At 34.6% G+C, this 72,089-nt stretch overlaps 4 protein-coding genes across 5 annotated transcripts; 3 read left to right on the plus strand and 1 right to left on the minus strand.

Annotated features, from left to right (window-relative positions):
• Positions 1-11,711: 11,711 nt before the first annotated feature.
• On the minus strand, positions 11,712-28,542 carry LOC145639092 (anaphase-promoting complex subunit 5-like). Its single transcript, XM_081690236.1, has 20 exons — positions 28,153-28,542; positions 26,565-26,712; positions 26,313-26,434; positions 24,036-24,285; positions 22,786-22,951; positions 22,629-22,707; positions 22,404-22,489; positions 21,200-21,329; positions 21,084-21,116; positions 19,944-20,192; positions 18,043-18,120; positions 17,689-17,951; positions 17,450-17,509; positions 17,273-17,340; positions 16,955-17,060; positions 15,696-15,837; positions 14,727-14,825; positions 13,479-13,743; positions 12,600-12,667; positions 11,712-12,485 (listed from the first exon to the last, which is right to left on the minus strand). Exons 1-20 carry the CDS (start codon positions 28,324-28,326, stop codon positions 12,324-12,326), a joined length of 2,748 nt encoding a protein of 915 aa, XP_081546362.1. The 5' UTR covers positions 28,327-28,542; the 3' UTR covers positions 11,712-12,323.
• A 1,497-nt stretch (positions 28,543-30,039) lies between these two features.
• Positions 30,040-37,482, plus strand: LOC145640359 (protein FAR1-RELATED SEQUENCE 7-like). Its single transcript, XM_081691651.1, has 5 exons — positions 30,040-30,273; positions 31,738-32,041; positions 35,586-36,081; positions 36,516-36,817; positions 36,947-37,482. Exons 1-5 carry the CDS (start codon positions 30,040-30,042, stop codon positions 37,480-37,482), a joined length of 1,872 nt encoding a protein of 623 aa, XP_081547777.1.
• Positions 37,483-68,466: 30,984 nt separating this feature from the next.
• On the plus strand, positions 68,467-70,223 carry LOC145640360 (uncharacterized). The gene is made up of 7 exons (XM_081691652.1): positions 68,467-68,571; positions 68,697-69,240; positions 69,303-69,368; positions 69,481-69,566; positions 69,661-69,864; positions 69,975-70,067; positions 70,188-70,223. Exons 1-7 carry the CDS (start codon positions 68,467-68,469, stop codon positions 70,221-70,223), a joined length of 1,134 nt encoding a protein of 377 aa, XP_081547778.1.
• LOC145637971 (uncharacterized) lies at positions 69,806-71,926 on the plus strand. 2 transcript variants are annotated; one of them, XM_081688960.1, is made up of 5 exons: positions 69,806-70,067; positions 70,188-70,304; positions 70,387-70,749; positions 70,916-71,015; positions 71,679-71,926. In XM_081688960.1, the coding sequence occupies exons 3-4, from the start codon at positions 70,393-70,395 to the stop codon at positions 70,970-70,972; spliced, it is 414 nt and encodes a 137-aa protein (XP_081545086.1). In that variant the 5' UTR covers positions 69,806-70,067; positions 70,188-70,304; positions 70,387-70,392; the 3' UTR covers positions 70,973-71,015; positions 71,679-71,926. The 2 variants fall into 2 exon arrangements, with proteins under 2 accessions (XP_081545086.1, XP_081545085.1); XM_081688959.1 differs by having other exon boundaries at positions 70,916-71,922.
• Positions 71,927-72,089: the final 163 nt, after the last annotated feature.

Below are 72,089 nucleotides of genomic sequence, written 5' to 3' on the forward strand. Positions count from 1 at the left end.
ATCCATTGGGATTACTTTCTTGTGGATATGAGCGTCCTTACGTGCTTTTGACTTTTCCTGGGCTCGCTTGAGATCTTCCCGAGTCGGTTCGAAACCAAGTCCGAAAGTGTATAATTTAGGGAGGCCAGGTGATTCCAGCGGTTTTGCTATTCCTTTTTTCTTTCCTAGGGTCATCCTAGGAAAATGTCCTTGCTTCTTCAGAATAGTGTTCACTACCATATTGGAGTGGGGGTCGTGGCAAAGAGGGGTCCTTTCATCCTCCTCGATTAAGGAGACCTCTTCGTTAAAGCCCCACAAATCTTCATCGTCTTCATCGTGCTCCACATTAATTATTGGATTTTCTATAGCTTTAATCCTCATGAGTGAAGCATCGATTGTAATGGGAATTCCTCCAACTATAGCCTTTACCTGTTGGTGGAGAGATGAAGGGACGACCTTTAGGTCATGGAGCCAAGGGCGTCCCAACAATAGATTGAATGAAGCCTTAATGTCTACTACTTGGAATGTAGTAGCATGTTCTATTACTCCCGTCGTTACATTCATAGTGATCTTACCAAGAGCTTGACGACGAGAATTGTCATAAGCTCTTATTCCTTGCGTTGACGGGGTTAGGTCTTCATCCCTTATGCCTAGCATCCTCGCAGTTCTGAGTGGACAGAGACTAATGGCTGATCCATTGTCTACAAGAGTCATAGGGACGTTCATTCTCTTGAAAACCACTGTGAGGTTTAACGCCTTATAATGCTTGTCACCTTCTAGAGTTAAATCCTTGTCGGAAAAGGTGATCAAGTTGATAGGATTAGGGAGATCACTCGTAAGGAAGTTAGCCAACCCCTCAGGAGTGGTGTCAGAATCTATCCCTATCTTATCCAAGGCATTCATTACTGCCAATCTATGCTCTCAAGAAGTTGCCAGAAGCTTCCATACGTTCATTTCAACCTTGGCTTTCTTGAACTGTTTGACAATGTCATTGTCTTCTATAATAGGTATGGGAACTTGCTGCGTTGTTGGCATAGGTTGTGTTGAAACAAGAGGTTTCATTCTCCTGGATCTTGTGAGGACGTCTATGGATGAATCTTCTTCAACCCAGAAGTCATCCATGGCATATGACACCGAAGGTGGAGGTCCTACCATGTCTTTCAAGTAAACGTCTTCTTCATCGCTGTCCCAAACTCCATTAATATTTACGTCTTCTTCTTGTGGAACTTGGATATTCTTTTGTCATCAATCATTTTCTGAATTAAATCCTTAAATTTAAAACAGTTTTCAATAGTGTGACCCCCTGATTGATGATATTGACAATAAAATCTATCTGTCTTTTTTAACGATTCAAATGGTCTCAGTTCGAGAGGTTTGACCTCGCCACTCTCGGAGAGCATTTTGAACATTTGAGCGTATGGAATCCCAATTGGAGTGTAGAGTATATTACTCCTCTTGGGTTTATCGATTACTTGTAAAGAAAAGTGTTTCTTCGTTTCCTCGCTAGCGGGATCTTATTCGCTTCCATGAGATCTTGGATGAGGTTTTGAAATCTATAACATTCATTCGTGGTATGACCGTTCTCTCGATGGTACTTGCAGTAGGATTTGGGATCCCATCTTGAAGATCGCTTTTCTGGTGTTGGATCCTCAGTGGGGCCAATAAGTCTGATTAATCCTTGATCATAGAGACGATCAAAGATAGCGTCATAGGTCATTCCCATGGGTGTGAACTCTCTCCTAGGTTTATTTTTCGTGGGTGGGTCCTCGTCACACTTTTTCTGAAGTTTCTTCGCAACTTCGAGAGCTTCACGTAGCAAGTTTGATCCCTCTAACATGGACAGTGTAAGCAATTGTGTGTCCTCTTTACTTGCTAATTCTGGAAGGTTTTCCATGGCATCGAAAAAGATCTCCTCCTCTTCTTTGATAGCATGGATTTCTTCGACAGGTTTGATGAGAGATGAGGGATAAACCTCGTTTTCCTCATCAGAGATGGCCAAGGAGTGAGCGAGAGGCGCATTATCAATACTTGGCTTCTTACTGGCAAGAGGCAATGGTAACTTGTTATTGTCGATTAAGTCTTGGATAGCTTCCTTAAGCTTCCAACATTTCTCGGTAAGATGGCCCCTACCTTGGTGGTACTTGCAATGTGCATTGGGGTTCCAATTAGCCGTCCTCTTCTCGACTAGTGGGTCCCCAAATGGTCCAATAGGAGTTATAAGACCTTTTGCATTTAATCGGTCAAATGCGGTGTCATAACTCATACCGATAGGAGTAAAGTTCCTCCTAAATGGTTTCTTTTGTCCTTGATTATTCATGGCAAGGACTTCACTTAAGTTAAAGGTGCCAACATTGTTCGAGTGGGTGGTTTTGGAAGAAGAAGGATTGTCGTTCTTCTTTCCTTTCCAGCCACTGTTGGAGTTATTGTTAGCAGCTTTCAGCTTAGCCAGGTCGTCTTCAATATTGATTCCAATATCGTAGACGGTCTTGAAGGTATGGAGATTATTCTGGTATTTGAGATGCTTGGAGTACTTCTCTTGAAGGTTTTTGATGAATAACCTCACAGATTCTTTTTCACTTGGTACCTCAATCATCTAAGCTGAGGTTTCTCTCCATTTGTTGAAGAAAGAGGTGAAACCTTCATTCTCTTTCTGCTTAAGGATTTCAAGTTTCCTATAGTCTGTCTCAACTTGAATATTGCACTTGTATCTATCGATGAAAGCGTTTACTATAAACTCCCTAGTAGAGGTTCTTTCTTTCTCAAGAGAAAAGAACCATTGTTGGCAAACGGTTTCGAGAGATAGTGAAAACAAGGAGGGAAACACTTTTTTGTCAATACCCTTAATACTCATTATTGTTTTGACGGCTCTTAAATGAAAGTAAGGGTTGTCAGTTGCTTTGAATTTCGGGATGTCGTTGGCATTGAACTTCTGCGGAAGAAGATCCTTGTCCACCGAGACCCCTTGTGAGCTAATCCCTTGAAACTTATAGTCGCTAGAAAGTTTGCTTTGAATCTCTTGCATGAGGTCCATCTGTTGTTGTTTCACAGGATCATCAATCTTGAGGGTTAGAACCTTTAACGCCTCAGTCACAGTAATCAGTTGGTTCCTGAGCTCATTGACTTCCTCTTGAGTTGCCATTATTGTCTTAACTTTCCTCTTACGAGCGATGGGTTTGTCAAAAAGTTGGACTTAGATAAAAAGGTTGTCTTTGATCAAACGCCCTTCCTTTCTTGACTACGCGCTGTAAATTAAACCATTTTTGTTTTAATTACTTGACTCAAATTGACCTTGACTTTACGGTTTGAAAGAGAAAAAGCAAAAATAGCTGCATATTTTTTGGCAAAAATAAGGTATTTATTTTTGGGAGTTAAGTATAGGGTTCAAACAAATTGATTTATTTGGAGAATTAATATCCGACTTACCCCCCTAAAAAAAACTGACGGAAGATACGCGCATACAAGACTCCCTTAGACATGGTCAAAGTGTACATTAGTGTGTGCTTTATATGGTGAGTGTAAGTGACATGCTTTAACTCTTGTGTAAGACCATGGGACTTAGTGCTTAGACTCGATTAATGACTTAACAAGGTATTATTAACTGAATCGACTTGAAAACTGCTCAATTAGACATAAGGTGATGACTCGAGCAACAAACCGAACTGTCGCCAAAACGACAGGACTGGCGCCTCTCTTTGCAGTGTAGCGCCAGACGACAGGACTGTCGCCAGGCGCTACACTCCACAGAGTGGCACTGCAGTTTAAATCTTGGCGCCATTGCTGGAACGTTGATCTGGAACTGCTTTCGGTATTATTACTCTACAAGGTATGCCTAAAGTCGTACTAAGTCAATTCTTATTGAATTATTAAACTTTGTTTACTCAAATTAATTAATTAATTAATTAATTAGGCAAAGTTCTTTTAGTCATAAATCAATTTATTTAATCTTAGCACAAGTCAAACAAACGGTTAGGAAAAACACATAGAGTATGTGCAACCAATAATGCACAATTAGTCAAGTAGGCACAACATGATGCAATGAGTTTGCAACCTAACCATGGCTCTAGTTCTCTAAAGTTTGGGATATGGGTTAGTCAATAGAGGGTTCATGGTTAATTGTCCGGATGCACCGCGCGGAAGCCTAACCATGAAGGGTTGGCGCGAGTGGATGGGACACCGTGAATTTAGAAAAACTCGCTTCCATGGTTTGGTGAATTCAACATTCTCGGATGTACCCTTTGTTGCTCAGAGCGTTCAATCAGGTAGATGGAGCATGAATTCCCAGAGGGTTATGTCCATATGTAGAACACATATGGGTTTCAGAAAAGTGAGAAAAACTCAATCAGGAAGTAGGATCGAGCAAACAGTGCTAAAAACTGGTCAAAATAAGAACGCATATTTCTGGCTCGCTATTGGAAGAACTTGGCGCTAGCAAAAAGAGTCTAGCGCCACCTTTTGGCTTTAGCGCCTGGCGACAGAAGTTGTCGCCTGGCGCTAACGTCAAAATGTTGGCGGTAGTCTTTGTTCGCTGATGCTAGTTCCTACATGCCTCAGTAGCTTTCTGTGCTCGATAAAATTTTCCAGTTTCGTGCAGCATTATTTCGATCCTAGTTGTGAAAGATATTCCTCAAATTTCCTACGTGTAAAAATCCTATGTTTTAACTCATTACGGATGGCCTTTCCAATGAGATCTTTTTTATGCATTTGACAATAATGTTAATCAAAATTACGCACATGAAGTACTTAGAACTTTTCGAGTCTCATCCACTCATTCTAAATCATTGCCGAAATAAATTTCAGGAATTAAAATAGAAATCCTCCCCAGTGGAGTCGCCAAAAACTGTAGAGAATATTTCAAGCATTATCCCTAGCTTGAACCCCACTGTGATCATACACTAAAGTACGGTGGCGTCCAAAGGGAAGGAATCTAGAGCAAAAGAGTCGCCAACGAGTTTTAGGAACTTGTAAACCATTCACGAGGTGAAGGTTACACCCCTTAACGATCCAGGAGATCGTCAGCTCCAATAGGTCTGGAACCATGACTGGTAGTTCGGGGATGAAGGTACAAATCCAACCTAAAAGAGATTGAACCTGTCCTAATAATAGGCCTCTACTTTATTCTGATCGTATTCATGTGCGCTTTCTGACTAACATGCAATCATTAGGTTAACCCTAAACCTGTTTATCTATGTTGGTTGAATATTAATGCACAAATAAAACTATTATTGGCGATCACTTGAGCTATAATCAAATTAACCCTAAACAAGATTATTAATTATCTTATTAAACGTGATTACAAGTATCAATTCCCTTTAAACGTGCATGAAAGGCGTGATCAAGCAATAACAATAAATATAATCAAGCAACATGATAAAAAAATAATAATTAAAATTATAATAAAATAATAATTAAAATAATCATGTTAAAGCATAATATTAATAGCAAGATCCTAGGCATGATACTAACAAGATTAATAGCAAACCCTAGCATGATACTAACATGAATAAATATTAGAAAGGACATAAAAGGCATCATACTTTTAATCATACTTGATTTTAGCATTTTTTACTTGTTACCCTAAACATGATACTAGGAAGATCATAATAACAACCTAAGCATGATTTCTACATCATAATATCAATAAAAACCATTAAAGCACTTACTTGGATGCCTCGTACCTCTTTCTAATAACAAAATACACACGTTAGTAACTTCAAGGAAAATAATAAATCAAAACAATTAAATTAAATAATTGAAAGAAAGATTTCGGACCAAACCCTCATAAATTAAAACCTTTCACGTCTAGGGCGAAGGAAACTTCGAACAATGCTAGGTGTTTCTTGATCTTGTGAATGCGGAATTTTGTATAAAGGTTGGTTTAGAAAAGAGAGAAAAAGAAAGCTTTAGCTTCGAGAGAGAAGAGAATTAGAGAATTGGTGATTGTAGATTATTGTAGATGATTGAAAACGGAGTTTTTAGAAGGCTATTTGTAGAGAAAATCAGCCAAAAAGATAGAAAAACAAATCAGAGTTTCGACGTGAAAAAACGAAGTTAGCACCAAACGCTGACATTAGCGCCAGGCGCTAATGACTGGCGTAAGGCGCTAATCAAACTTTTTACGCGTATTCTAAATTCAGATAAAATTTAACCGTACAAGAGGATAAAATCGTATTTTCCTCAAAAACACTCTTTTATTCTGATTAAAACTCCAAAAAGTCAACAAAAGTCAATTTATCAATGCTAATTGAATTAGGAATGAAAAGAACCTTCTAGAAGAATCTAGAAGACTAAAACCACTCCTAATTGCATTAGGAATGATAAATCCATATTAGGCCCTCTTCTAGATCATTGGGCCGCATATAAGGCTCAAACCGGGCCCAGTTTAATAATTTGGCCATAACTTCCTCATTATTCATCGGAATTGGGCTTATAATATATCGTTGAAAAGCTCCTTTCAAGCCCCATCCAACTACACCATTATTGGACCCTTGCTATGAACCAATCAAACTGGATTGGCTGTTTTCTTAAAATAGGTTTTCAAAAACAGAGAGAAAAGAAAAGAAATTAAAACTATCCGCAACACAAGACTTTCCACACTTTCATTTCATTCGAATATGATTCGACGTGAAAGGTACTCATCACCGGGTTTGGTTTTGGGGAGACACAAATGGGTGTCTACAGGTAGGGATTATAAAAGGGTAAGAAGGTAAATTTATATATTGAAGGGCAAAAAGGTCCGTGCACTATTCATAAGAACAACTTCCCACTTTTTATAAGGTAGGGATTATATGAATTTATTATAACTTTTTGTAGCAAAATCTAACAGTACTTCACTTAAAAGATAGTTAAAAAGGAGTTGAATTGAAATAATTACTTAGGTAAATTTATATAGAATAATTATGAACACCAAATAAAAGGAACATATATTTGTCATAAAAATAATAGTATAAAAGATTTGGAATGACATTATTATATTATAGAAACAAATATTAACCAAAAAAAAAGGTTCAAAAGGAAATGGGAGTTTTGGAGGGAAAAAACTGCACCAAGATGTGACACGTGTCACTTTTGGTGTCTATTTTAGTATTAAGGTATTTATTGATTGATGATTAATTGATTATGTAACACCCCCGATTTACTAGCTATTAATAGACAATAAATAAAGGGAATATAAAGAACCTTTAAATAAAATTGCAGAAGCATACACTTGAATCGGAGATATTGCTGCCACACTTAACAACCTGTCAAGTGTTAAGGCTTACAAAAATCCCAATAATTACAACCCAATAAATCTAAGTGAGCTATTTGTACAACTTTATAAATTAAATTTGTTAAACAAACTAATCGAAACACATGAGCTCCTTTAGCTACGATCATCACTAGATCAACCTGTTATAATCTTGACTGCTCACCATTAAGGACAAATTCCAAAATAGGTCGTCGCAGAGCCACCATAAGAAAAAGACATGGCCACAAACACAAATAGCACAACAACACACACGTCAGCAAAAGCTGAGTAATCACCACATATCAAAATATAGAGTATAATATAATAATTAACATTACTAGATCAATTAAACAATGTAGTTCAAAACTACATTACACATTGTACTCTGAACATAACCTTTAACAACTCAACCTCGAATAATAGTACAGACCTTTAATCAACTCATAACCAATAGTGTGTCATGCTCTTTGTTCTATACCTAGCCTTGGACATGGGTAATTCGAATAAAACCAACAAGTATAAAAACTTGAATACTCCCAATAACCAGAAAACACCTTGAACCAGACCACATACGGGCCAATTCCCACTATAGGGGACCATAGAAAAAAATAAATAATAAAGATTGTACCTCATTCTTAACTCATGATCATTATCTCATTACCAACATACCAAGGACTAAGGTCTATAACACCGAGCCTCAAACCAATAACAAAATAATAATCTTAACCTTTTGATCTCATACATCGATCAAGTAATCTTTCACATGATAATAAATTCTCAATAATGGCACATGTTCCTAAATAGTATAATAATTCGAACTCAATTCAATCGTAGTATATCTCAACTCTTATAGGACAATCATACTAGTTACCCAAATGTAATCAATTCTCACTCCAAAATAATACTCTGCATTAGTAACCCTAAAACCTCAATATAACAATACTCCCAAAAATAACAACATTAAAAACCCTAACACGAATAACACAATAATCAATTCGAAAATTAAATCATATGATACAGTACAACAAATGTAATACAATATTCAATGCCAATCAAATCATATGATACCATATAATAATTAATTATATACATGTACAAGATTACAAATAATAAATCATACAATTCATATATAATAATAAGAAATATAATACAAACGACTCCAAAATAATTTCCGTGTGATTACCTTCCGATGAAGTAGATTACTCGATCCAAATTTGACACTGCATACACAAGAGACCCATTGCAAAACTACTTGTGTATACTTGACCAGACTTGAGCAGTAAGCAAAATTCACATGGAAGGTGAAAATTATTTGATTTACATGATCAAAATAATTATATGGATGATGATACATCATAATAAAAGATTCATCAGCATGTTTGGTTTAGAAATCACACGAAAAAGTGAAGGAAAGCAATTTGGTACCTTCACGGCTAATGAGTTACGGCTGCTGATGTTTTGTTTTTTTTTAAATAAAATAACAATGTAGGGTTAAAGGATATAAATACTATCAAATAAGATAAGAAAATAAAATTTAAAGTATACAACTCTAATTTTATAATTTGTAAAATCATAAAATATACAGGTATTACAATCTACCCTCCTTAAAACAAGTTTCGTCCCGAAACTTAAAATATTAAAATTTAGGGTATTACAGATTATCAGGGGTGTCAATCGGGTTTGCGGTTCGATTTTGGGTTCGGTTTATCAGTTTTCAGCTTGTAAAGGGTCGGTTTTTAACGGGTTTGAATTATTATCGGGTCAATTCGGGTCGGTTTTAAATAATTTCAGGTCGGTTCGGTTTGATTTATTTTTATTACAGTTTCTTTTCGGGTCGGGTCATAATCAATTCGAGTTAAATTCGGTCGGTTTAAAAACGGGTTTGTCAATTTAAAGCGGGTTTTGGGTCAAAACATATCGGGTCATGTTGTAATCGGTTTAGGTCATAATCGGTTCGAGTTAAACTCTGTCGGTTTGACAATTGATTTTGCTAGTTTTAAACGGGTTTCGTTAATGTATATCTTCTAGTATATCCTCAACATTCTTTAATTAGTTATTCCAGTGGATCATACGGAGTACGTATTAGTTAGTTGTTTAGCTTTATGTCCCCTTTTTTGTATAATGATTTTTGGGATCAAATAATAATAACAAATCTAGAGTTAGCTTTTGATTCAGATTTTTTTTAGCACAATATATTGTTTCATAAGCCATTACAAGTAAAAGGACAATAATATATTAGCACAAGAGTTTCAATGACATCAAAATTCCAAACCTATTCAGTATAAATACTTCGTAATTCAAATTAAAACCTTTTGTTTTACTATCGAAAAAATATACTAAAAAAATCCTCTACGGTCATAACAAGTAACGGACTTACGGGTTATAAACGGTTTGGTTATAATCAAATACGGGTTGTAAACGATTTAGGTTTATCAGATTTTTGTCGATTTAAACAGTTTTGGTTTATAATGGGTCAGGTTGCTATCAGGTTCAAAAGTATTCGATTTGGGTTATTATCGGTTTCGGGTTATATCAGAATGAAAATGAGACCCATACTGATTAAAAGGCAAGTGAGCCGGAGAATTAATTTGGGAGAAAATAATACTAGCATCTAAAGCCCAATTATTTGAGTGACGACCCAAAAATTTCTAATCCATCGAGCGAGAGGAAGCGCTTGAGTTTTACAGAAGTTGGGGGTTACCAATTAATCTGGAGGAAATTAAGGTGAAGTGAACATGTAGGCCCTAATTGAGGTAATTTAGTAAAATAAAAAAAATAAAAAAAATAAAAAAAAAAAGTTACCATTTTAGTATTACAGAAGTTGGGGGTTACCATTGTGAATTTCCTATAAATAAATGATAACTAAAAGTTCTCATATGTAATAACTAATAAGCACATGAAACAAGTCGAAGAGAACAAGTCTTGAGTACATTTTTATACCAAAATCAAATATTTTAGTACCAAAAAAATAAATAAATAAGTGCCTAATTTCTAATTAATATTTTAATTTTTAATTTTAATTTGGCACAAAATGTGCTTATTTGGTACTCTTCAATCTATAAAAGTTGACTTCCCTGTGAAGGTGTATCAAGTTTTAGGGCCATGTCTTGTTAATTGCCACGCTACATACTTACTGATAGACACATACGCCCTTTGTTAATTGCTACTCCGTGTAATAATTAACTAACTAGTGTGTACCCCGCATAATGCACCGAGTTTTACTTTAAATAATATCAACAAATATATTTGACCTATAAAACATATTGCATAATTAAAATAAAAGTCAACAATAATAACTATGAAACTAAATAAGTGCTCTTAAATTGATGTTTAATACAAAGTATTTACGTAGTTTATTTTAATTGAACATGAATCATAATTAAACGAGAACCAAAGATGGTTAGAACATTAGTTTAATCCTTATTGGTCTTGTATTCAAACCTTGTACTAAGCATTTTTATTAATGTAACATATATCTAGTGTTTAACAATAATAATAATAATAGATAACAGAAGTAGTATATATCTTTTTTTTTTTTTTTTTTTTGAAGAAGTAGTATATATCTACTATGCATCAATAACAACCTTTTTTTTTAATAAGGAAACATGGACCTTTCATAATATTTTTGCTCTGAGATGGTTTGAACTCTGAACCATCAATAATTATAGAGAGGATGATACTTCTGCTTTGGCTCATGCTCATGTCGCTGCTCATGTTGTGATGTTGACTGTGCTGATCTAACTGATTTGTTTTTCATTTCTCTTTTTGTATCGGGAGAAAATATACAATGGGTTTATTGTGTACGACACTTTTTTACTTTTTAGTAACCTCAAATCAGATTAATTCAATTTATATAGTAAGGTAAAATTTTATGTGCTTTGAGATGACTAAATTAAACTTGCTTTGTAATTGCTCGTATTAACTTCTTACTATAAATAAACCGCGCCCAAAAAAAAATGATTTTCTAATCTCACATCCTGTCATACAATTTTGTTTTATGGTGCCTTTTTTTTTTTTTTTTTTTTTTTTTTTTTGACAAGACTGTTTTATGGTGCCTTATTCTCTTTAAAAGTAGAAAAACATAAAAATTAGTGAGGTTTAAGAAAATGAAAGCAAAAGAAGAAACCCTAGCAATAGGGTGTGCTATAGGGTTGTGTTCAATATATTCATCAGCTTGCTACTTAGCAAGATCTCTTTTATCTAAAATAGTAGCGTTTTGTAGTAACAATATCAATAATGTTTACAGGGGTGCGGAAAGTTCTAGTGAAGGTTCAAATTCAGCACAACAAACTTATTTGAGATAAAATCAAGGAGTGGGAGGATGCTTTTGATGGGAGACATCATATCGAGCGTAGTCATGGTAGGTTCATGAGACACTTTCGGCTGCCTGAAATTATGAACATGGACAACATCAACGTGCTCACGAGTCACGACCATGGTGTCTTTATGGTGGTAGCGGCCTAGATAAACCTCGTAGCATACCAAAAACACTAGTTACATTAACGTTGTGTGAAGATGGGCTGATGTATGCTTGTATGTATAGAGGCACCTGTAGTAACGGGGTTTTATATAAATGTTTGTTTCATGGTGCTATTTATGTGATATGTATAACTGACATATTAGTATGTTTATAACTTTATGAGTAGATCTTTTTATTTTATTTTTTTATTTGACATGAAATTGCAATTACATGAAATTTCTGCAACGACATATCGGGATTCGGGATATTACATCTTTACTGAACATTGAACATACTGTATACATCACAATAGAAGGATCTTCACAAAGCTAACTACAAAAATCTCTAAGCTTCCCATTTCTAGCAGAACCGCCCAGAAGCCTACTGTAAATTGTGAAGATGGTTAGAAGACTTACAACTGCTTCTGCAATATACTCAAATAAAGATACAACTAGTTTTGTACATTATCACGCAGGCATTTGTCGACTGTCATGTGTTGTCTTCCTCATTGGAGATAGGGTGGTTGGTATGCCTTGGCTTGTCCTTCCCATAAGAGAAAAGGCGTGGCCAGCATTTGGCCCTGAGCTAAATCCTTGAACCCAACATCTACAAGATAGAAGAGGTCAACTCTTACTTACAAAAATAGCATTTGTACTTTGTCTACATATTGTTTAAAGTGTCATCATCGGAATCTTGAGGATTTTTTGAAGCAGTAGTGTGATCCTTGAAGGAGGCTGCGGCTATCTCCCTCTCTTGTAAGGAGCCTAATTTGTCATATACCATAGCCATAAGATAGTAAGCCTCCGCAGCCAACTCATGGTACTGCAGTAATAACAAAAAGAAACATTACTAGGTTATTCAAATCAATATGAGATGTATATACTTAAAATGGCATGCTTCAGAGTGAAAATTGAATGAAGTGTAAGATTTACTTACCTCCAAAAGTTCAAGCTCTTCACAGGCTTCCTTCAAAGGGTTGAGCACTGCCTCTGGTGTTTGACTCACTAACAAGAGATTCAAACCCAAAGTTAGTAACATCTAGACACAGGTCAAGCAACATAGTTGGCGAGTGCAACATAAAGACAAAATTTTACTGCATAGAGGTAATTCGTTTCCTGGAGTACAACATAATCGTCTATTTTGTCTCTATGACTAACTAAGATTCATCCAACCTGGGAAACAAAAGGTTCCTCTGGTTTCTCGTTGTCATAAACAGGCAACAGAGCTTAGTGCTGCAGCCAGCAACTAATTTTCTACCTACGTTATTCATTATAACTTTCGTAAGAGGTGTAAAGCCAGCGTATCAAAACCTACTGCAACAAAACATAAACCAGCCAGCTAGCCCAAACTGCCACAGATTTCAAGAGCCATCAACTAAAGTGTTCTTTTCAAACACGGAAAGAAAAAAATAAAATAAAAAATAAAAATAAAAAAATAAAAAATAAAAAAAAAAACAAAAAACAAAACAAAAACAAAAAACTAGTGCTCTCTTTTAAGGCCCCCTCTCATTTTAATGGAATGTGATGTCTGCAGTCTGACTCATGCTCATATAAACTGGATAGTGATGACCAATAAAGGTCCATAAAAGTCTTTAATTTGTTTTCATAAAAGGAAATAAAATATAATTCATTCTGTGGAAAACACCTTTGAAGTTTGAACTATCTGCATGCATTTTGGCATCAGCTAATGCATGTGTATACGAATATTTATCTATAATATTGAAGCACTTGTTTCAATTTACTGTGCACAATTTTCACAGGAGAACAAGGATCTTAGCAAGTCAAAAAGACAAACAGGCAGAGAAAGAGGTAATACCTGAATAATTTGCATCAGAGAGATGACATTTAGCTTCAATAATATGTGCCCGTGCACGGAGCTCCAAACCTCCATGGCCAAGAATCATCGGGAAAATTCCATGAAGGAGTGACAGTGCTCTATGTGCTTCAGTTGGTCCAAAGGAGAGCCATAACTCAGCCAGTGTGAGGGTCGCAGATGCTTTCAGAAGGTCCAAGTTAAAAGACTGACAAAACAGTATACAAGCCAATGCATACGGAAGGCCTAGGGTAGCATTTCCTGATTTCTGTGACAGCATAAGTTAATAAACTTCAATCAATTTTCCTTCTTACAGTACTTATTATTAGAGCAGACAAAGGACATGCAAGGAGGGGTGATACTAAAATAAATTAATCCTAAGAGCAATTCAAAAAACATAATATTGGCAATACCAAACTTAGTGACAAACCCCAACAAAGAAGAAACTCATCCAAGAGAGTTACTTATTATTGGTGATAACAAACTTAGAAAAATTAAACCTAAGGGTCTAAATTAACCCAATAAACTTAATTAAGCGTGCGGAAACTCCACAAGAAAGTAACAATATCATCTGTAAACTACAAAGGAGACACCATCACCTCAGCCTTAATTCAATGAAAACCATTCATGAAACCAATACTTCTCCGAGTTCTCCCATGGACAAACAACCAACTCAGATGATCGACTGCCAAAACTGATAAGATGGGAGAGAGTAATAACCTAGCACCAAAGCAGAAGATACCATCCACCAACACAAAATATACATGTAGATGAGACTTACAATCTACCTTCCCTGCCAAAGATCAAAAGCCTTCTTATTCATCACTATATACCAAAACCTCTTATATAACTTAACATAAAGCAAAATAGACTCAAGCTACCCAGCCTTTTGTAAAACATTTACACCAGAACATTAGCAGAAAGCTTCAATTAGCATCACCTATTCTTCTTTCCTTATTTTTTCAATCAGGCTAAAGAAGGGTATTTCTACCTTTAAGAGGGCGGGAAGGAGATCCAAACAGCATAAATAAATTTGACAAGTGCAGACATCAAAGAGGAAAAGAGGTGTAGGTCACACTTCTAGGCCCTATCATATGATTGCCACACATAGAGGTTTTAAGGGTTCCTATACTTCCTAAATTTCAACAACATAAACTATGCTGGCCAGTCACAACAACAAATAGGCATACAATACAATTCTATGTAATAGATATATGAATAACACGAATAGCTTCAGTATGTATTTGGTACCTTGTGGATTTCAGCAAGCAACAGCAGAACTGTTGCATTTTCAACTTGCAAATTGAACTTGTAGCAAGTGCAAAAAAGAGATTGTGCAACCTGTGCTGCCTGCAAGCATGACATCTAAAGTTAGTTTGGGTAACAATTAAAAAGGAAGAGAAAGATGAGGGAGAATTAAAAAGCTAGCATTATCATTTTAACAGTTTAAAAATTGTATTTACTTAAGAAAATTTGGATACCCCCTTTCCATTCCTTTCCCCTCCAAAACATGCAAACAGAAACCAATCTCTTACTCTCCCTCCCCTCCTATTTTCTCCAAATCTCCTCTTTCTAAGCTCCAAGTGCCACTAATAAATGTTGAAACACAAACGTAGATACGAATGTCTGATTCACAGCTCCAACCAATTAAACATAGAGCATAATTTGGTAATTGCAAGAGTTATACCATGAAACTGCACAATGCAGCCAGTATCCACACCCCTCTTCCTCGGAGGTTAAAACACATACCTTAAAACCCATAGATAACTTTTGGATCCTTGCCTTCCAGTTAGATTAATAACAGCAACAAATTTCTTAGTTAAACACGGCAATGACAGCGTTACTACTTTGTAGGCACCAAAATGCCCATGTATATAATAAGTGATAATTGAATACATTTATGATAAATTAAGAGTAATGAACACTTTAAACTTTGTTATATGAGGTCTAGAGATCCAATTCAATACTACTATCTGATGCTACAATGTCAAACAGTGTAAAACCCATCACCTTTGACCTTACGATGTACCTAAACCGTCTACTCCAAGACAGTAATATTACACAAAGATAATAATGATAAGTTTTGTAGTATTAGAGGATTTATTACAAGTGGGGATACTCAACAGAATGTTTGACAAAGATCAAGACATAAATTACAAAACACCACACTACAACAAGCCTAGTAAATAGAACTATGGAAAGAAGAAAGTGAGTTTTAACCTGGCTAAACTGGTTTGCTGCTAACAATGTTCGAGCTCGGCGAAGGCTTGCTTCAGTCTTAATATCTACATCAACACCAATCACAGGGGAAGCCAATGCACCAAGTTCATCACATACTTGCTGAGCAAGCTTCAAATGTCCTCTGTTTAAGGGACCCAATAAAAGTGAGGCTAGCTAAAAAGCTCTTTTTCAGATTAATTTAACTGTTACTGTTTTTTTTTTTTTTTTTTTTTTTGGACAGGCACAACTGTTACTGTTTATAAATTGTATGTTTACCAAAATAGTTCGAAATACTTCTCTGGGCATAGAGTTTTAGGTGATAAGGTATTGAAATGGTATCAACGACTTCCTCTGTACTTATTTAATTGCAACGCTTACATTTTTTGCATTATTCAAAAATTTTACTTTAGCTAGCCTTGGTGATTATGTGGGATCTTGTTAGATTCATCTTAATGCATATTTTTTAAAAATTAATGGTTGAAGTTGTGCATTGGCAAGGGGGTGGAAAATAGATTTGTTGCAACTAAATAAAAACAGAGGAAGTATTGTTTAATAGGAAAGTGGATTTTAGAAGTAGATGTGATAGAAGATAAAGAAGTACTCCCTCAGTTCTCTTTTGTGTTCTACTGACATTTCATTTTAAGCCGTTCTTTTATGTTCTATCCACTTTGTTTTATTCTATTTATGGCATGCACCTTTAACCATCTTACCACTTCAACCTCACAATAATTACATTTTTCATACTCTTTTACTTTATTCACCTTGTTTTAACACAAACCCACCTTTTTACATTCTCTCTTACTTTATCTAACACCCACTCACATTCTACATTCATTATATTGTGTATCTATAGTAAGTGACTAGAACATAAAAGAGCAGAGATAGTATATTTTGTTTATTGGATGTGAAAAAAAGCAGGGCCCTAATTTTTTTATAGTGGAAAAGGATATGTATCAAAATATTAAGAGGGCCTATGTAAATTCGAAAGTGTTCAAACAAATTTGGGACGAATGGAAAAAGAAAAGTGTTTGAATTATTTTGGGGCAGAGGGGGTACTTTGATCATAAAAATTTCTACAGAAATATTGTTGTATTATTTATAAATATATTCTTATATGATCAACCATCAGTAATTATTAGTTTGTCACAAATTGAGAATTAAAGATATTAATGATCAAAATTGCACATTAGCAAGTGTAAAAGTGTTGCAACAAAGAAAAACAAAGTATCACAAGGACGCATGCCACAAAGAAGAAATACCTATGCAAGGCATGTTCATGGAGAAGCTGAAGCTTCAATAGCAAGACTCTTGATTTTGAAATGACATGGAACTTCTTCTCAACTATTCCGAATGCAACATATGCTTCTGCACAAAATATACAGCAAAAGTTATTATGATGACTGCTATATCTTTTGAAAAGTAACGGTATTTTGATCAACAACAAAGATTACTATAAGAACAGCCATCAGGAAAATAAAATGATGCTCCAAATCGGAAGACAGCACACGTATACTATAGTCAAGACTAAAGAGCACTTCTAAATATTCAACTGAAGAGCTACTTATATGAAATCTTACCCCTGTAGCCTTTATAAGCAGCAAGTTGTTGGACAAGCTTCACACAGGCTAAGGCAAGATTATCCAAGCTGATGCAGCCCAAGGGACATTGTTAATAAACAACAAAACAGCTTTATACTACATATTTGCATACATGAAATTAGTATAATCAGCTTCAGGGATAGATGAACACAATACCTTGAAGCATCAGCAAAGCAAGTGGCATAAATGAGGGCATTTATCCTGGCAAGTGAGTTGCTACAGCACAAATTGAGAAAGCAGATAACAGACAGGTCAAACAATGATAATAACAGCAATAAAAATAAAAAACAAACAAAGATGCACAAGATAGAATTCTAGGCTTGGGGAAAAACCAAACTGAGTACAGGAGAAATAAAACACAATAGCCCACATAGAGTGACATCATTAACCCTCACCTGCCATACATCTCCCATGCTGTGGTGCGAAGTAAGAATGATGAACCAAGTTGTTGTAGCACAGATTTAGGAATTGAGCTCTGTTGAGCACAAAACTCAAATGTACTACAATCACTTCCTGAACCAATTTCTGAGTTTATCATTAGAGGACCCATTGGCTTAAGTGGGTTCTTCAACCATGCCGTAGCAAAATCACCATCACGAGACATTGCAGAGGCTTCATTACTAAATTCACTGACCACATGGGAGCTTAGCCTCAGTTCCTGTATATAATAGCATGAGAAAAAAGTGTTAAACCTTGAAATACCAAATGGAAAATTGAAAAGAAAAAGTTACTGGAATATAGCATGATACCTGAAAAACATCAGCTGGACGTGTTCTAAGGCTAACAGATGCTTTGGGACCAAAAGATAGCATAGATCTTTGGACATGCTGCACATATATCACAAATACAGCACCTAAGTAAATTTGCAAAATAAATAGTTTATTCACAACATTCAAATCTACAATTGAATTGGAAAGAAAATCATTAACTCATTTATAGAGCTGAAAAGTGAGAGGCCTCACTCATGGTTCAGTAAAGCTAGGACTGTACTTTAGAATGAACTACCCCAACACTAATTTAGATACTACAAGTAGCAAGAGTATGGAAGGACACCAAACTAGTTACACTTCATTTAGTTTGTTCACAATGGGACATGAAATTCTTATTTATGAGCAACAGTTTCTCATTTACCATCTGTACGTTCTTTTTCATCTGCAATATCTATTATCCATCTAGATATGGCACATTTATTTAGCATCCTTCTCCAAGTAATGCGGATAATAACTTGGGAAACACAGGACGACAATACCTCTTCACACCTGAGGCGAGTCAAGGAAGAGGATGATACATGAGCTCTTCCTTCAAGATACTGAGAGTTTTGAGACCTCTACCCCAGCTCTTAACTACACTGAAACCCCTTTTGTCTAAATAACTAATTCATACTATTACTTAACCAGTATTCTTCAATTGAAAAAAGAAAGTGTGATGTGTAAATCGAGGGGGAAAATAGATAAGCTTTTACTTCAAAAACTTGAGAGCAAAAGCATAGCTATTTTCAATATAGGAGGATCAGCCAGATTAAAAAAAAAAATTAAAAACATTTTTCTATTTCCTTATAAAATTTTATACACATAAGAAAATCAAATTGTTGAGAAGCTTACAAAGTGTGTAAAAAGACTACAGACAGCAAAGGAGGGCTCTAAGAAAATGGCATGTGTATAGCTCACCTGTTCAACCACCAACTAATATAGATCCCTGCAACAGTAGAGTCTTTTCTAGTCCAAGGAGGACAATCTAAAACTGAGTGCTCTTCTCATGCACCTTCAGAAATATGCAGCCCGGCTCAGACACAATGACAAAAGAACAAGAAAGACCCAAGCCTAGGTACCCTTGTAAATAAGAAGAGTTCTCAAGTTCAAACTGAAACCACAGTTACAACTTATTCTATACAGGCATAGACTGTTAGCTTTTCAGCTCAACAGAATGCAAAAGGTTTCAAGCTCAGCAGAATGCAAAAGCTCAACCTAATTTAATATGATACCATATTAACTTTCTAAATTACATCCTTTTTCCTCCGCTAGATACATTATGTTCAGCACATTCTAGCTAATAAGTCAATCAGAACATCGAAGATTTGAAAGTCAGTTCATTTCTTACCCTTTCATAGCAGTTAGTTTAAGTTTCTCTACACTGGCTACCTTTGTATATGGCATTGATAATCAAGAATCTAGGTCAATCTAAGAAATATTTCAACTAATTTAGTTTGTACATTAATTTAGACAAGTACAATGGCGAATAACATACAGATCAAAGAAACACATGAAAAAGATAGTGTCAAACTTAAACTCTAAATACTCTCTCTAATGCATAAAAAATTGTAATATTTGCAACTATCACACATATTAAGAATCCATCAATTCGGTTGAATTTGCAAAAGGTAATCATACTGTTAAGCAGCATATATTGCATTAGTATTAAAAAATAACTAGATTTTAAATAAATATGTAATGTAGTGTTGTTATTAAGGAATGACTAACATTTTGAATGAAAGGAAATTGGCTAACATGTTACACACTTTGAATGGGAAGGAGTATATGTTTAACTAAAACAAAAAAGCCAAAAAAAAAAAAAAAAAAAAAAAAAAAAAAAAACCAAGGAGTCCAGAAATTACATAGAAAAGCACTTAATACAAATTATTCTAAATTCTTACCATCAGGTCAAATTTTGCCATTGCTAGATGGTTCGCAGACACTAATGGTGTCAGCTTTAGACCTTCAGATCTAGCAAGAGCTCTTCTTAATAGAACATATAACTGTTGATGGATGGTTAGAGAAGAACCAATACTAGTCATAGGTGAGTAAGATGATCCAAGTATCCTTGAAGCACTTGTTATACCAAATTCAGACAGCAAGCTGCATATAACTGTCAATGTATAAGCAAGGCATGCATCATTGCTGTGCTGCAAGGAAACAGAAGGGTTGTTAGCCCAATTAATTTTCAAGACAGAAAATTTAAAAAGAGAGTTGTTGCTATTGTAAATGAGTTACATGATATGCTCAAGAAATCCAAGAGTAGATTTGCATGAGCATTGCATGAGCAACAAGCTGACTCCCATTAGTGAACTATTTGACAAATAAGAGGCAAAAGGTGTAGTCAATCAGCTTTCTTCACTACCATGACGTTGAAATTGTTGAAGAGAAATGTGCTTAGCATCTACTAGTCCACATGCTCCCAAGAAACCTCTGGAATATTACTTGTTGACACACAGATAACTATGAGCACTGTTTTAGTGTCTGCTTAATTTCTGGATACCAGTGCTCCCCCATTTTGATTTTTTGTTTTCTTAGTATATAATTTCTTTATCTATAAGAGAGAATGTGAGCATCCCTATTCAGCTTTTGGTGTTTTAGGATGATAGGGAAAAGATTTAACTTAGGCACTAAGTGTCTAAGTTTAACAAGCATTTTGTACAGTGTTTAGTTAGAGAGCAATCCATCATTTCCAAAGAAAAAACGCAACTAATAAGTTGGTTAAGTATAAAGAAGAATTTATTGTTTTAGACAATAGATTCTTAAAAACTTGCAGCCATTTCAGAATTACAATTATCCTTGTACAAATGTGTAGAAAAGTAGAACGGAAGTTTTGTCATCTAACGGGTACTTTATATCATCTAATGAAAGCTAATTTTATCTTTATCAAAGAAGTACCTCAAGAAACCCCAAAAATCATTGTAGATAAGTGAGAACAGACGACAAAGAAAAGCCAATGGGCTAGCATATGCAGGCCTAGAAGCACAGTGAAATTAGTACATATTATTTTACAAAAGTAACTTAGATAAAAGCCCCTTTACCTGCTGAGAAGCACGGACTGCTTCTGTTAAAGCCTGAACATTAACAAGAACAAGTAAGCAAAAAAATCTTACTTAAAACAATGTTAGGTAAAAAACATGTGTTCAGGTGTACATACTTCTAGAGCTAATTTAGGATGGCCAAAGTGAACATGCATCATTCCACAACATAACAATGCAATCTCATATTTCCCAAAGCAGTTGCTTTCAGTGGAAGATGAAGAAAGATCAAAACCTTCCATCCCTGCACTTCAATTCCATACATATAATGTCAGCTCACTTGTACAAGACCCAAAGAAACTTTTCCTATAAAAAAAACTAGAAAATTTTTATTCACTGTTACAGGGACAAAGAGACAAGAGAAGCACAAACTCTAAGAGATATCAACCTTGATAACAGGTCCTAGCAGGATTCTTACACATTTAAAAAGATTGTACTGATGAACAGATATTAGCCATTGTGTTAGAATCCAACCTCCTTTCCATGTTTTAGATGCTTTTCTAGGCTTTAGTATAAGTTTTCTAGGCCTTAGATGCAATTATTGCATTACTGTCAACCCATCCAACGTTAAATGGGAGAATCTAGTAAACGCAAACTAAAGCTCTTTAGAGAGCAAGTGATTAAATAATCCAAAGGCCTTCTACCCGGTTTTGCTTTGCTTTCTTATGCTTGCGTTGTTGTTATACCTTTATAGATATTGTGTTTTGCACGCATATTAGCACCTCATACTCACTAGCCGCTATAAGAAACTCGTGATTTGGTCCCGCTGGTTTTCAAATAGATATAAAGAATGGATATAGATGAACAGAAAGGGAGACAGCGGATCTCCTTAACGGAGACCTCTACTCGGACGGAATTCCCTAGAAGGCTAATCTCATCAATATCCATTATTTATCTAATTTTAATCAACCAAAATCTTCTTTTTTTTAATTCACTTTTAATCAACCAAACCCTACTTTTTTATTCACTTTTAATCAACCAAACCCCATGATCTTGTGATTTATATTCACCTTTAATCAACTAAACTTCACTTTTTTATTTTTTTATTCACCATCCTGAAAACATGTGAAAGAGGCAAATGAGAATTTTATTTAGGGACAAAGGAATAGTTATACTTCCATAATCCATCAATCATAATTACAATGTTAATCAATCATAATTACAATGCTGATCGCTTAATGAAAATACCCAAATAACAATTGAGTCATTATAGTAGGTTCAAGCAAGAAAACTTAGCTATCCCAACAAAGAAAGCTAACAAAAAGAATCAAGGTGAATATTTAACAGGATAGAGTGATGCCCAACATGCCTTTGAATGCTCACCTATGATCAAAATAACGATGGAGATTCTCCAAAGCACCAGAATAATCATCATGATGCAGCATGTTTAAATAGCGCAAAAAATGGACCTGTTTAAAGGATTAAGGAAATGGATACAATTAGCTTAAAACCAATCTTTGTGATACAACTTACACCTGATAAGGCAACATTGCCAAAAAAAAATAGCTGTCCCCTCCACCAGGACAAGATTAGCATACTAGTACTTACACGATGTAATTCAGGAGCCAATTTATGGAGTTGCTTCAGATCAGATTCTAGAGTATTTAGAGGAAAAGAACTTCCGTGCCTGGAACATGCATACCTCTCAGATTTTAAGAAACAACATAAACGAAGAAAAATGACATTAAACAACAAAAATGCATACTTTTCAATTTCATCAGCTTTTTGTAGCAAGTATCCGTAAACTTGCCAATTTGAACGCAAAAATTTACCAGCATTGTCATCATCTTTATCCAGTGCATCAGTTTCTATAAATGGGCTTAATTCTTTGGCTTTAGCACTATGTTTCACGGCCGCAGAAACCTCAACACCTACACTTAAAACACCAACTTTCTAAGTCACCATTTAACAAATTTACATGTCTTCTTTTCAAATTAGCTATCGACAAGAATAAAATTTAAAAGAAGCCTCTATGCAACCAGTTACAAATCCTAGAATGTCCATGACAAATCAACAACTCAAACTTACAAGTGCGACTTGCCACATAGTCAATTATTTTACAAAAATGCTGTAAAGGATTTCGGGCTCAGATTCATAACTGCGAAGAAATTAGGATGGATAGGCCGAGACTAATAGAGAATTAGACATCCACTTTTCTGGATTGCTATGGCAGGTAAACTAAGCCTAAAACAAAGCATTTACTAAGCAAGATAAACAAAGTTTCTATTGTCGTCAAGAAACTTTAAAACAAAGCTTGTGAAACATATTCCTCAGTAGTTGGTTATAGGTAGAAAACAGTCATCAAGGAAACTTATAAGGCACAAACAAGTTAATTAAGGTATTGAAAAAAAAAAAAAAGCAGCATATAGAGTAAATAGGTTTTGGAAAAGCAAGAGAATCCCCAGCAAAGGTCGTGTTTCATCTCTTTAAGCGGCTTTACATATATATTAGAATTGATATAAGGAGTTAAGTTTGTTTGATTTCATTACAATATGTTTCAGAATCATACTTCCATACTTTTAGCTCTAAATATCTAATTTTGAGAATGTTTTGGTCAAATACATGTAAAGAATGATACGGAATGGTAGGCAATAGCAAAGTCAAAGAGGGATTTTTTCCCTTTTGGAAGGAGTCTCAGCTTTGTCAAGTACTATGACATCTGCCATTAATGATCATCAATTTCTTCATGAAGGATACCTAAGAAAATCCAACATGGAACAACTACTTGCAGCTCTAGTGCTTTCTATGTATAAAACTACAGCTATCCTGTCAGACAAATCTCATAGAAGCTGATATTTTGATTGACTGATTAATTAAGCTACCTATAAGACTTGAAACTTTAGAAGCAGAGATGCATTTAAATAAAAAATAAAAAATAAAAAAATAAAAAAAAATAAAAAGTAAAAACACCATAGCCCATCTATTTGTGTTGCTACAAGCAGACAATAAACTTACCTTCAACCAGCTCATCAAGGACTTTTGGCACATGTAGATGGAATGAAATTCCTTTACCAGCTCTATTACTTGTTTCAGCTTTTTCAGTAGCTTCCTGAAAAGCAAAACTATCCAGGTCCATCTTCTCATATTCCACTAATCTCTCGGATGCATCAGTACAGCCATCTAATCGGGTCAAATCGAAAGAAGGAGAACCAGATAGTACTTCTTTACAGTATGATTCTAAATCTGACAGCAGATGACATATTCCCTGCATTAGAAGGACAAAAATGTACAGCAAAAGAAATTATCAATACATTATTCAGAAGCATTTTCTTTAAGCCCTTCTATCACTTCAGTAGTTCACACAAGATACCTTGTAAAGAATGCAAACAGAAAGACAGCATCAAGCCATCAACAGAGGGAGAAAACAAAAGTAGTATGATTTCTTAAGACCAAAAGGCACAAAGAACAAGCATGAGACAATGGAGAAGCAGGAAGAAAACAGGAAAATAAACAGATGAAGAATTTGGTTTTCTAATGTCTAGTCTAACTACCTATATAAAGAGGAACTTTATATTAATTGCAATAAAAATTAGAATAACTAAAACACATATTGAGGATTTAAGATAGAATAGTAGATTATTTTATATTAAACCATCTGAGATTACTCCCTCCAGTTTTTTTTAAATGCAACTCTTGGATTTGTACACTAATCATATATTAACCTTGACTTAATTTTTTTATTGATATATAATAAATATATGTCCTCATGTAATATATTGTTGGATTAGTCACAATGTCTTCATTAATAATTTTTTTTTTATATATAATTTTTACTAACAGCTAATTAAAGATATTGATGGTCAAAGTTGTGTCCCGGCATATGCACCCATCAAATTAATGCATTTAAGAAAAACAGAGGGAGTATCAAGAAAAGTTATCCGATTATAAGGACAATTCGAAATTTTATACGAAGTAATTTTTAAACAATAAAAACAGCTTGAAAATTACTTTACAATGTGTTAAAAAAAATTAAAAAAAAAAATTGAACAAATTTATAAAAAAAAAAAAATAAATAATAATAATAATAATAATAATAATAATAATAATAATAATAATAATAATAATAATAATAATAATAATAATAATAATAAAATAAAAAATAAATAAAAGAAAGGAAAAGAAGGGAAGGGAGGGAAGAATGATAGTTTACTTTCAATTTTTTATAATTTAACCCTCCCTTTTTCAATACTCCATTTCCCTTTCAATACTCCATTTCCAATCCCCTCTTTTCCTCCATTTCCTTCTATCGGAACGAAGGGTTAGAATAAGATCAATAAGTAAAATGCTTAAACTTATGTTTAACAAATAGTAGAATCATCCCCCCTTCCCTCTTAGAATTTTAGGGCTAATAAACTAATTACTCCACACCTTTTTTTAATCAACTATATAAAAAGAGGTGATATGTGTGGGACTTTCGTTGTTCATAATTGAACAAGAATAATGACTCTTCAATGTATTTTATTTTGTGAGAGGTTAATGATTGATGACTCTTTATAATACAATACAATTTAGGTTCTATAATACAAAATATACAATTATAATTAGGAGTGCCGCAACTCCCTTCACTTTACATTAATTCGAATACTTATCCACGTTTCAGTGCACATAGCTTTAGGATACATTGTGGTTGGGTTTCTATTGGTATTTTAAACAAAAAATTAGATGTGATAAGAGTTAATAGGGTATTTATTGTTATTTAAGTGGAAATTAGGTATGATGGGAAACAGTGTGACAAAAGATAGAATTTCTGAAAGGAGAAATATAAAATATTATTTAAAAAAAAAAAGTGTGACACCATGGTGGTGGTGTCGCATTGAGGGGCGGGAAGATGTTGATCAAAAGAGGTAGAGGATGTCACTACTCACTAGTGGATTTTGGCTTCATGGTGGAAGAAGAAGGAGCAACGTACAGAGAATGGGAGGTGAATTTGGTGGCCAAAGATTTATTAAAACTTCATTTAACTGAAAAAAGCTTAGTTGCCTTAAGAAAAATATATTGTTAATAATTTCAAACAAGTCAGCTTTCCAACAAAAACTTTATCTGCCGATGGACATCTTGTCAACACTTGCATTTAACTTAATCATTGGTGTTTTTTATAGTATGCAGCAAATGCCACGCTGACATCTGCACCTGCATGATAATTAGGCCATTCTGCAATTTTTCCTGAAGAGTTTTATAAAATCTCTAATGTTGGCTGCTCAAATTTGATAACCAATAAAGACCAATTATTACCTCAAAGGATAGTTCATTGAAGGTAAGTATACACCGACGCAGAAACATTCCAAGGTTGCTGCTAGGGTCCAGACTAATCTGATCATCTTCTATAACACTCGAGTCTTGACCCCCCAGGATGCCTAAAAGAAGTGCATCCATTTATAAATTTTCAGGTTCATGATTCAAACAGAACCAATTTTAACGTAACTTTTGACAAAAAAAAAAGTTAATTTGCTAAGAAAGACTAATAATAAAATGAAAAGGACTCACCTTGTAATTCAGTGAAAAAATTAAACAGCTCATCAGGTGATGACAGTGATGATAGCCTGTGAGTTAATCTCTGGTCTAGCATACCACCAATTTCCCGCAGTTGAGATAGAAGTTTATCTAGCTTTGGCTCCATTATATCATCATAAGACTGAAAGAAAGTTGTAATGCCATCAATCAGTAATGTGTTCAGTGCTAATATGTATGCTGAAGAAAATTTGGACCAAAAACAAGGCAAAAAACACGAGTATCAAAAAAAATAGAGATAACTCCGGAAATTGCTAATGTAAATGAAAAGGCAATGATAAATAAACACATAAATTTATAAGATAATATAGAAAAATTATGTGAGATTTCACTGAAGGATAATACGTCTTTTGTAATATATTGAACAACATCCTAGGAAACATAAATTCAGAACACAAAAAGGAACTAATGACATAGTGAAATGCAAATCCAAGATAGAGAAAATTAAACGGTATATCCTGCTGCCATCAAATTGAAAGAATTACAAAAACACACCTTTGGAAATGGACAAGAGAACCAAGGTAGCACAACCATGACACCAACTAATAATGGAGCTATGTGTTACAGTTTACAAATGCAAGATTAAGGACAAGATTCAAATTAAAATAAGAACCTAAATACAATTCAAACCTGAAGCCTACAAATGATACCCGTTTCAAGCGCATCCCCATCAGCCCATCTTAGTTCCTTACATTCAATTCTCCAGCCTTCTATTCTTGCGCATTTTACTGAAGAAGACTTAATGAAAACTTTTGGCACTTTCACCATTGGAGGATTAGCTTCAACCTCATCTTAGTCTAAAGAGTTTGATCGCTTTTAAATTTCATTTATAAACCCCATAAATTGAGCTGGCAATCCTATCAGATAGATCAATTGTCCATCATAAATTTCATTCCCTCACAATAGAACAGGAAATCAACTCTTGTGGGAAGCAAATTGTACAGAATCACATTCATTCCCTTACATGCAGTGACAAAAAGTCACATTTGACAGCAATTAAAACAGTTGTCGAGATTTTCAACTTTCAATAACAACCCCCATCCAAAAGATTAAGGTTAACACAAATCCTGAGTAACATTTAAACAAACTTGTAACAATAAGTTTAATCAAACATTCCGATTAGATGTACTGATAATCTGCCTTTTACACTAACAACACCGAATTCAGCCCCTTGGCATCAGCAATCAATAGATTACAAGACTTAGACCTCAATTACAATTACAGTCAGAATTTCAACAAAATAGCCTCACTAACATCATCTCAAGTCCAATCAAATTAACTGGTACCCAACTAACATGAACTAAACATCCCAAATCAAATAAACAAATAAATTAGCACAAAAGGTTATAAATAAAATAATATAAAGGGTGGAAGGTTATAGTTCCCAATTATGATTACAATCCAATTTCGACATTTTAGCCTCATTATCATTATTCTAAGACCAATCAAATTAAAGGGTAGTCAACAAAAATTTGAAACAACAACATCCCAAATCAAAAAATCACAAAAAGTCAAAAAAATCGAAAATTCAAAAAATTGAAATTTTGACGAGAAGTGACTGTACCTTAATCAAAGCAACCAAAAACAAACCGAAGGAATTGTGATGTGAAACTGAAGAAAAAATCTCAGGAAGAAAGAATGGACCAGGAGTTGCATAGATTTGAACAAGAATACACACTGAAACTTTATGCGGCGTTACAGTGAATGAACTGCGAAGCTGCTTCAGTATACCCGCCATTGATTTTTTAAAAAAGGGGGATATTCAGAATTTGTTAGGGTTTATCAGCAGTAGCATTTCCAGCAAAATGCGAGAATTCAAGCACCAAATCTGAGATTTTGGAAGCCCTAATTAAAGTTTCCAAGCTTCAGGAATAACGATGAAGTCTGGCGCGACCTTGAGAGTTTCACTTCCAAGTTCAAAAAAAGGTATTGGTTGTGTCTTGGCTGCTTCAGATGTAACGCCACACATCATAGCACTCGTTTTCGATTAAGGGCGTTTTCAACGTTAGCATTTGAATAGTTTTTAGGTACCTCAAAAACTAGCACTATTTACAAAAAATGTGAGTGTTTAGTAAAGTAGTGGTTATGGTATTTTTAGTAGTGGAGGTAGTTTATATGAAAAGTTAAAAATATTAGCTTTTGAAAGTAAAGATAAATTGGGTAACGCTTAGCCCAGCAAGGTGTTGGACCAGCACACAAATTTAATGAATATTAAATGCTTTTGGTGGGCCCCTATCTAGTATTGGTGTGTATTTTGTACGTATGAACTTGTATGCCCCAAATGTATATATAATTGGCGCACTTTCCAAGATCGTTACAACAAGTTAATCCGTTATTTTGCAAATGGGGTTGATTTAATTCATCCAGAGACATAGATGAGAATCTAGGGTTCTTCGTCTCATCTTCATTTGTTGAATCCTCATCTTCTTCAGCCCCCATTTTCATCTTCATTTCCCAAAATTTCAGATTCTCGCTAAATCCTCATCTTCTTCAACTCCCATTACTCATTTGTTGCTGAATAATAAAGGGTTTTTGGGGTTAAAGATGAAGGAATAAATTGGATAATTGGGGGTAAAAGCACGTCAATTGTGAGCAGATTTAGCAATGCGGACATCAATGGAGCTGATTGAAAGTGATTGTTGCTAGAACTTAGTTGGCAGGAATTAGGTATAACTGACTCTGTTCTTGGGATTAACTTGATTATTAGATTGGTGCATTTTTTGGAATTGGGGTTTGGTCTGGAACATATATTTGTTAATCTAGCATGTATTGGGGTGAAATTGCGTCCATTGTGAACGGTTTTTGGTAATAATGACATTTACAATTGCTATTTTTGATCTGGATCATATATTTGTTAATCTAGCATGTTTCACAAATGACAATATTAATTATCACAAATAAGGCTGGCAATCCCTAACCCGACCCGAAGTTATTGAGAGAAACCCAAACCCGAACAATCCGAATTCGACCCAATTTGACACAAATTTCATATTTTAAAATAATATTAAGTTTTACACTATTTTTGATAGTTTCTAAGCATAACACAAAATTGACCCGAACTCAACCTGTTGACCCGAATTGCCACCCCTAATCACAAATGACAAAACTTTTTATGACTGCGGACAATATTGTTTATTGCTAAAATTATTGGTTAGCTAAAATTATAGGTTATGTTAGGTAATTAATTGTACACACAAATTCCATTAAAGTTTGAAATAAAACAACATTATTTATGACAGTAGATAATATTCTTTATTAGCTAAAATTATTGATGCTTAACTAAAATTATAGGTTAGGTAGTTGGCATTAACTGTACAATATAATACATTGAAATCTCATGAAAGTTTGAAATAAGAGTAGGATTGCTTTAAAAACATACTGGCTTTTTATGATGACATGTGATAGAGTACGTGTTATAGATTAATTGTTAAAGATTGATTGTTTGTCACACATGTTGTTAACTTATGGAAAGAATAATTTATTGAATAATTTATTGAAGGTTGAGGCAGTGATGTTAAGTTCAGAGGTTGCAGAAGATGTTTGCGTATCATTGTCTCATAGTGATGAAGGTGGTGCAATGGATTTGATAAACTTTGAGGAAGGGGTTGGTGTTGGTATTGGTAAATTATGTTTATATGAAGGTGGAGTGGGGATGGATAGTGATGGAGGTAATTGTTGGGGTTTGGTGAGTCCGACTCACCGCGGAAACAAACCCAAAAAACAAGACCGCACTCACAATAAATAAAACCATAAACATAATTATATTAATCACAAGATTAAGATAAGCTAATTACCTTTGACGCGTGCTTCGCTCCAAAATGAGCTCTTACTTGAAAGCTTCAAGTCCCGCTCACACGGAGACCTCCAACGAAGTCCACCCGCACCAACAAAACCGACTAGGTCCAATGTCTTGGGGTTAGCAAGACCCGACCAATAAAACCCGAGTAATTATATTGAGTTCAAAGGTTTTCACTAATTGTGATGCCTTTTCCAACTCTTACTCAAGCATCATTCCCAATGCCCATACTTGGGTATTTATAGGAAATGATGGGAGTGTCATTTACTCTCCCATCAATGTGGGATAGTATGATTTTTCCATTTTATTTTAAAGCTAAAATAAAATTAATAATCAAGCTAGTAATAAATCAACAAGTGGCAAGCTCATGTGAGTGGTTAGGTGAGGACCACTTGGAGAAGGGGGGGACCAAACTTGCTCCCCACTCCCTCTCCCATAACCGGCCACCTCACTCCACACACACTCAAGGACCACAAGCCACATGGCACCCACCCTTGGGCACCAAGGCAGCCAAGGTGGGCTGCCATGTGATGCTGTCCGTGACAGCCACGCCCAGCAAGCCCAGCAGGCCCAGCACTCGCATGCGGGCTGCCAGGCGCTGCTGGCCAGCAAGCCCAGCATGCTTGTGCGGGCTGCTGCTGGCCTTGTGCCTTGGCCAGCGCTGCTAGGCAGCAAGCAATGGCCTAGCCATGCTGCTGCTAGCTGTGGCGAGCTGGCGCGCCTAGCGTGCTAGCTGCTGCAGCTTGTTGCGGCATGGCTTGCTAGCCATTGCGCGCACAAGGCTGTGCCTAGCATGCTAGCACGCACTAGGCAGCGCCTAGCCTTGCGATGCTAGCATGGGTGCGCTAGCACGCACCAGCCAGCCTAGGCTCGGCTTGGTGCGCATGCTAGCCACCATGCTAGGCCATACGCCCTTAGCACTCGGTTTGCTTGGGCATTCCAATGCTAGGGGTATTTTGGTCTTTTGTTGATTTATTACTATTTCTCGTCTCGTCTTTCACTATTTTTCGACTCGACTTCCGACGCTCGGTTTCGACGCTCTAAGCTCGAATTTCCGACGTCTAAATAAATATTACTCGGTCGACTCATTAATTCCTTCCGAATTAATTCGTCGGTTCGGTTTGTTGAATGCTTGGGTGTGACCCGAAGGGTTCAGTCAAGATTAAGCTGTAATATTAATTATTCATTAATATTACTGATCGGAAGCGGCCTCCACCCAGGCATTCCGATCACTTGACCTTACTGAATATATTAGCTTTCTAATAATTCTGAACCCACTAACGGAATAGTACACTTGTTCGAAGGACACCATTCCTTTCAGTAATATGGTGAATCTGAACATAATTAAAATAGACCCACCTGAAGGTGGGAATGATATTTGATTCATGGGAAGAAACTGATATGTACTATAATGCATTTGGCAAGCTAGAAGGGTTTGGTGTGGTTCTTGGCCAAAGTGCATACAAAACTCTGAAAGATGGTCACAAGGTTAAAAGGGCTATTACATGGAAATGTGAGTGTGCAGGTTTTCCAGACACTCGAAGGAGGGTTGGTGGGAAAAGATTATCTAAGGAGTTGGAAGGGGAGCCGGTTGCAACAAAGAATTCAAAAAAATGTGGTTGCGAAGCCGGGATGTATGCTGGTTTAAAGGATCATGGTAAGTGGGAGATAGTAAGAGTGGAGTTGAAGCATAAACCCCATCAAGTATCACCTTCAAAATCAATGCTAGTGACAAAATACAGATTGAAGGTGTAATACCCGAATATTTCATTATTTTATCTAATATATTTTATAGCTAAACTAAGTTTTGCTTAGATAAAAATTATATTACGAGTATAATAGCTCTAACTATGCTTAAATAGGAATTTATTTATTTTGTCCTATATAAACTATCTTGAAACCCTAATAATTATATAAATTGCTTTAGTATATATATATATACGTAGTATATATAAAGCTTTATTTCTTTGCCCACTCTCGTTTTCTGAACGCAAGTCTTCAAAAGTTTGGCAGCAAGATGATTATTCATCTAATTTACAATTCTTAGTTAGTTTTCTAAAAAGCAATTATCATTTGCCTAACCTCATGCTATCATATTTCTTTGATTGGGTAATTTTGTTTCATATCATTCGGATTCAATCATGTTGACTATATGTTCGCCAAATTCAACGAAGTCCCTTATTCGTATACAATCTATTTGGTGTTTCGATCTGAAAGGTAATCACACGATCTTTGGAGTTGTTTGTATAATTGTTTTATATAATTATTGTATGATTTTCTATTCATATGTATGATTCATGTATATAACTATATGATTTGATCAAATCTAATATCTTGTTACTATTATTGTTGTATATGATTGATTGTGTTAGGGTTTTTAATGTTGTTGCTTTAGGGAGTATTATTATTGAGGTTTCAGGGTTACTAATATTATTATTTTGGGTTGAGAATTAATTAATTTTGGGTGCTAGTATTATTACCCTAAGAGTTGAGATATTTATGAATCGAATTGTTATATTATTTGGAATTCTGTGCCATTATTGAGATATAATCTATTAGTTTGTGAATGATTATTTCATCGTTATATGAGATCAAAAGGTAAAGAATTATTATTTTGTTCTTGGTTTGAGGCTCGGCGTTATATACCTTAGTCCTTGGCATGTTGGTAAGAGGATGATAATCATGAGTTAAGAATGAGATACAATCTTTATTTATATTTTTCTATGGTCCCTACAGTGGGAATTGGCCCGTATGTGGTCTGGTTCAAGGTGTTTTCTAGTTATTGGGAGTATTGAAGTTTTTATATTTGTTGGTTTGTTATTCGAATTACTCATGCCCAGGGCTAGGTATAGAACAAAGAGCATGACACATTTATTGGTTATGAGTTAATTAAGTGAAGGATTGTAGTATTATTCGAGGTTGAATTGATAAAGGTTATTTTCAGAGTACAATGTGTTATGTAGTTTTGAACTACATTATTTAATTGAGCTAGTAATGTTGATTATCCTATTATACTCTGTATTTTGAGATGTGGTGATTACTCAGTTTTTTGCTGACGTGTGTGTTGTTTTACTGTGCTATTTGTGTTTGCGGCCATGTCTTTTTCTTATGGCGACCCTACGACGATCTATTTTGGAATTTGTCCTTAATGGTGACACTACTAAAAATTAAGGTTTTTGCGACCACCTCTAACGGTCGTAGAAAATAGCAAAAACGGTCGCAATTCATAATTGCGACCGTCAACGGTCGTAAAGGGGGTGTCGTTATTTACTTGGCCGTAAAAAAAAATTGTGACCGGTTGACGGTCGCAGATTTTTTGCGACCGTTTTTAATATTTTCAACGACCGTTAGGGGAACGGTCGCAAATATTAATAATTGCGACCGTTTTAATCGACGGTTGCAAAATTGGATTTTAGCGACCGCTTAAAGTCGTCGTTAAAAGTTTTCAAAAAAAAAAAAGCACCCACAGCCAGCCTATACTTCACAGCCAGCCCCATCACCAATGTCCACCTAAAACACTACTAACCACCACCGATACACCACCCAACCACCTCGAAAGCACTAGCCCACCCCATAAAACTCACCTTGCCACTCCCGTAACTCCACCAGCCACCCCCATAAATCTCACCCAATAGAAAAAAAATAAAACTGAAAAAAAAAACCTTCTTAGCAAAACAAATTATACCAAAAATCAAACAAAACCAAAAAAACCAAACAATAGCAAACAAAAAATCAAACAAAGCCCACGAAAATTAACTAAATGAAAAATTCGAACATTCTTCAAAAAAAAAAAAAAATTCGAACAAGCAAAAAAAATTGAAGGACATTCAAACACACAACCCCACAGAACTCCAGAAAATAAAGGAAAAAAAAAAAGAAAATCAAGCTAATAAAAATCCAGAAAATCAACCCCCAAAATATGAAAAAATTTACAAAGTATACGAAAACTAAAATCAAACTTTGAATCAACAAAATTCGAACATCAACGAAATTGAAAATCAAACCCAATATCAACGAAATTCGAACAATATATGACAAAAGTCATGAAAATCGAACAAAATTAACAAAAAATATAATCAAACCCAAATAACAGAAAATCGAATAATATATGTAAAAATTCATGAAAATTCGAACAAAATTAACAACAAATCAAAATCAAACCCAAATCAAAGAAATTCGAATACAAACTCCAACAAAAATCACAAAAATCGATTAAAACATGAAACAAAACCGCAAAAATAGATAATAAACAAAAATTTCAGAAAAACCAACATACCTTTCCCAATATTTCTTCCTCTTTGGGTCTATATGTTCAAATTCGACCATAAAAACTCCAGATCTGGAACTTTTATGGGCGAATTTGACCATGAAACCCATAATTCGTTTGTTGAAGATAAACCCTTTTCCATAACTTGTTTGTTGACAAAAAATCCGAACACCAAAACTCAAGATCTGAAAAGAATGAAGAAAAAAAAAATAGGGTCGTGAGATCGAAGGAAAGAGGAAGGAAAGAAGGAGGAAGGAAAGAGAAGGAGGAAGGAAAGAGAAGGAGGAAAAAAAGAAGAAGGAGGAGGAACGTGAGATTGAGAAAGGAAAAAGTAGAAAGAGAAAGGAAATAGGAGGACGTGAGATGTGAGCGGCTATCAACATATTAGGGTTAGGAATAGAGCTCTTTTATACCCTTTTTTTAAAATAAAATTAAAAAAAAAACTTTTGCGACCGGTATAGCGGTCGTAATTGTCGCATTTTGCGACCGCCACTAACGGTCGTAACGAAATTAATTTAATTTTGAATTATTTTTTACATGAATCTTATTTTTAAAATATATTTAAATACCTTTGCGACCGTTTTATAACCCAAAAACGGTCGCAAATATCATATTTTGCGACCGTTTTCATGACGGTCGTAGCAAAAACGGCCGAATTTTAGTAGAGTGAGCATTCAAGATTATAACAGGTTGATCCAGTGATGATCGTAGCTAAAGGAGCTCATGTGTTTCGATTAGTGTTATAACAAGTTTAACTTCTAAAGTTGTACAAAATGCTCACTTAGATTTATGGGTTGTAATTATTGGGATTTTTGTAAGCCTTAACACTAAACAGGTTGTTGAGTGTGGCAGTAATACCTCCGATTTAGGTGTATGCTTTTGCAATTTTATTTAAAGGTTGTATATTTTTCCTTTATTTATTGTTTATTATTAGTTAGTAAATCAGGGGTGTTACAGAAGGAGTTGGAAAAGATGAGGTATGTGAGGCGTAAACTGCATTTTGGAGATGATGTGGGGCTCCCCGCTGCTGCCATGCACAAGTGGTTGGCTAATGAGAGAAATGGGGTTGAGAATATGCCCTTTACTAAGAAGGATGTGAATAATTTGATGTCAAGGGAGAAGAAGCTAAAATTAAAGGATGGGGACAACAATGCTTTGATGAATTATTTCCTAATGATGCTAAAAAATAATAAGAACTTCTACCACATACATCGGTTGGATGCCAATGGGGTATTGCAAGATGTGTTTTGGGTTGATGCGCGTAGCAGAGCTGCATATAAGGATTTCGATGATGTAGTGTGTTTTGATATGACTTTTTTGATGAATAAGTACAACTTGCCCTTTGCAAATATTGTTGGAGTAAACCACCATGGGCAAACAATATTACTTGAATGCGCTATCATATTCCATGAGGACACTGAAACATTTACGTATGTATTATTTTGTTATGGTTTAACTTTGGTTATGTTGTTCTTGATTAGCTTGTTTGTTAGTCTGTTTATCTCTGAACTAATTGAATTGAGGTAACCATGTTAATATTTTTATCCTATCTAACCATTTAGTTGCTTGTTTATGAATTACACAATCAAATGAATGTATAATTTTAAATTATTCAAAACAAAGAGTATGACACTAAGTTTGTTTGTTTGAAGTTTGTTTGTTTGATAATGAAATTTGGCAAATTGTTTATATTAAATTGTGATTTTATGATTATGTAATTCTTTATATGATTCTATAATTTTTTTTTTCATATGTTATAATATATATTGTCATATTAACGTTTATATTGTTATGTTGATGTATACACTGTCATATATACATGACAAGATTTTGCATTTTATTTATTTATAGTATATGTGAACAGGTGGTTGTTCAACACTTGGCTAGATGCTGTTGGTGGTACACCTCCCGTTGCTATCTTGACTAATCAAGATCCTACTATGCGCAAGGCTTTGAAAGCAGTGATGCCACAAACAAGGCATAGGTGGTGTTTGTGGCACATCACAGAGAAATTTGGTAGCAAACTAGGCAAGTATCCAGGTTATCATGACTTCAAGGATGAGTTGAAAAATATTATCTATGATAGTTTATTTTTGGAGGAGTTTGAATTGAGGTGGAATGAGTTTATTGTGAAGTATAAACTTCAAAGCAACCTTTGGCTAGCTGGTTTGTATTCAGAGAGAGAAATGTGGATTCCAACTGCGATGAAACATTTATTCTGGACTGGAATGAGGACGACCTAGAGGTCTGAAAGCATTCACAATTTTTTTGATGAATTTTTTGATAGTAGCACAGGACTATGTGATTTTGCGGAGAAGTATGTTGCTATAATGGAACAACATATCCAATCGGAAAGGTTAGCAGATGCTAATTCAGTTGTTTACCTTCGTGGATTAGTCACTGATTTTAAAATTGAGGAGATGTACAGGAATTTATACATAGATGCAAAGTTTATAGAGATCCAAAGGGAGTGTAAACGGATGATGTACTGCAATGGCAGCAGCATGAGAGATATATCAGATGGTTACTTTGAACACTTGATAGTTGATAGAGTTTATGTTTGGAGTGAGTTTGATAAGAAGGAAAAGCCGATTGGCAAGTTCCGTACTTACCGTGTTCTATTTTTTAATGAAAACAAAAGTGCTGAATGTGAATGCAAGTTATTTGAATGTAGTGGGATTTTATGTAGACATTGCATCGAGGTGTTAGAGTTGCAGCAAATTTTTGATGTACCTACTATGTATATATTGGATAGGTGGTGTAAAGATATTTATCGAATGCATACTAGGGTGAAAGTTGCGTTTCATGATCCAACAAAAATGCTGACGTAGTTCGCTATTACAAGATGATGGTTGTCTTTGCACCTATTTCAAATCTAGCAAGTGACAATGATGAAACAATGATGATGGTAATTGAGGGTCTCAAAGAATTGGAGATGAAAGTGAAAAAGAAAACTACTCCTGCCCTTCCTATGAGTAGTGTTAGGGAGACGGGGTTTAAATCCACTCTTCCTAGTGTGAATAACACTAGGAGAGCTTTAACTTTTGAAACTCCATCATCAGTTGGTAAGAGTGGGGTTGAAGGTGTTGTTGTTCATAGCAGGGAACAGGTTCAGCAACTTGGACATCAAGATATTGTTTTTGGGTCAATTAAGGATCCTCGTAGCAAGAGGGGTGAAGGTACAATTCGTTGTACTAGGTTTATGACGACATTTAAGGAGGGGACAAGACAGAAGGAGTTACGTAAGAAAAAATATGAAGAAAAAAAGGCTCGTGAAGAAAGAGCAAAACAAAAGGCAATTGTCAAACAAAAGAGCGATGAGTGCATTGCTAATTCAACTGATCTTGTGTGTATACGGGTATAATTCAAAATCTATAGTTGTATACAAGTATGTCAATTACAATTTCTTTAATGTACACTTTATCTAGCCAGGTTAGTGAAGACACTGTTTGCAATGAATCATACTTAAGGAGGGGTGAAATGTATTTGGTAAGCTACCTGTTTATATCATTATATGTTACCCAAATTGTTACAGTTACATTTGGCTAAGTTCATCCTTAATTGTTGTAGGCTTCTCTGCAACAACCAACCTATAGATAAGGACCAGCTTTTTATTCATGATGAGTTCGTCGAGATAAATTATTCAAATAACGAAGACATCATGTCTGTAGAAGACGAGTTCATACAGAGAAATGGTCTGCAATGGGGCTGAACTTGGAAAACCACAATTTAGTAATGTGTATTTGCCGAAATTGTTGTAGTCATTGTAATGTTAATGATGGTTGTAGTCAGTTAGAATTTGTTCAAGTCAGTTAGAATTTGTTCTTGTGATGTTAAATATTGTTTTAATTAGACAGGTTGTTTTGTTAGATCATTGCATGCAATTTATCCAAGCTCCCAGTATTGTTTTAGTTGGACTTGTGTTGTTAAATCACACCACCGCAGCTCCGAATATTTTGTAAAAATATGACAATATAAAACAACAATATGATAATAGGTGAAGGTCTTTTTTTAAGCTTCCAATAGTAAATAAAAACATGACAATACTACATTTACAATATGACAATATTGAAAGTCTTTGCTATATTGTCTGGCTAACCATTTTGGCCCAACTCCAACTTTGGCCCAACGCCTATTTTAGCCCAACTTTGTAAAAATTTAAAATTACACATTACATTACAGTTTAAATAATGACAATTACTAAATAGACACATACATTATAACTCAGTAGAAGTTGCAAGGTTCTGGTTCAGGATATAGAATAGGGTACACATAGTTATGAAATTTATGTTATATTGTCATTTTAAAGTTTATATTGTTATGTTGATGTATACACTATCATAATTCATTGGTGTTTTAGAATATGGGGTTTAGGGTTAAGGGTTAACACAAGGTTTAGGATTATTAGGATTAAATGAATTTAATAAGGTTGTTCAATGCATTTTACTTTACAGTAGGATTGGTAATTGAGCTCAATTCCAACAAGGATTGTAATTAGGATATAACTTTCACTAACTTTATTTTACTATAATGAGGAATGTTAATAGTATCTAAATTGATTTTTCAAGGATTAAATTTGATTTTCAATTACATTGTTAATAAAGCTTAACTATATTTAGGATTAATAGTATTGATCGATAATTGACATTTAGATTTCAAAAGATTTAATTTCAATAAAAGGGACCTAAAAAGGATTCAATTAGGATTAAAGGCTTCTTTATAGAATTCAATTAGGTTTAAGGGTCTCTTGTTTAAACTCCAATTAAGATTCAATTAGGTTTAAGGGTCTCTTGTTTAAACTCCTATTAAGATTCAATTAGTTTACGTTTAGTTCAGTTCAGGTCCAATTAGCTTTTAGCTTAGTCCTCGTTTCCTAAATACCTTTTGTCATAAATAATTACAAAAACAATTCATTAAGATTTGATTTTAGTTTAACTCAATTCAATTCAATTGAACTCATAAACACTTACATAAAAAAAACAATTACTAATTAGACTTTGTTAAACATTGTTGATTTTAAGCATTACATTAGGATTAACAAATTCAATTACTAATCCTAATTGGGTAACAAACCAATTAAGTATACTAAGGATATTAATTAAAAGAAAAATCCATCTAACAATTCACCACCAACATTTTTATGTATAAGTTATTTTCATTTATGAATATACTTTTGTCAAATCCTTATGCATTACTGTCATTATTAGTTAATTTATTTACTGTAGATTCAAGAATAAAGGTAATTGGTTCCTTTTGTGTTGTTAGATCATTGTGATTGGTCTATTTTGAAAGGTTTGGATTGAGAACATGGACGAGTGATGTCTTTATCATATTTATTGGCTCTTTGTGATTGGTGTATTCTGGTGCAAATGGATTGATGACATGGACTATTCAATCATCAACTATTTGGGAGGTTTGAATATATTGTATACTATCATATTAACATTTATACTGTTATGTTGACATATACACTGTCATTATTCACTGGGTTTTTGGAATATGGGGTTTAGGGTTAATAGGGTCAAGGGTTGGTTAAGGGTTAAAAGGGTTAAATGTTGGCTAAGGGTCAATTAATAAGGTTGTTAAATGCATTTAACTTTATTAGTATTAGTAATTTAGTTCAATTCCACTAAGGATTGTTATTAGGTTATAACTTTCAATAACATAAGGAATAAGGAATGTTAATAGTGTCTAAATTGATTGTCCAAGGATTGAATCAGCTTTTCAATTACTTTGTTAATACTACTTAACTACTACATTTAGAATTATTAGGATTGTTTATTATTGTTAATTGACATTTGGATCAAATTTGAATAAAAGGGACCTAAAAATGATTCAATTGGGATTAAAGACTTCTATGAAGAATTCAATTACGTTTAAGGGTCTCTTCTTTAATCGATTAGGCAAATGCTAACAAACGCCTCGGTGGCGTTGGATAAGCTAGGTAAATATAGAAAGATTAAATTAAAATAAACACTAATTATACCGATCGACACGTGATTTTGTCATGCTTTTCCAAATTAATACCACTTCAGGTCCAATTAGCTTTTAGCTTAAGGACCTAAAAAGGATTCAATTTGAGTTTCAATTACATTTGTTAATAGTTATGTTAGGATAACAAAGTATTGTTAATTTACATTTGGCATTTCAAAGTATTCAATTTGAATAAAAGGACTTCTTTAAAAGATTCAATTAGGGTTTAAGGGTCTCTTCTCTTTATCAACTTAGACATATAGTCTCAATAAAATTGAACTTGATTTACATCAGGTTTTTTTTATTTACATTAGGATTAGTCAATGTTGCACTAATTCTCTAGGTAAAATCTTGCATTTCAAAAATATTAAGTCAATGTTACTACCTGCAAATCCAAAATTATGTCTATAATTACTACACCCATAATTATGTCCAATATATTAGTTATTAGTCATACATGGATATATCAAATTCAAAATAACAGTCACAAAATAGTAATCCATCTACTACATATATGTGAAATGTTAGTGGTCATAGATAACCAAACTGCAAGTTTTTCCATCTTCCCTACAATTATAGGCAGAAGTCCTTAATCAACTCTTGCACATATGGTCTAGCTTCATTGAATTCTAACATGACGTCTTCACACAACAGCCATGCTCTCTCATGTGCCATATCAGTAACCTATTTTTATTGAAGAATCAGAACGGGTATTTGGATTCTAAAATGATAAAAAAAAAATAGTAAAACAATCAGAAGCAACATAATTTTTACCTCCCCCATTTCGGTCACAAAGGTCTGCGCATTTCTCTTAATAGCCATCAACATATGTATTCCACAGCTATGGCTGCAACGACATAAATTAACAAGTTAGTACACAATTAAGCAGAACCATTCCTAAGTTTAACAATCGAGCGATGTCGAACTGACATATCTTACTGACGTGGCATTGGTAGAACTCGTCGTGTCCAATTTGTAATGGTGTACTCTCTCCAATTGTCGAACAATCGGATGAATGCCAAATCCATTGCCATGACCTAAAATCACATATACGTCAGATTCATCAGATTTTATTCATGACGAGTCGTACAAATAAATCATGCACACTGGCTTACCATCTTGGTCAGCGCATGTTTGTTGACCTCTAATGTTGTGATTGTATCCAATGAATCCATGACCACTATCTCTTCCCTATTTAGAGAAACTGCAACACAATACAAGTGGGACTCTCGCATGACTGGAACAAAAATCTATTAAACAAAAATAAATGATGAGGAAAATGTGGAGCTTTAAGGAGCAAAAAGCTTCTAGACAACAATATTGTGGAAATACATTTGATGCAAGATGCTCACACCAAGCCTTGGTAGAGGACATTTGTTATCAACCAAATATCAATCCCAAAATCAATAACTAAGTTTAATAAACCAAATCCAACAATCATGTAATGTAAAAAATAAAGGGAACTGAGTTTCTATATTTACCGCATGTATTCTGTTCAAAGGAGTGCCCCTAATTTTCTTAGTGTATGTCTCCGCTATCCTCTTCAGCCCAACCTCCATAGTCCCACCCATCTGGACCAGTATCTACATACCATAGTGTAGGGAATTATAGGTACTACGCAGCGGAAATAAACATGAATCATATTCATACAGTACTTAATCCCAAGATCTAATGCATAACACATAAAGAACATATAATCGTACCTTTGAAGCGTGATTCCACGTGCGATCGAGCAAGAACAATGGGAGATAAAGAACTTCAAGTGTGATTCCTCTACTTAGTCCACGAGCATGATTAAACCTCCACTAATGCTAGTTAGTTGTGACTGAACACTTCAATCAACCTTCAACGGAGATTTGAGCCACGAACACACCACAACACCACCCACGCACCACCACACGCGCCACCCAAGGAGGAGGGCCGTACGGATAGGGAGGAGAGAGAGAGGGCCGAGTAGAGAGAGAGAGAGTTAGGGTTTTTGGGAAACCTGGTCGCTTGTGTGACAATTCACTGTATGTCAATTGTTGTCATGCAACCCTAGGCATGGTTTATATTTATAGATCATATCTAGAAATAAAACCATGTCAAGTCCGAAACCCATTAGACTCTTCTAACTATCTAAGCCCAATTATCAACATGGTATGTCATGAACTCATGAGGCCCAATAATGGGCCTCTAACTTGTTTAACCCAATACTCTTATGTGTGACCTTGTAGGATCCACTCTATAAGGCTTTGGGCCATTAAGCTAGCCCAAAGATCAATTGTCATATCTAGCACCAAACATTGACGTCCCTATAGAATGAACTTATTATCTCCATAATAGTGATCCTTGATATATCTAGTAATTGCACTTATTGAAGACATAACTCCTTCAATCTCCCACTTGTCTGAGACAAGTGCGCAATATTCAAATTCCTTAAGTCAATGTGTGTCGATTTGATAATATGATTGCATCTCATGTCGTGATCATATTAGTCTACAAATCTTTTCTTGAAATACTGAGTGAGATTCACAGAACAAATGATTACTATGTAATGCATTTGAGCACGGCCATGCATTTTCTGAATTCTCCCTCTTCAAGGGGCCAAGACACATTCCTATTTAATAGGTAGACTCAATCCAATCTTGTGGCAACCAAAGCTCCCACTCAACTCATGAAGCAACCAGAAAACACCCTTTTATAATCCCCAGTTACGGCTGGACGTTTGAGTGTACCACAGCTACATCAATCATTGAATGGAATCAGTGTTCCACTCATGTCAAAGGAATCCACTAATATATCTGGAAGCTCTATACTTGAACTTCAAAGTAGGTCTATAGTTCGATCATGCATCATTCATGCATATCCATGTGATTGACCGAGCTTCACTACGCTCCTATAGCCCATGAAACTGCGCTATCCAATCAATCTTACATGCTAGTCCATGAATTGAAATCATTTATGTCCAGTTTAATGATTCCGAACTAGGAACTTAAATAATATATGAATTTAGTTCACCTGTGGGGTTTCATTCACCAGGTCATCAACATGATAAGCCCTTCAATTCATAATTATTTTGGACATTTTATTTAATCTTGAAACCACGATTAAATAAGATTGAAACTTTGTTTCAATTGATAAACATAATTCTGCAAATGAATGTATTACACATGTAACTTGTTTTTCCCCAAAAACAAATACAACTTCTAGTTACATCATTTACCTCAATCCAATTTCATTAGCATGTTTCTCATGCTTTGGAAATGGAAGGGGTTTAGTAAGTAGAGTTCATGAGACATTCTCATAAACATGAATTTTGCAATTTCTAAATTTTATAATCATTTTCATCTCCATACACTAAGAATTTTCCTTCGTCCTTTCACAAGGAACTTAGAAATTTCTAATTTGTATTCCAACGTAACATTGGATTTCAATTGAAATCTATCATCACTTGTTCTTAAAAACATGTGAATCAAATAGACGAGTATAGTCCATGACATGCATGATGCATCCTTTGCAAACTGCATAAGGATCATCACTCAAGACCTTAATTTCATCAACCTTTCTCAAAGTATTGAATCATAAGCAATGTGCCATGTTACATGGGATTGAAACTCCTTTCAATATAACGTTGAACTTTATAAGAATCTTATCAATATAAGTTTCTTAAACAAGCTCAAACATCCATCAAAACCTATCTCTATAGATTTTGAATCCCAAATGTACTCATCATTCTTCTTCAAGATTTTCATACAAAATGCACTACCCACCACTTGACTCTTCAAGCAATGAATAATTTGCTCTTTATACTAGACCAAGAAGACTTCATAGCTCCCACTAAAAATCTTGTACACACAAGACCTTTTCTTCATTTTACGAGAACATCAAACAATTTGATTAACTCAAAATTAAGAACATTAATCAACTCCATGATGCTAACTTCAATCCATTAAAGGATCTTTTATGCATCTTTAGGATTATTGGATTTTCAAACTTTTGATTGTATCATATACAAATCTTATTTCATGAACAATTTCAAGAAGGCGTTTTTGAAATCCATCTACCAAATCTTATAAGGTAGAAATCACTAAAATATCTTTAATAGATCTTTGCAAGATGACTAATGTAAAGGTTTCATCGTAGTCATAGTCATACTATGAATTTGTTGAATCCTTTAACAAGTCTTTACTTTAGTTAGAAAACATTTTTCTTTCTTGTCTGTTTTGCTTATAATGGGTCTCACCCAATTAGGCAAATTAATCAAGTGTTATACACTTTCTTACAAACTTAGAATCTATTTCAGATTTCCTGGTTTTTAAACCACTTAGAGTCATAACTTGTCAAATCATCTTTGTTACTTGCATAATCATCATGTTCCAAAATGAATATTTTAGAACTCTCATTCAATATGAAATCATATTTCTTTGGCTAAGTTTTACATAAGCTAGTCATCATTGTGGGTTTTTATGCAACAATTGAAACTCATACAACAACTTTGTTTAGCTTTCAATGAGAAATGACAATTGAGGATGTGCACTTGGAATGTACTACCTTCGACACATGGTTATTATTCCCATTACACTTAATGAGACCATGCGTTTTCACTTGTAACATGAGGTGAATCATGCTCATATTGTTGCTTTGATTCGATTACTTCTCAAATTTCTTCAAGATTTTCAAAATCACTTTTCTTGAACTCTTTTAAGGCTCTTAAACTTTTCGAGATTCTTATACTCCCACTTGCCTTTTTGAGAAGGCATATTTAGCATAGGGTGAACCAACCATGGTTTGAGCCATGTTTGTTTGTTGCTTTTCTCGAACTCTTTTGAGATTTATACTACTCCCACTTGACCTTTTGGAACAATTTCCATAAGGGCACCTACTTGAGCAACAAACATTTTGTGCTAAGTATGGTTTGTATAGTAGTACCCCTTGCTCTATATAAGAATCGAACATGCATCAAACGATTTAATACAATTTGTATTCCTTGTTTTGTAGAAAGACTTAATAAGAACTTTTCTTATCCATATCTCATATGAAGCCTTTGCTACAATTTGATTTGACTTATGTAGTTTGTTTAGTTTTGTAGCTTATCTTAAAAGTATATCCCTTGAACAATGGTTGGAAGATAGGTAATTTTATCCATTATCAAAATATATCTCTGACAGGGTAAAGTCGTATCCCCTAATAAAAAATAATTACCTAAATCACTAACTAAGGTAGATAGGGAAGTAGGGTCGAACTCCACAGGGAAACAAGTCTTTTTAGTTCTAATTAATTATTATATTCTAAATTATCCAAGTAACGAATGTTTTTAGTGTGAATTCTATACTACGAAGAATGAGTTTAAGGAGAAAAGAATCAATAATAAGGAAACCTAGGGTCACAGGTTCACCAATAATTAATATTCCGGGATAGAACGAAGTAATTAATAATTAACAATGCACAAATAACATGATTAACAGGCTCTCGCAATTTATTAACCAACATAGATCTAATAGGCTCTCGCAATTTATTAGACCTAAGTTCCTATTAAAAATAGCCTTTAATATTAAATCAACATCTGCTCGATTCATCAATTCAATATTGCTAAACATTCACAATCAAATTACATCTGCTCGATTCATAATCTAATTGCGAAGAATTAAAACAATTCAATAGGAAATTATCATGCAATATCAACAATCAATAATAACAAACTATCCCTTCATATTAATTATGGATCCCCATAAACCCTAGAATTAAACTACTCACTAATCATCATAACTAAACCAATCAAATAAATAAATAAGAACATAATCAAGAAAACAATTAAAATAGCTGAAATTAAAAAGGGAAGAAATTGTACCAAAATAAATCTGGAATTAATGAAGGAATTAAGAACAAGAGTTTAGAGAGAATTCAAGAGAGAGAGAAATACTAAGTAGAGAGAGAAAGTCTAAGAGAAAGAAGGTAAGTAAATAATCCGTACAAAACGTATATATACTTCTCCTAAAACAAGAATTAACTAAACTTAATCAGACTCTAGGAAAAAACACGCGCCTGATCTGGCGAAGGTGCGCCCGATCGGGCCCGCCTTTTTTACTATGCTTCTTCAGATATGCCGCGCTCGATCGAGCCTAAGCTCACCCGATTGGGCGCGCCTTTCCTTGATGGCAGTTATGCGCGCAGCCGCCCGATCGGGCGTATGCTTGCCCGATCGGGCCCGGTCTTCATCTTCAAGGCTTGGACTTCGATTGGGCTAGATTTCTCGGCCCAATCCATATTTCCTCTCGGGTATCGAATACATGGTCCAATTGCCTCGTGATCCAAATAACCGAGCCCTTAGTCACCGGCTCTCACCGATCTTGGGTTCCAAAAGTGGCCGTGTCCTTCTAGCTTCCGTAGTCGATCCAATAAGGCCCGGGAAAATGCTCCAAGAGTGCAATTTCTTGTAAAATACAACTAAAACTACGAAAACACTAGAACACACAAATTAGTAATAAAAGTGGCCCGAAAGAGCCAAAAACACTACTAATAATGACCACGGGACGGGGGTAAAACACTATATAATATAGTCATATCAAACTCCCCCAAGCCAAACCTTTGCTTGTCCCTAAGCAAAGAGCTCATCAATGAACATATAAAACATACTTCACCCCAATAAACAAATCAAAAGCCAACGATTCAAGGTAAAATTAAATGAACATGCTTCAACATCAATCAATCTTATTCATCTAATCACCCTTCCTCCCCAACAATTGTCAAGTAGAGAAAACCACAAGAGCATATAGAATTCAAGACTAGTGCTCACACACTCGATTCTCATTTATGTGGCGAGTAAAGAATGCACTCGATCGCTCTCCATCCCAACCCCTTTAATGTGAACAATGCCCTCCCACCTCACACTCTCGTGTGTATAAAAACATTGAACGCTCACCTACTAGTCGACTCGAAATATGCCAAGTCATAACTTGCATTGATAAGCAACACTTGCACATTCATACAATTCTATGCACAAAGGTCGGAAGGTCTTTAAAGCTTGTAATGTAAGGCTAGGGTAAAGGGTAGGATAAATTTGGGAATAAGTGAGAGAAAAGCTATGCTTAAAGGAGCCATATCCTAATAAAACCCATGATCAAAATAAATAATGATCATACATCTCCTACATAACCAACTCTAACATCAACCAAATAAACTCCAATCATAATAAACAATCCCAACACTTACAATTTCACTCATAAGATATAATAAAGGAGTAATAGAGTGAATAAACAAACTTTGAACTCATTCTTTTTTTCTTTTTCAAACTTGAATTTTTTTCTCTCTCTTTTTGTTTTTTTTTTTTTTTTTTGATTAACCTTCACTTAGAACATTTGAACATCAAACATTTTTCTTTTGCTCTTTTTTTTCTTTTCAACTCATATTGGAAAATTGAACTTTGAAACACAATATCAATATTTTCCAATCAAAAATCAAAGAACAATAACTCTTCTTTTATTCCCACATTGTGCAAATAATATGCACACCACAACTCCCTCACCTCACCAACTAATAGCTCCCCCAAGCCAAGCTTGGGACTAGTAACCAATGGGGCTCATGTAGGCTTGTAATGTGGCTAAATAAACAATAAAAGGGCACAAGCAACAACATGGGTAACAAGAAGGGAACAAATGTATCTAATACTCTGAAGGCTACCTAAAAGAATGAACGCCTTCGTCCTCCTCATGTGCATAATAATAAGTCATGAAACACTACTCATAGTTGCAAATCAATACTCAAATTCATTGACATACCAGGAATTATGGAACTATCACACATTTCCTAACCAAATCAACTAGTCAAGCACTATATTCACAAGTAGTTGGGCAAAATTGACGCATGTTTAGGAATCCAAACAATTAAACTTCAAATCATGACCAACAAATCCACAATGCTCATCATCAGATACCAAGAATCAAAACAAATTTTTCTCAAGTAAGGGGCACAGGGAAGCATGATTTACAATTCATTGGAACAAAACTAACCTAAGAAAGTAACAAAACTTATACTAAGAAAAATAAAAATAAAAAGAGAAGAGAGAGAGTGAAAGATGTACCATACGAACACGAGAACCTCCCCTCAAGCTAAATCAGACAATGTCCTCATTGTCTTAAAGGGAAGCTAGTAGTCAAGGTGACTACTCTTCATCATCACCACATCAATTTCATCAAAGCCTCGAAGATTGCAATGCATCTCTTTGGAACAAAATTGGGCAAGAAAGAAACAAAGTGTTAGTGGGAAAAAGTTCAAATTTGAGTCAGGTGCACTATTCTGATCATAACTTTTGATGTATAAATGATAATACAGTGATTCTAATTGAATTGGAAACTAGACTTGAAGAGATTTCCAACGACAGGTCACACGCAAAAATCGGATAAGAAACTCAAAAGTTATGGCCTGTCGAAGTTGACGTAGTTTGCTGACGCGTACGCACGCCCGATCGGGCGAGCTCTGCCCGATCGGGCCCGTGCTACTGATTTGACGGGGCAGCTTGCTGCTGCTAATTGCCCCGGGATTCCTTTAGCCCTTCGATCTTTTCTCAACTTTTCTAGTATCTGTGCACAAAATCACACTCCCACAAATATAAGATATACTCTCCTCTACCTCTCTAAAACAAAACAAAAAGAAAACACACAAACAAACAAATAAATAAATAAATAAATAAATAAATAAATAAATAAATAAAAAGCAACAAAATACGGGTTGCCTCCCGCAAAGCGCTAGTTTATCAAGGTCCCGCTCGACCATACTCCTTCTCTCAATCGGAAGAATTCAATGCCTTGAGTAACTTATCAAACGCTCCTGCAAACATTTCATTAAGCACTATATAGGGCTTAATAGCAAGCACATTATTTATCCCTACAAAGAAAAAGTTAGGAGCACATAAAGAGAACTCAAGGTAGAAAGAAAAATCAAAAGAGGGAGATGAAAATACACCACAACCTTCTACTTCCTCCGCTAAAAATTTAGAATTAATATAACGAACATGGAGGTAGTCATTGTCTTTATCATCCAATAATGACTTTAAAATTTTACCCTCACAAATAACCTCATCATCAACAAAGGAATTATCAACCACCGTTTCTACAACTAATGATTTTTCAATCACTGATTCGTCAACCAATGATTTTTCAACCACAAATTCTATAACCGATGGTTCTTCATCCTCAATAACATTCATATTATTATAGTGTCCATAGACTTTTTCATCAAGAGCCTTCCAATAACTTTCATTAGCAACTAATCGTTTCCGAATATGATCATATGTATACGGAAAGACTCTAAAATCATCCGGAGCACGCACAAAAAACTCACTATAAGGGCATTCAGGATTTTCATGACAAAGACGTTGACAACTACAGTAGTTAGGTGCTGCATAAAAATTATATAATTCTTGTAGTGACATAAGCATGGATATTTTCAACTCATAAAAAAAAATTAAAAATTAAAAAAATAATAATAATAAAAAAAAATAAATTAAAAATAATCTAGACTCTAATAATAATTAGAAATAAAAATAAAACCGTTTCCCCGGCAACGGCGCCAAATTTTGACAGGGTAAAGTCGTATCCCCTAATAAAAAATAATTACCTAAATCACTAACTAAGGTAGATAGGGAAGTAGGGTCGAACTCCACAGGGAAACAAGTCTTTTTAGTTCTAATTAATTATTATATTCTAAATTATCCAAGTAACCAATGTTTTTAGTGTGAATTCTATACTACGAAGAATGAGTTTAAGGAGAAAAGAATCAATAATAAGGAAACCTAGGGTCACAGGTTCACCAATAATTAATATTCCGGGATAGAACGAAGTAATTAATAATTAACAATGCACAAATAACATGATTAACAGGCTCTCGCAATTTATTAACCAACATAGATCTAACAGGCTCTCGCAATTTATTAGACCTAAGTTCCTATTAAAAATAGCCTTTAATATTAAATCAACATCTGCTCGATTCATCAATTCAATATTGCTAAACATTCACAATCAAATTACATCTGCTCGATTCATAATCTAATTGTGAAGAATTAAAACAATTCAATAGGAAATTATCATGCAATATCAACAATCAATAATAACAAACTATCCCTTCATATTAATTATGGATCCCCATAAACCCTAGAATTAAACTACTCACTAATCATCATAACTAAACCAATCAAATAAATAAATAAGAACATAATCAAGAAAACAATTAAAATAGCTGAAATTAAAAAGGGAAGAAATTGTACCAAAATAAATCTGGAATTAATGAAGGAATTAAGAACAAGAGTTTAGAGAGAATTCAAGAGAGAGAAAAATACTAAGTAGAGAGAGAAAGTCTAAGAGAAAGAAGGTAAGTAAATAATCCGTACAAAACGTATATATACTTCTCCTAAAACAAGAATTAACTAAACTTAATCAGACTCTAGGAAAAAACACGTGCCCGATCGGGCGAAGGTGCGCCCGATCGGGCCCGCCTTTTTTACTATGCTTCTTCAGATATGCCGCGCCCGATCGAGCCTACGCTCACCCGATTGGGCGCGCCTTTCCTTGATGGCAGTCATGCGCGCAGCCGCCCGATCGGGCGTATGCTTGCCCGATCGGGCCCGGTCTTCATCTTCAAGGCTTGGACTTCGATTGGGCTAAATTTCTCGGCCCAATCCATATTTCCTCTCGGGTCTCGAATACATGGTCCAATTGCCTCGTGATCCAAATAACCGAGCCCTTAGTCACCGGCTCTCACCGATCTTGGGTTCCAAAAGTGGTTGTGTCCTTCTAGCTTCCGTAGTCAATCCAATAAGGCTCGGGAAAATGCTCCAAGAGTGCAATTTCCTGTAAAATACAACTAAAACTACGAAAACACTAGAACACACAAATTAGTAATAAAAGTGGCCCGAAAGAGCCAAAAACACTACTAATAATGACCACGGGACGGGGGTAAAACACTATATAATATAGTCATATCAATCTCAAATAGATTGATAGCTCCCTTCATAAACACTTCACAAGGTTATCTTTCGGAGTTTGTCGTAAAACGATTTCACAACTCTTGGATGTTCATCAAGGTCTTGGCTTAAATTCTCATTATTACGATCATATCGCAATACTTTGAATGTGTTGCCAAGTATATGTCTTGACTTAAATTTTCACAATTACAATCATATTGTAATGTAATCATTATCTTGTCAAGTTGATACTGAACTTCATACTGAACATTTTGAACTTTTCAAAATTTTCATACTTATGCTTCAACTAAGCACAAGTAGTGATCGTATCACAAACGAAGTTTCATTGTCCGTCTCAAGCCTTTGAACCTTTAGTTTTCTTACATCAATATGTATTTGACCTCGAGTTTGCATCATCATTTCTCTAAATGGTGACTTTGTCAAATTTCAAATTAGAATGATATTTACATATATCAATGGATTCATAATCTAATGATATTGAAAGTCCATCCCTTTAGATCTTTCGCATGCAATGTTCATTTTCGTTCGAATTTTTGACATTTTAGAGACAATTCATATATAGAAATGGTTTAATTATTTCTATCATATAGAACTTTGAACCTATTTAGCAATCTCAAAACACATTATGACTCAATGAAGCATAGAATAACATTTATTCCACGTTTTTTAATCTTCGATGCTTAGTCATTACTAACATTGAATGGTGTTTTGATAATGGCAAGAATGAATAACATTTATTTAATTCTAGCCAATAACAAGGTAAGGTGAAATATAGGTTCTACTTGTAAAGTTGCAACTTTTTCTTCCAGACTCGTAAATTCTACTTGTGAAGTAGCAACATTTGCTTCTAAACTTATAGATTTATTTCTCCTTTAGCCATACTTCTTCATTTAGTTCAACCTCATTCTCAATAAGAGAGAACTAAACCTCAATAAGAGAGAACTAAACAAGACATCATATGTCCAAGAAGTAGTAATGTGCTAAATCAATTTCTATAATATACTTCTTAAATTGGAACATTTTCCATTCTTTTACCTTCCAACTATATGAGGTAGTTTCTAATCAATTGGAATTGGTCCATTTAATTTGAAACATTTGCTGTTCATAACAACTTTTAGCATATAAGTAGTTCTAGGTTTGAGAAGTAGAAACTTGTTTGCATTTCTTGGCCTATAACTTCTTAATGCAATCCTCATATATTCCTAAACCTTTCCCATTTGAGCCACTTAGAACACTTCTCTTAGGTTCAAAATGATGCTTGGCTTAACTACTTTAAGCACTTTTCATGATTTTGCTAAGTCTTATTCAATCATTATTCATATTAGAGTTTAATAAACTATTTAACTCTTATATAAAGTAGATGAAGAATAGCATCATTTGATCAACTTTTGATCATATAAATTTCCAATCACTTTCTTATATTCAATCATATTGAAGATAAGAGATTTTATTGGACTTCTATACTTGTCTTTTAGAGGGTTTGTACCTCCCATCTCATTATATCCCTTGAAACGCTTTTCAAAATGAAGATGTGTTGGCATTTTACTCAAACGTTTTGAATAAAACTAACCTTAGACATTTGACATGAGTTTTTAAAACTTGCCTTTTAGAACCATCTTAGCAAAATTGAAATATAGGTTTATGGATTACCTTTTAACTTTTGAGAACGTTTCTCAACTTTATTTTCAATCAAGGAGATTATATATAATAATTAAATTAGAACGACATATTACTTATAAGTAAACGCAAATCAATTATGTTTAATAAAAAATTTAAAGTGCCATAAGCGAATTAAATTGGCAACTTTAAAGCGTTTATTCAATTTTAATTGATCCCTATTGAATAAAAGGATTCCAAGATCCTTTATTTGTGCAATAATTGACCGGACTTTAGCCCTACCATCAACCATTACATTTTCAAGGTGAGTAATCTCTTTACTGATTACAACTCTTTGTAACTCTTGGTTGAATAATTAATCATCACATGTTTAATTATTACCCTTAGCTTCAAGGTTCTAAACTCTTTCGGTAGCCTTGTTGAGTATAACCAATCAAAATTGTAAAATTTGTTTTACCCCCACTCCCCTAAGATATAATATGACACCCAGCTTTAGCATGACCCATCATAAATATCGAAGGTTTCAACGGGTTTTTGATTGGAAAAGCAACCTCAATATTACTGGGACCTAGATTTATTATGTTGTGATTAAATAGTGAACTCTAGCGCATCATCACAAAACATCAATAAAATCTAACATGCATAAAATACTGAATGCATAAACAAGACATAGCATGGCCCCTAATCCTAAGAAACTAATAAAGCAAAAAACTCCCACTTGAACCTTCATGGATCTCATCCACCTTGCTCCTTTGGGCCTTCACTTCATGGGCTTCTTGGATTAACTGCAACCTGTAATTTTACTCTATTCTATCTACTACTTAAATAAAATGAAATAAAATTACAAAAATACTTTATCGGTACGTCGACCGTACTAAGATTACAAAAATACATCACGATGCGCAGATCGTATTTAGTAATCTACTGGGCCATACTTGTCATTATATAGCAGTAAATAATATCATATATTATAAAGTGCCAAATAATAAATCACTCATCATGCTTTCCTAAACTACAACATCGAATGATCATAATTAAGGAAACATGGCATCTAAATATCTCATATTTTAATTAATGCAATTAGATAATATCATATATTATTCATGACCATCAACAAAATATCATATATTTTAAATTAGTCATGAGATAGAATCAAATCTTATTTTAATCTTAAAAGATAAATCATATTTATCCTCAAAGATTATCCTAACAAAGTTAGGAAATTCTATCCTAATTACTAGCCAATCACAAAATTTTAAATCAATTATATCCAAAAATAATTATGGGATAATCACATTATTTAAATCAATTATTATCCTTTTTGGAATATGCTCAGAATATCGTAACAAATCTTATCCAAAATTAATCACTTTAATTATGGATAATTACCAATTTAACAACTTTAAATATGGATAATATTAAATATAACAACTTTTGAAAGATTTGACTTTATCCTAAAAATAGATTTTATCCAAATAAAACCGAATTTATCTTTCAAAATAAAAGATCATATTTTCAAAATATTTTATCTCATCCAAAATAAGTCATATTTATCTTGAAATATTTAAAATTTTTTTTTTTTTAAAAAAACGTGCACCAGCCATCGTGGTGTGGCCAGCCAAAGCCGGCCACGGTGGCCGTACACCGTGAGGTGTACGCTGCTCTGCAGCGATGCACAACAGCAGTAGTAGTGTCGTGCAACTGTTGCACGTAGGGATGGCAACGGGTCGGACTCGGAGCGGATTATGCTAAATCCGACTCCGACCCGACAGGAAGTCGGAGGTTAAATCTGACATCCGACTCCGACTCCGACTTCAATATCCGACCTCCGACTCCGACTCCGATCCGACCCGACTCCGAGTTTTTTTTTCATTATTCAATATACTTTGAGATGTTGGGCTATTTGGGCCTTTACAACCCACACCCAATGCCACCATGACCCACACAAAAATCCACTATCTATTGGAGTCGGAGTCGGATAATCCGTTAAAGTCGGAAATTTGTCGGAGTCGGATTTTTTTCTCGGATTTTTTGTAGGATCCGACTCCGACCCTCCTCCGACTCGGAGTCGGATTATTTTAACGGAGTCGAACTCGGATTACTTTTTCTCGGACTCGGAGCGGATATTTTACCTCGGATCGGGGCAGAGTAGGGTCGGATCCGGACTAGATTGCCATCCCTAGTTGCACGGTGCTGCTGTTGCTGCACCCCTGACCCGACCTGCTGCCCTGCCCCGGCCTTCCCTCCGGACCACCTACAGCGGCAGCCGCCGTGGCTGCGCCACCCAGCCGCAGTTGCCGCTGCTAAAACCCTTTTTTTTTTCAATTTAATTAAAATAACATTTATTAAAATTAAATCAAATTAGTCCAAAAATTAAAATTAAATCAACATTCAATCTTAAAATTAGGGTTTATCATAAAATTAATCCCAATTTAATTTTAACTTTTAAAATTAAATTGATCATCATACATAAAACATTTTTATGCATAAATCAATCCGATTAAAATTATGAATCATAAAATAAACCGAATTAAATCAAAATCACGCACAAAAATCATATTTTAGGGCTAGGATTTTTGAAAAATTCGAAATTTAGGGTTAGGGGGTTCGAAATTTTCGAACATATTAGGGCTTAAAACGGTCATCTTCAAAGCTATTTGAGCATAATTAAATCACATTTAATTGATTCCAAAAGTTTAATCACATTAAAATAATAATTGAACCATAATTAAATTAATCTCCCTCTTAATTGAATTAAAATTGTGGACTATCAAAGAATTATAGTCAATATGCGTAAATGCAATATACTAACTGATACCACTGTAGGGAATTATAGGTACTACGCAGCGGAAATAAACATGAATCATATTCATACAGTACCTAATCCCAAGATCTAATGCATAACACATAAAGAACATATAATCGTACCTTTGAAGCGTGATTCCACGTGCGATCGAGCAAGAACAATGGGAGATAAAGAACTTCAAGTGTGATTCCTCTACTTAGTCCATGAGCATGGATTAAACCTCCACTAATGCTAGTTAGTTGTGACTGAACACTTCAATCAACCTTCAACGGAGATTTGAGCCACGAACACACCACAACACCACCCACGCACCACCACACGCGCCACCCAAGGAGGAGGGCCGTACGGACAGGGAGGAGAGAGAGAGGGCCGAGTAGAGAGAGAGAGTTAGGGTTTTTGGGAAACCTGGTTGCTTGTGTGACAATTCACTGTATGTCAATTGTTGTCATGCAACCCTAGGCATGGTTTATATTTATAGATCATATCTAGAAATAAAACCATGTCAAGTCCAAAACCCATTAGACTCTTCTAACTATCTAAGCCCAATTATCAACATGGTATGTCATGAACTCATGAGGCCCAATAATGCGCCTCTAACTTGTTTAACCCAATACTCTTATGTGTGACCTTGTAGGATCCACTCTATAAGGCTTTGGCCCTGATCGGGATTAGATAGGTCGTTAAGCTACTACCCTAACCAAATTAGTCATTTATAATACCTAAACCTACACTAAACTAGTTAGTGGCAAGTAAAGGGTCGAACCACTAGGGAAGCACGCTAATTCAACATCAAATATCACTAATGCAAGAGTGAAAGGGGGATTGTTTTTGTTGGTTTTGTTGAGTAAGAATACTAAAACTACAAATAAACAAGAAGATGATAATTAAAATCAATAGAAAATGACGCTAGAAAGAGGAGAATAATGGTGATTATCATGAAACATATGCCAAAGAACACAAGATTCTACCTAAACAATTCATTCTCATGCAATAGTCTAGGCAAATCAATGAAAGAGGTCTACACTAATAAGGATCATTCTCATGCATCCTATTAGTTACAATCAAATCAAGAGAATTAAGAAGCACAATCCATAAAAACTCCACTTTAATAACTCATTCTCATGCAATCATTAAAATAGAGGTGATCCTAATCTAGTTCAAATCACTTTCATGCATTTAAACTAGAAAACATCAAATAGAGTGCAACAATAATCCCAAGCTAATAAAAATCATGTCTTTCATCAATATATGGCATAAGTTCAATCCAACCATCATCATTCATCCAATATCAAATCATATCTTCCACCCCCTTCCCCTAGCCAAAAGTTTAGGCTAGAGAAGGGAGATTAAACACAATATCAAAACTAGAAATAAACTCAAGAAACTCACAGCAAAACATAATTAAAATCAATCAAATCAATAACAACTAGATGAACTAATAAGATAAACAAGAATAAACAACAATAAAACAAATAAATAAAACCAAAGTAAAGGAGAAGAGATTACTAAAGAAAGGATTAATGAAAGATGAAAACTTGAATTCTTGCTTGATTGAAACTTAAACTTGAGCAAAGTTGAATCTTGGAAGAAAATTGAGCAATAATCTATTTTTCTCTCCCTAAAAATTATCTAATCTAACCCTAAGAGAGAGAAGCTCTCCTAAACTAATTAAGAAAACGGAAATAATGGATTCCCCTTAATTACCCCCCCAAAAATGGGTATTTATCCTAAGCTATAAAAAGAAACTAAATAAGTAAAGAAAAATAAAATAGAAAATAGAAAATAAGAAAGGAAATATATAAGAGATAAAGTAAAAGGAAAAGGAAATTAAAAGAAAAAGAAAAAAAAAAAAGAAAAACAAATCGGTCCACCCAAAACCAAAGTAAGACACTAAGACCCCATCTCATTCCCCTTCTTCTTCGAATTGAAGCTACTCTAAAAATGGGGAAAATTGATCCCAAGCTTCACATCCCATCAAAACAATTACCCTTCAATCAACACCGCTCATTATCATAAAAAATCGACATCAATAAATCAACACCATTCGGTCTTCATAAGTAACCACGTGAGAAGCTCGTGATTGAACCCACATTTGCGCGCCCGCGAAGACATCGCGCAGAGGTCGCGCAAAGCTACTGTCTCGACTATGATTTTGGATTCCAATTGTGCGCTTTCTGACAGGGCTGCGCGGCCGCGAAGCTCCAATCAAATTGGTTGCTGCAATTGCGGGCAAATGGTGGTTGCGAATTGGCTTGCGATGCGGTTTGGGTAAGGGTGATTAGAGTTGTTATTGCGAGTGTTACGGTGAAGTTGGGTGGCTGCAACTGCGGTGAGGGAACAAGGGATTGTTGGTGGGCTGCTGTTGCGGGTTGGAGTCGCTTTGTGTGGAGGAGATGGTGGCAGAGGTGGTGTGCTGTGAGGATGGATTAAATGGGGGTCTGTTGCGGGGTGTTGGTGGTTCAGGTGGTTAGGGTGGCTGCAGTTTGTTTGGTGGTGGTTCAGGGTGGTAGATTGGAGGTGGTAATTGTTGTTGCGGGTTGTCGTGGGCTGATAGGTGGTGTTGGTGGTTTAATTGGTGGCTGACGGAGGCTGCGGTGCGTGGTGTTTGTGGTGTTAGTTGCGTTGCTGTTGTTGTAATTGGGTGGAGGTGGTTGAGGGGGTTGTTCAGGTGTGCAGATTTGGGGTTATTGGTGGGCTGAATTGGGGTTATTGGTGGGCGTTGTTGGTGGGCTGTTTTACGTGAGGGCTGGTGCTGGTTTGGTATGGTGGCAGCAGCAAGGAGGTGATGAGTGGCTGTGACTGTTGAAAAGCCTCGGCTTGGACCTTGAACTCGAGCCTACACACAAACAAACCAGAGGGTGAAACCGAGACAAATAAAATAAAATAAAATAAAGATAAAATAAAATAAAAATAACTTAAAAAATAAAATCAAAAGAAATTAAATAAAATAAAATAAAGAAAACAAATATGAAAATAAAATAAAATAAGAAAATGAGAGAAACTAGGAATTATTAACTAAAAATACGAAAATAAACTAAAAACTATTAAAAACTACTAAAATACTCAAAATAAAGATAAAAGACGAGAATAAGCAAATAAAAGAAATAAAGAACAAAATGGGCTAAATTATTGTAAAATAAGCCGGAAAGCGACTCAATAAACACCCTAAAAGTGACATAAAAGTCACTTATCAAACTCCCCCAAGCTAAACTTTTGCTCGTCCTCGAGCAAATTAACATGAAACACGAGAGAAGGAGAATGATTTATTCAAGCAAATCTAAGACACTAAAAGAGACAAGAATGTACACTAACTCACTTTCGTAGGAATCACGGTCAATTTTAGAAACTAAAGACAAGCCCTTTAAACCCCTAGATCGCCCTAGAGGACGAGTGTGCTCTCGTGAGGGTGTCCTAAGAGTTTAACCCACAACTCTAGACAAAAACCAAGGCAAAACAAAAGAGAAAAAGAAAAGCAAACACAAAAAGCAAACACAACTATGACCAACATAACATAGCAAGGTTTAGGAAAACCAATCAAGCTCAAAGGCGGAAAATACTCCATTTGGACTCAAAAAGAAGAGACATGCACCAAAGAATACTCACCTTTCTCAATACAATGAGGGAAAACACGTTCTAAGATGCTCATGGTTGAGAGAGACAAACCTAAGCTAAGCATAGAGAACTAGAGAATTCATTCTCCGCCCTAGCCCCATCTAAGACGGTCCACGTTCTCTCCACTAGCTTCAAATCACCCCCTAGTTAGCTCCTCACGATTCCACGAAGGAACCGGAAAAAGATTCAATTTGTGGAATTAGTGGGTCATCTCGACATCTCAACTATGCATACTCTCTCCATAGGGTTGAAATCTATCTCCCTCCACCGGAATTTTACCTCATCCCTCTAAAGTCTAAGGGTCTTAACTAGGGTTGTAACGTAAGGCAAAGGGTTAAGGCGGGGTAAAAATTTTAAAATTTTGGTGATATTTCCTAAGTGAAGCAAAAGGGTGATCAAACCTCAAAAACAAACTCAAGAAATCACCAAACATCAAACAAAAAATACCAATAATACCATCTCCCCCAAGCTTACTCAACACCAACATTCCATAAAAAAGAAAACGAAGTAACGCTCCCAAGATAAAATAAAATAAAATAAAAATAACTTAAAAAATAAAATCAAAAGAAATTAAATAAAATAAAATAAAGAAAACAAATATGAAAATAAAATAAAATAAGAAAATGAGAGAAACTAGGAATTATTAACTAAAAATACGAAAATAAACTAAAAACTATTAAAAACTACTAAAATACTCAAAATAAAGATAAAAGACGAGAATAAGCAAATAATAAAAGAAATAAAGAACAAAATGGGCTAAATTATTGTAAAATAAGCCGGAAAGCGACTCAATAAACACCCTAAAAGTGACATAAAAGTCACTTATCAGGGCCATTAAGCTAGCCCAAAGATCAATTGTCATATCTAGCACCAAACATTGACGTCCCTATAGAATGAACTTATTATCTCCATAATAGTGATCCTTGATATATCTAGTAATTGCACTTATCGAAGACATAACTCCTTCACATAGTTGTGTTAGTTACATACATATACTCATTGTGAAATATTGTCGGTTTTAAAAAGTTGTTCTGTTACCGCAAACGTTGGGTCAAGCATGAATATCCGACTTTGATCACCAAATTGTTTCTCCTAAACCTTTTCATATAAGATTGTACAAGTCCTGACATACTGCATCAAAAATCATGTGTGTTAAATTAATATTGTTAATTAAATTATGTTTGACACGTATAAAGATGAACTTTAATCGAAGCTAACCTGATCATAAACCATGCCATTCTGATGGACAATTTTTCCACAATAAACCATCTTAACATAGTCTCCTCCGCATTTCATGAATGTGTATTTAGAGCTGTAACAAAACATGTACCTGTAGACACCCATTTGTGTCTCCCCAAAACCAAACCCAGTGATGAGTGCCTTTCACGTCAAATCATAATCGAATGAAACGAAAGTGTGGAAAGGTCTAGTGTTGCGGAAAGTTTTATTTCTTTTCTCTTCTCCCTGTTTTTGAAAACTTTATTTTAAGAAAACAGCCAATCCAGTTTGGTTGGTCCATGATATGGGTCCAATAGTGGTGTAGTTGGATGGGGCTTGCAAAGACCTTTCCAACGATATATTATAAGCCCAATTCCGATGAATATTGAGGAAGTTATGACCAATTTACTAAACTGGGCCCGGTTTGAGTTTTAAGTACGGCCTAATGATCTAGGGGAGGGCCTAATATAATTTATCATTCCTAATGCAATTAGGAATGGTTTTATTCTTCTAGAACATTCTAGAAGGTTCTTTCCATTCCTAATTTAATTAGGACTCTTCAGAGTTTTAATTAGATCAAATAGCATTTTCGACTGAAATTATATTATTTTATCTTCCAGTACGGAAATTTATCAGATTTTAGAAAACGTGTTAAAAGCTGATTTGGCGTCCAACCCCAGGCCTTGGCGCCTGGAATTGGGATTGGCGCCAGACGCCAGCATTGGCGCCTGGCGCTAGCCACCGGTTCTGGCGCCAATTAGCCAGGGCTGGCGCCAATGTGTTTTTGTGGTCTTCAGACTCTGTTTTGATAAATTATCTTTTTTGGATGATTTTCTCTATAAATATCGTATCAAAAACTCCGTTTTTAATGACCAAGATTCACCAATTCTCTTTATACAATTAGTTTTAATTAGCATTCATCGATTCTCTTCATTCATCAAGCTTTCATTCTTTAGCATTCTTTTCTTTTCACTTTGCTTTTTCATACAAAATTCCGCATTCGCAAGATCTTGATACACCTAGCCATATTCGAAGTTGCCTTCGCCCTAGACGTGAAAGGTTTTAATTTTTGAGGGTCTGGTCCCAAATCTCTCTTCCAATTATTTAATTTAATTGTTTTGTTTATTATTTTCCTTGAAGTTACTAACGTGTGTATTTTGTAATTAGAAAGAGGTACGAGGCATCCAAGTAAGTACTTTAATGGTTTAATTGATATTATGATATAGAAATCATGCTTAGATTGTTATTATGATATTCCTAGTATCATGTCTAGGGTATTTTTAATATTAAATATGATTTCTATGATGCTATTTATTCTCTTTCTAATATTTATTCATGTTGGTATCATGTTAGGGCTAAAGATTTGATTTTTATTGCTTAGTGACATGCTAGGGTTTGTTATTAATCTTGTTAGTATCATGCCTAGGATCTTGCTATTTTTATTATACTTTAATATTAACACGAATATGATTATGATTATAATTGTTATAATGATTATGAATATTATTATTTTGATGATTATTTTATTTATGATAATTATTTCAATTATTATTAATATGATGATTATTTTCTTTTATGATTATTATCATGATTATTTCAATTATAATTTATTTTTATAATGATGATTATTATTATAATGATTATTTATTATTATGTTGCTTGATTATCTTATTGTTATTGCTTGATCACCTTTATTGCATGCTTAAAGGGAATTTGTACTTGCAACCACGCTTAATAAGATAATTAATAATCTTGTAAAGTTAATTGTGATTATAATTTCAAGTGATCGCCAATAATAGTTTATTTGTGCATTAATATTCAACCAACATAGATTAAACAGGTTTAGGGTTAATCCTATTGATTGTATGTTAGTCAGAAAGCGCACATGAATACGAGCAGAATAAAGTAGAGGCCTATTATTAGGGCAGGTTCAATCTCTTTTAGGTTGGATTTGTACCATCATCCCCGGACCCTATTTTGGTTCATGACCTTATGGAGTTGACGATCTCTTGGATCGTTAAGGGGTGTAACCTTCACCTCGTGAACGGTTTACAAGTTCCTTAAAAACTTGTTGGCGACTCTTTTGCTCTATCTTCTTCCCTTTTGGACGCCACCGTACTTTAGTGTATGATCACAGTGGGGTTCAAGCTAGTGGGATTTTAAAGGCTTGAAATTATTCCCTACAGTACCCAAACTCTAAGTAAAGTCCAAGTTATCTAAAAGTTTATAAAATAATAATATATGTAATTATGTAACTTGTATAAACACTCACTCATCATGTGTGAACCTTGGTGAGGCTATCGTCTTGTTCATCACAAAGTGATAAAGTAGTTCAAAGTACCTCCTTATACACTTCGGCCTCCATGTTCTTACGTAAGAGGCTTCCAACAAAACCGGAGCCAACTGCCTACGCTTTCTGCTTCTCTCTGTCTTCTTTTTGAGTATCATGTGTTGAGCTTTGGTGAACTTGTGTAGAGGAACATGGCAATATAGTTGTATTCAAGTTATTATTACTACTTGGTGGATTGAGATTAGTAAAATAATTTTTACTACATCAAATGAGAGAGATACGGATATACCAGGAGATAAGAAATCTACAACAGAACAAATGAACACAAAAGGCAGACCAATTCCTGTTTAGGATGCTGTTTTACAGGCCAAAAACCCATACTTGACCGAATTTAATTTGCTTTAGGAGATCATAGTTATTTAAAGTGTAACATATTTCAAAAATTCATATTACATGGGGATTGGGGGTGGAGGATGTAATCACTCTTTGAAATAAGTTGTTTCTTGGTGTATCACCTCTCTGTACTCGTATTTTAGTAGCAATTGGATGAATTAAGAATTTCCAAGGATTTTAATTTTTAAAGCCCTTTAATTGCATAAGAGCTTTCACATGGTCTTGAGGGAGGCCATCACTCAAATGAAATGGTTATTGAATAACCCGTTGGAAGGACAAATGTAACTTCTACACCTATATATATTTACACTGTTTTTCTATATTGTTCTTTGTTTTGCTTGACTTTATGACAAATGATTAAAAAGTTAGAGTTTGAAAATTACTCCCTCTGTCATCCCTTTTTTTTGCCCTCATAGAGGTGAGATTAATGAGGGACAAAGTTTTAATTTCTTACACCGTGCTTGCATAATGATCATATGAGCTACTTGTGTATTAGTTGAGTGGCTTCAATCATGTGAAAGACAACTCCTTTATAGTTGGATTTTAGCCTCTGTACTTTCCCCTTGTTAAATTAGTTTATTGTAACCATTATATTTGATTGGTTATTTACCCATGATTTTTTTTTGTGTGTTGCATGTACAGGTCTTACATAGGAAAAAATCAACTTTTCTCCCTCAAAATTCAAGAAAAGTTGTAAATCTGCACTCCTTTGATTATTCTTGCTGCAAAAGCTTTATCTTTTGAGTGTGTTAAATATTATTTTCCACCCTTCGAATGTCCCTGGTGCAAAGTCATCAAAAGAACAACACCTCGCAGGTTTGTGTTCCTTTATTTCTATCTCGAACAATTCATCAATGTGTTAATCATATATATTACGAATCATGATGATTACTTTTATATTAATGTGATATCTTAAGTGTGTCTCTACCTGCGACATTAACTTGTTTATCAAACTATGATCTAAACTAGTACATTAAAACTGCTTAGAACTTCCATACTTACATGCTCTTACGAAATTGTTACTAGTATTCACGTATTATTGATATGTTAGAGTGCTTAATTTTAATGTTCCCTCTTTTCCTTGATTTGTTTCTTAGTGAACTTTTTTTTTGTCATATTTTCTAATTAGAGTAATGGATAAAAGAAATAAAAAGTGGTGGACATTTCCTAGATGGAGTGATGAATTTGAGCACGGAGTTGATGAATACATTGAAAACACTTTTGCATCGAAGTCTCAAGGAGATGAAATTTGTTGTCCATGTGAAATGTGTCTCTACCTTTATTGGCATCCTAGAATTGTTATTAAACAACATGTAATTTGCAACGGGTTTGCTCCTAGAACAGACATACTGTCATAGGCATGGACAGATAACAAACGAGAAAATGTGATAGTTGACAATAATGTATCTTTGGACCCGAATGATGACATAGAGGGGTTGTTGAAAGATACTTCAAGAGAGGGTCCAAATGAAGATGCAAAGAAATTTTTAAAGCTTGTTGAAGAAGGCCAGCAAGAGTTGTACACGGGCTGTAAAAAGTTTACCAGACTTAATTCGTCTGTTTGTTTATAAGTGCGATTTTAAGCTCACCAATATCGCATTTAGTGCTTTGTTAGAACTTTTTAAGGATGCTCTACCTGATGATGCAAAGCTGCCTTCTTCTTTTAATGAAGCAAAGAACTCTTTAAAAGTTTTAGGGCTAGACTATACTAAGATTGATGCATGCCCTAATGATTGTATGTTGTATTGGGAGGAAAATGAAAATGCAACAAGTTGTCATGTTTGTGGTACCCCAAGGTGGAAATCAAATGATATGGAGAATGTGGAAGGAAAGACTCATAAAATTCCTGCAAAAATTCTAAGGTACTTTCCAATAAAAAAAAAGGTTGCAGAGACTATTTATGTGCCAAGAGACTGCCAAGTACATGACTTGTCATGTAAATGGACGTGAAAAAGATGGGCTTTTACAGCATCCAGTGGATGGTCAAGCTTGGAAAGACTTTTACAAGTCGTATCCAATGTTCTCTGAAGAGCCTCATAATGTGAGGCTAGGGTTAGCCACTGATGGATTTAACCCATTTCACACAATGAGCATTGTACATAGTACATGGCCAGTGATTTTGATAAATTATAATTTGCCTCCATGGATGCTCATGAAGCACGAGTATTTGATGCTGGCATTACTTATTCCTGGCCCTTTATCTCCTTGCAATGATATTGATATTTATCTACAACCATTGATAAAAGATCTTAAAGATTTGTGGGAATTTGGGCTGGAGACATATGATACTTCAACTAATGAAAGATTTGACATGCGAGCATCTTTAGTGTCTACCATTTCTGATTTTCTAGGTTATGCAATGTTGTCCGGTTGGAGCACAAAAGGGAAAATGGCATGTCCATGTTGTCATTATGACACAAAATCAAAATGGTTAGATCATAGTCATAAGTGGTGCTATAGGGATCACCGTCCATTTCTTGAACTATCTCACCCTTGGCGCCATGACAAGAGAAACTTCAATGGACAAGTTGAGGAAAGAAATGCACCTATGTGATTGACGGGCATTGAGATCCAGGAATTACTTCGAGATTTTCCACATGAGTTTGGAAAGAGGAAAAGGAAAAAGCCAGATGAAGATGCTCCGTGGAGAAAGTTGCCAATATTTTTTAACTTGCCTTATTGGAAGCATTGTACTAATCGCCATAATTTAGATGTAATGCATATAGAAAAGAATATCTTTGATAATATCATTGGGACATTGTTAGATATATCTACCAAGACCAAGGATGATGTCCGTGCTTGCCGTGATCTGAAAAAACTCAAAATTATGCCAGACCTTCAACCTATAGAATTACCAGATGGTGGTGAAGAAATCCCAAGATCAAGCTTCTGGATGACATTACCTCAGAAGCGTTTGTTCTGCCAGACCATTAAAAATGCAAAGCTTCCACAAGGGTATGCTTCCAATATTGGTCGTTGTGTGCAGGTTAATGAAGGGAAGATCACAGGCTATAAGAGCCATGATGATCATTTTTGTATGCATTATTTGCTTCCAATTGCTTTGAAGGTAACATTACCTAAAGATGTTGCTACTCCTTTAATAAGGTTTTGTCGTTTTTTCAAAGGCATTTGGAATAAAACTATTAACCCCTGCGATCTTGACAATCTTCATTCCAAGATAGTTGAAACTCTTTGTCAATTGGAAAGGATATTTCCACCAACCTTTTTTACTGTAATGGTTCATTTACTCGTTCATTTAGTTGAAGAAATTAGGCTTGGTGGTCCTGTTTGTAGTACATGCATGTATGCAATTGAGAGGTATCTTCATGAGTTGAAGGATGATGTTCGAAACAAAGCTTGTCCAGAGGGGTCCATGGTAGAACAATATTGGGCTAAAGAATGTCTAAGATTTTGTGCTAGATACTTAAATTGATTAGACACTCCTTTAAAGGGTGTCAATCATAGCAACTCACAACCATTCCTTCCTAGTGTTGGTAAACCTACAAGGGGAAAAGGAAAGGCCACAAAGAAGAGCCAGTACGGGTTTATGATTGATCATAATACATTGGCTCAAGCGCATACATTTGTGATATTCAATTGTAATAGTGAGGATGTTGAGAGATACATCAAGTAAGACATATTTTCTTACATTTTATATGTAACTAATATCAAAGACTTAATACTAAGATTCATCTTTTTTACTATTACAGTGAGCATATGGCACATTTAAGTTCTCATAGGAAAAGAAAATGGGATAGTGCTCATAATCACAGCAAGGAATTTACAGAGTGCAGTGGTTCAAACAGAAGGTTGCTTTAGAAGAAGTTGTAGTCCCTGACCATGTCAAATGGTTATCACAAGGGCCTTCTTATGTAGCCAAAAGGTACACCGGGTACTTTGTCAATGTTTATCATTTCCACACCATGAAGCGTGATGCCAATTCTGCTTGTCAAAACCATGGAGTTACTTTAACAGCTCTAACACCTAGTTTTGCCAGCAGCAAAGATCAAAATCCCATTTTAGGTGATGTTGCTTACTATGGTTCGATAGAAGATATAATTGAGATATCGTACCATGGTCATTTTAGCGTCGTCTTGTTTAAATGTGTGTGGTTTCATTCTGAATTAGATGACGACTTTACTTTGGTTAACAAGAATAAGACTATTTGCGGAGGAGAACCATTTATCTTGGCATCTCAAGCACGCCAAGTTTTTTTATGTAGAAGATCTAACTAAGAATGGATGGTTTTTTGCTGTACATAACCTTCCGATGGAACTTTCTGATGGTAGGAAATTTGAAAATGCATATTTTCTTATTGAAATATGCTACTTGTTATGTTATGATATTGTCTTAATTTTCTTTTAGTAGATGGTATTAAATTTTCTTTTTGATCTTATAACCATGTTATATAATAATGTGTTCTTATTTTTTTTGTTAATATGCAGATGAAGGCGAATAAAGCCTAATCTATTCCTCAAACTAAAATGTTAACAGATTATGAAAGACAAAGACTACAACAGTTGAAGAGAAATGCAGAGTTGATGGTAGCTCAAGGAAAAGGAAGTTTGACAACCCAAATATATGTTAAATCTCAAGCATTTGTGAATGCCTGTGAAGTGGTCAACACATGGGAAGACCATGAAGTGTTTTCAGATGAAGAGGGTGATGGTGAATACATACTCGAATATGAGGGTAACGAGGATGAAATTTATGCCGTGAACGAGAAAAGAAACACCAAGGTTAGTGTCAAAAAAAGTTGTGAGAAAGTATAAAGTCTGTTATTTTTCTTAACAACTAATAGCTTTGAATTTTTTTTTTTAATTCTTGTCTGCTCCTTTTTTCAACCTAGCAACCTGTTCATTATTGCCTGGGAATAAAACAAAAAGACTTTAATTATCAGATTAAGAAAGAAATTAGTTGACTGGAAAATTGTTTCCTTGTAGGACTCCATGACTAAGTCGGGTTCTATGGCTAACTTCATCAAGAATACTTCAGAACATCTTGCAAAAAAGCAACATACACAACAACTTCCAGGAAAGATAAATGCATCCAAGGTCAGATTGTTACCATGTTTCTAGCTATATATTATTGTCTTCTTTTTTTTCCTAACGTAATGAATATTATTGAATTAATCTAGTTGATAATAAATGATGAATCATTATTGCCTGGGAATAAATAGGTTTTAGTATCCAAGTTGGGTTCTATGGCTGCATTTACTAAGCAAATGTCAGAGCATCTTCTAGAAAAACAACCAGAAAATCAACTTGTAGAGATGGACATTGCTGAAAATGATCAATGTGTCGAAAAGAACCAATGTATTGAACCATTTAGAAATAGTTTACAAAAAGTTGTTGATCGTAAAAATTTGAATTCAATGAGAAAAAATCAACAAAGAAGTGAACAAAATGGAAATAACCAACTTGGAAAACAGCCTTCCAAATCACAACAGAAGCAACAACAAAAGGCCTTTTGTCGTCCAGGGTCATTGTCTGCATTTCGTGAGCTTCGGAAAAAACATTCAGGATGTGTACTTCCCGACAGTCAAATGGAAAATCCATCAACCCATGAAGGTGAATATGATTGCCTGCTTACATCAATTAGTGAGAATGAAGCAATTGAAAATGAACTACAACTTAGAGACCAAGAAAATGTGGTTATGAATAGAAGGGTTGAAATTGGACATGAATTGGAATCTCAACCAGTAGTAGAAAGCCCAGAAAAAGGTAATACTGATTATTTATTTATTTATGTGTTGTTTGTTGACTTACTGTTATTAATTAATTAGCTTACAAAGTTGCTCGTTGCAGCTCCCACAATCAAGAAGCATTGAGGGCCGACAAAATTGATCAAGGTCCATGCTCGTACAAGAGAGGAACGACGTTACCTTATTCTCAATCGAATTGGGCAGCCAATTGGACCCACTTCTGAAATTGTCAAAGAATTTTCTCAATTTTTGGGAACAGTGGCTAAAAATTCAGAGCTAGCCCCACTGAATTATGTCAACTGGAAAAGTCTTCCCACACATGATAAAATATGGGACTATGTGCAGGTATTTCTATATATAAATTTGTTTATCTATTACATTGATAAGTGGTTGGTTTAAATTTGTACTTGCTTAAATAACATTTAATCTTTTGTTGTAGGAGAAATACTTGGTGCCTGAGGAAGGAAAAAAGTGGGTAATGGAGGCTGTTAACTACGCTTGGCGTATCTATAAATGTAGGACAAAACAAAAGTACTTTTATGCATTTGCAACTGATGAAAAAAGATGGGCAGAGCGTCCAAAAACATTGCCAGAAACATATTTTGAAGACCTTTTAAACTACTGGAATTTGCTAAAAGTTCAGGTACATATTGTATGTTTTAGCTATTGCTGTACATACCTTTTAATTTTTGCAATTGCAGTACTTGAGATTATTTTCTTTCTTTCTTTCTTCTTTTATTTATAATTTCATAGGAGGAAAGTGAGACCAACAAAAGAAATCGTGAAAAGCTTGTTGACATTCACACTATGGGTCCAAATTCGTATGCAATATTACGTCATAAATTGGTAATCATTTGTTTTAACTTTATTTTCTTAATTACGTCACAAACAGTTTGTTTGTTCATTTTTTTACATGTTGACTTTTTTCGCTTCTACTATAATATGGTTCAACTTTTTTTTTTGTAGCAACAAGAGGACCCAAATAAGAAAGAACCCTCCTAAGCAAGAGTTTATAAAGAATCAAGGAAAAGAAATCCTAAGAGGACATACAAGACAAGCTTTGGGAAAACGAAAGATAATATTGTGAGTTTATGTTATTATATTCTTGCATATTATTTCATGAATAACTAACCTATCTCTAATCTTTGTAACTTTTGATTCCAAGGAACAAATGGAGGCACTAGAATCTGATCAAGAACATGAAGAAGATCCCAACACTACGGATCCCTATTATAAAGTGATAAAAAAAGCTGAGCATAATGGACGTGTACGCCTCTTTGGGAAAGGTGTGACAAAGAACGACTTAAAGAAGAAAGGAAACCAATCTGGGTATAAAATTCCAAAGGAAATTATGCAAAGTATTCAAGCAGAGTTGGTTCAACAATTGCAGGAAGCTAATCCTGGAATCAATATCAAGGTTCCTGAACACCCAAATGCATCTAATCAAAGGGATGCAACTAGTGATAGGTCACAGGCTAATGACCACACTGGTGAACAATATTGTGCTGGAATACACCTATCAAATAAGGTTACGTACTCTTATGCCTTTTTTTTTCAGTTTAAGCTAAAATAGTTCAAAATGTATAAAATTTATCTAAAAGTTAACTACGTATAAATTACAAGAAATGATTTAATGAGTTGAAATAATTCTTATTTGGGTCATGACGTGGTGACTTTATTTTTACTATTTGCAGCATGGAGAAGAACATGGTGATGGTTATCATTGCGAGGATGTAACATTCCTAGAGTAATCGAACATCTTTGGTGGCCTTAATATGCTATATAAAACATTATTGTGAGTGTCATATATATTTTCAAATTATTTATCCTATGTTACTTTTCTTTTCACCTTGATTGTCCATGGTTAAAATGAAAATTAATTGAATTGAAAAATAATTTACAACTACTAACACTAAAAAAAAATTACAAAAATATATATAAGTGTACACTCTTATAATGGTGGAAAGTAGTGTTTCTTACTCCATGCTTTTGTTTTATTTATGATTTGATATCTTTTTTTTTTTTTTTTTTTTTTTTGCTACCCTGACTACTTTTTCTCCCTTTTGGTGTACTAAAATTGTTTAGCTAGGCTCTGGGGTTACTATACCAATGGTAACAATTAAATTGAAACAGAAAAAGATAGTCTTTGGGTAAATTAGATAGACCCTAATTTAAGTTACTCATGTCTGACTACTAAGCTTAGTCATATTTAAGTATGTACTTTAAATTTTCTATTATTGTTTAAAAATTAAGTACTTACTAGAATGAGTGTTGAAAGTTAAATGTTTACTGGATTTAGGGAAGGTATGATCTCTTCTCAATCATACTTTAATACATCCTTAAATTCCACTGATATTCTTTATTTGATTTATTTTGCTAATTTTTTTTTTCTATTTAATATCAATATATTTTAAGATATAATATTATTGAATGCTTTCTAAATATTTTGTATTTACATGCTATAACTCAAGAACAAACAAATGGGAGTACAATATATATTTAAATAATTTTTTGGTGGTGGATCTTTTTGTGGTTGTTGTGATAATTATTATGTGATCCGAAAACTAATGTAAATCGTGGTATGTAATTATCTTTTGGATTATATAAGTATTGTTGAAATACTTCATTTTGTAAATTTCCAATCTATTGGACAATTATGTAAATATTTTTGAAAACTTCTAATGAAAATGAAAATTTTATTTTCATTGATATACATTATGTGTATTATTGTTTAGGGTGCAAACATCTCATTTGAAGTAAAAAAAATTAGTTTACATATATTTATATATAACCGTTGCATTTGCTATAATATATGCATGTATACGCGCGCGCTTATGTGCTAATTAAAACTATTAATATGACTTCGCG

The sequence above is a fragment of the Chenopodium album genome, chromosome 7 (assembly GCF_948465745.1).
Source record: "Chenopodium album chromosome 7, dcCheAlbu1.1, whole genome shotgun sequence".
NCBI classification, from domain to species: Eukaryota; Viridiplantae; Streptophyta; class Magnoliopsida; order Caryophyllales; family Amaranthaceae; genus Chenopodium; species Chenopodium album.

Excerpts from the sequence above, each read along its gene's own strand:
- LOC145639092 (XM_081690236.1), bottom strand. The coding sequence starts at position 28,326 with ATGGCGGGTATACTGAAGCAGCTTCGCAGTTCATTCACTGTAACGCCG. Across the intron at positions 21,330-22,403 it reads CATCGTTATTTTGATCATAG|TGCAGGGATGGAAGGTTTTG; the intron begins GTGAGCATTCAA and ends ATGGAATTGAAG. Across the intron at positions 12,668-13,478 it reads CTCTGATGCAAATTATTCAG|TGAGTCAAACACCAGAGGCA; the intron begins GTATTACCTCTT and ends ATCTCTTGTTAG.
- LOC145640359 (XM_081691651.1), top strand. The coding sequence starts at position 30,040 with ATGTTGTTAACTTATGGAAAGAATAATTTATTGAATAATTTATTGAAG. Across the intron at positions 30,274-31,737 it reads GAGGTAATTGTTGGGGTTTG|ACCCACCTGAAGGTGGGAAT; the intron begins GTGAGTCCGACT and ends TAATTAAAATAG. Across the intron at positions 36,082-36,515 it reads GAGGACACTGAAACATTTAC|GTGGTTGTTCAACACTTGGC; the intron begins GTATGTATTATT and ends ATATGTGAACAG.
- LOC145640360 (XM_081691652.1), top strand. The coding sequence starts at position 68,467 with ATGACTAAGTCGGGTTCTATGGCTAACTTCATCAAGAATACTTCAGAA. Across the intron at positions 69,241-69,302 it reads AGTAGAAAGCCCAGAAAAAG|CTTACAAAGTTGCTCGTTGC; the intron begins GTAATACTGATT and ends TTAATTAATTAG. Across the intron at positions 69,865-69,974 it reads GGAATTTGCTAAAAGTTCAG|GAGGAAAGTGAGACCAACAA; the intron begins GTACATATTGTA and ends ATAATTTCATAG.
- LOC145637971 (XM_081688960.1), top strand. The coding sequence starts at position 70,393 with ATGGAGGCACTAGAATCTGATCAAGAACATGAAGAAGATCCCAACACT. Across the intron at positions 70,750-70,915 it reads GAATACACCTATCAAATAAG|CATGGAGAAGAACATGGTGA; the intron begins GTTACGTACTCT and ends TACTATTTGCAG.